This window comes from Ranitomeya imitator, chromosome 2 (genome assembly GCF_032444005.1).
Source record: "Ranitomeya imitator isolate aRanImi1 chromosome 2, aRanImi1.pri, whole genome shotgun sequence".
In the NCBI taxonomy this organism is placed as follows: Eukaryota; Metazoa; Chordata; class Amphibia; order Anura; family Dendrobatidae; genus Ranitomeya; species Ranitomeya imitator.
The window spans coordinates 250937599-251009687 of NC_091283.1; the positions used below are offsets into that span (position 1 = coordinate 250937599).

The 72089-nt window shown below is 45.2% G+C and overlaps 1 protein-coding gene across 1 annotated transcript; it reads right to left on the minus strand.

The window, feature by feature from the left end:
- Positions 1 to 2156: 2156 nt before the first annotated feature.
- On the minus strand, positions 2157 to 32794 carry LOC138662918 (zinc finger protein 605-like). Its single transcript, XM_069748919.1, has 7 exons — positions 32741 to 32794; positions 24533 to 24682; positions 24224 to 24403; positions 24017 to 24140; positions 23836 to 23933; positions 23547 to 23637; positions 2157 to 3819 (listed from the first exon to the last, which is right to left on the minus strand). Exons 1-7 carry the CDS (start codon positions 32765 to 32767, stop codon positions 2210 to 2212), a joined length of 2280 nt encoding a protein of 759 aa, XP_069605020.1. The 5' UTR covers positions 32768 to 32794; the 3' UTR covers positions 2157 to 2209.
- Positions 32795 to 72089: the final 39295 nt, after the last annotated feature.

Below are 72089 nucleotides of genomic sequence, written 5' to 3' on the forward strand. Positions count from 1 at the left end.
ATTGATCATGTTTAGGCTTTATTGTTCTCCTCACATTCCACTATGTAATGAATAAAGACTTACAACTGGAATATTTAATACAGTGATATCTAGGATGTGGGATTTTAGTGTTCCCTTTATTTTTTTGAGCAGTGTATAATGCTGAGTGTATGTATCTATGTATGTGTGTGTCAAGCCATGTCCATTAATATCCCCTATCCTGGTATATATGGTCCCCTCACCCCATCCTGATACACATGGATCCCTTATCCCTAACATGGTATGCATGGCTCCCCTCATCTCTATCCTGGTATGCATGGCCACCTCATCCCTAACCTGGTATGCATGGATCCCTCATCCATAGCCTGGTATGCATGGCCCCCTCATCCCTATCCTGGTATGCATGGCCCCCTCATCCCTATCCTGGTATGCATGGCCACCTCATCCCTAACCTGGTATGCATGGATCCCTCATCCCTATCCTGGTATGCATGGCCCCCTCATCCCTATCCTGGTAGGCATGGCCCCCTCATCCCTATCCTGATATGCATGGCCCCCTCATCCCTATCCTGGTATGCATGGCCCCCTCATCCCTATCCTGGTATGCATGCCCCCCCATCCCTAACCTGGTATGCATGGATCCCTCATCCCTAGCCTGGTATGCATGGCCACCTCATCCCTAGCCTGGTATGCATGGCCTCCTCATCCCTAGCATGGTACGCATGTCTCCTGATCACTATCCTGGTATGCATGGCCCCCTCATCCTTACCCTGGCAGGAATGATCGCCCTCATCCCTATCTTAGTATGCATGACCCCATCCTTATCCTGGTATGATTGGCCCCCCTGCCGGTCCTGGTATGCAGGGCACAATTCTTATAATTTGACCCGTCAGAAAACATTAAAAAAAAAACAAAAAAAAAAAAACACTACACTTACCTACCCGATGCTCCCTCACAGCGTTCTGCTTTATGCTTGTAAGCAGCACATGGCAGGGACGTCACAAGCAGAGCACAGCTGCCGGAGAACTCGCCAGGACTGTGGACAGAGAGCGGTGAGAATTCATTGCCCTCCAGTAGTGCGCAGTGTCAGCCACCGGCTTCCTGCTGCTGCCGGCGGTCACGTTTGCCGCTACTTAAGAGAAATGAATATTCATTGGATTCATTCATCAGGAGACTAGTTAATATTGAACTATATTCAAGCGGGACTAGATGAAGAAAACCATAAAATCATGTATCATGTTATCAGAAACAGTCAGAAAAGCAGCCACATATTGGCAGATCCCAGACCTCAAACTATATACTTTGTAAGTTTATACACCACTCCAGTGTCAGGAATAGATTGTAGGTGATAATACAGTATATACCGCTCAGGGAACACTTAACTTTCAGAGATAATCTCCATATTCATACTAAATAATGGCACAGATCTTCCAGACATTATGATTGCATACATCCCTAGTCTTTATAACGATATTGCACTCATTCCTTGACAGACCGCAGCATGGCCATTAGTTAGAAGCTGCTATTGATCATTGGAGCAGGTAAGTTTTCCCTGAGTGGTACATATTGGGCCGTCTGAAAACTGAGTTTAGTCTAGGACAATTTGTCTGCACTACTAATTAACAGCTGTTACAATACCAAACTAGGGCAGTCCCTATAGGAGAAAAACACAAGAATTATACTGTATTGTTACATACTATCTATTCCTGACACTGGAGTGGCTTATAAACTTACAAAGTATATAGTTTGAGGTCTGGGATCTGCCAATATGTGGCTGGTTTTCTGACTGTTTCGGATAACATGATACATGACTTTATTTTTTCTTTTGTCTAGTCTTGCTTAAATATAGGTCAATATTAAATAGTCTCCTGATGAGTCGCCTTTGGTGAGGACGATGAAACCGATAGAAATGAGAGGCTTGGAGAGTGAGTGTGTATACTTCACCTCAGCCTATACATTGAACTGTGGGGGTACATGTTTTTTCTATTAGTCACCTTCTGACTAACCTTCAGGGGGGTGAATTATGGGTATACTTTTACATTTGGAATTAATAAAGTTTAGTTTTATCCTTTTTTTCAGCAAACATGAGGAATGACGGGAGACAAAACATTCAAGAAGATTCAATTTTGGTTAAAACTATTCCAACATTATGAACATAAAAAAGGCTTCTCCCCTATGTTACGTCTCTGATGTTTACTAACAGTTGATTTCCAAGTAAAATATCTCCCACATTAAGAAAATGAAAAAGGCTTCTCCCCTGTGTGACTGCTGTGATGTCTAACAAGATGCCATTTCCGGGTAAAACATTTCCCACATTCTGAACAGGAAAAAGGCTTCTCCCCTGTGTGAATGCTCTGATGTCTAACAAGATGCCATTTCTGGTTAAAACATTTCCCACATTCTGAACAGGAAAAAGGCTTCATCCCTGTGTGACTGCTCTGATGTCTAACTAGATGCCATTTCCATTTAAAACATTTCCCACATTCTGAACAGGAAAAAAGCTCCTCCCCTGTGTGAGTTCTATGGTGACTAACCAAATCTGATTTATGGTTAAAACATTTCCCACATTCTGAACATGAAAAAGGCTTCTCCCCTGTGTGGGTTCTCTGATGGCGATCAAGATCTATTTTCCATTTAAAACATTTCCTACATTCTGAACATGAAAAAGGCTTCTCCCCTGTGTGAGTTCTATGGTGCCTAACCAAATCTGATTTCTGGATAAAACATTTCCCACATTCTGAACAGGAAAAAGGCTTCTCTGCTGAGTGAGTTATTTGGTGTGTAATAAGATTCCCTTTATGGTTAAAACATTTCCCACATTCTGAACAGGAAAAAGGCTTCTCCCCCCTGTGTGTACTATGGTGCCTAACCAAATCTGATTTCTGGTTAAAACATTTCCCACATTCTGAACAGGAAAAAGGCTTCTCTCCCCTGTGAGTACTATGGTGCCTAACCAAATCTGATTTCTGGTTAAAATATTTCCCACATTCTAAACATGAAAAAGGCTTCTCCCCTGTGTGAGTTCTCTGGTGAATAACAAGCAGTGATTTACGTGCAAAACATTTCCCACATTCTTGACAGGAAAAAGGCTTCTCCCCTGTGTGAGTTATTTGGTGTGTAACAAGATTCCCTTTATGGTTAAAACATTTCCCACATTCTGAACATGAAAAAGGCTTCTCCCCTGTGTGAGTTCTCTGGTGAGTAACAAGCAGTGATTTACGCGCAAAACATTTCCCACATTCTGAACAGGAAAAAGGCTTCTCCCCTGTGTGAGTTCTTTGGTGTGTAACAAAATGTGATTTCTGGTTAAAACATTTCCCACATTCTGAACAGGAAAAAGGCTTCTCCCCAGTGTGAGTTCTATGGTGATTAACCAAATCTGATTTCTGGTTAAAACATTTCCCACATTCTGAGCAGGAAAAAGGCTTCTCCCCCCTGTGAACACTATGGTGCCTAGCCAAATCTGATTTCTGGTTAAAACATTTCCCACATTCTGAACATGAAAAAGGCTTCTCCCCTGTGTGAGTTCTTTGGTGAGTAACAAGCAGTGATTTACGTGCAAAACATTTCCCACATTCTGAACAGGAAAATGACTTCTTTGCTTTAGGAGAAGTTTGTTTTTTAATGCCTCTTTTGTGACTTTGATTTTCCTGAGTAGTCAGTAATGAATCAGAAGATAGGACCTGTTTCATAGGATCAGATGACAGATCTTTGCTGTGAATGGATGATGATATATCTGGAGTAACAGCATTCACTTCAGTTGCATCTTGTAGGATCTCAAGATCATCAGATTTAAAAATTGAAGATGTCAACTGTCTCTCTGATCTCCTGGTACAGTCATCTGCTAAGATAAAAAAACATTTTTTTTAATAAGATATCTTTGAGTTTTATATTTTTGAACACTTCGACCTAAATTGTCCATAAAAATGGCAAGCTATGTAAAAAAAACTTTATTTTCAAAGACAATGACAGTTCATAGTCTAATAGAAAACCTTGTTGGATGAACCAGTAGTGTTTGGTGTTCAACTGTTTGTTCATTCTGCCTCCCAAATATCGAATAAAAAGAAACCAATCAATGTTATGTAGGAGAAAATAATACCAATTCTCATCTCACAAAAACAAGTCCCCACTCAGGTCCATCATCTGTCAATGGAAAAACAGAGGTTCCCACACTATTAGTGGCTCAAAGGCTGTTGAAAAGTAACAGAGTTTCTATAAACCAATCCAGCAAAATCCGCTCTCACTTCTGAGTCTTGCAGTGTGCTCAAACAACATTTAGGATCCATGTATTTAGCAATATTATAGTGAGAAGAATCCACTTAATTTGCGGTGTGTGTCTCCTGGAACACAATCTGGGCACTATGTGCTGGGTAATATAATGGCAAATGTGAAATTTTCTCCTCTCCAAAATCCACTGCTCATCGGGACCCCCAAGTACTTATAACGAGGGGATTCTGGAGCACAACGCTTCCTGTGATCCCTGACCTCATCGAGACCTGATTGGTTCAGGTCCTGATGATGTCAGCGTCACACTAGCCAATGAGACAAATCACTAGGAAAGTTTGTTGTAGCAACCAACTTTCCTGGGTGTTTCTCCTCAGATCTCCTGTCAGTGAGAGATTAGAGGAGAAACAGTGTTAGAAGTGCTGCTGGCAACAGCTGTGTCAGTCAGCGATCTTGTTATAAAGTAAAAAAAAACAGACAACTCAGGATAGGGTTAGTGCTATAGTTAGGGTTAGTATTGGGGCTAAACGTAGGGTTACTATTAGGCTAACGTTAGGTTTACTGCTAGGCTAAAGTTAGGATTACTCTAAGGCTAAAGTTAGGGTTATTGTTAGACTAAATTTAGGGTTAGGGTTTATTCTAAAGTTTGGGTTAGGCAAAAAGATTAGATTTGTCTCCCCAATAATTTGGTCACGTCACATCAGAGTTTTCTATTCCCGGAAAAAAAAAAAACGAATAAAATGGCCCGTCAGTATTATAGTGCAGAGGAGGTTTATGCATTTTTATGTTCTGACAGTGAAGAAAGTGCAGGGCCAGATGACGATGTGGATTTCGAGGGCTTTAGTAGCAGCGACAAGGATAGCTCAGAAATGAGCAGTGATTCTGGTCCCTCTTCGCACATAAGGAGCAGTACAACAAGGACAAATAGCGCTTCTGGAGAAATGTCTCCAACTCGGGGAACAATGCCCAGTACTGGCGCTGTCCCTAGTGCTCGTGAATTGGTGCACACCAATGTCCAAGGGGCTTTGCCTCTTGATGTAGCATTTCCCAGATGGGAAGCTTCAGATTCGGCTACTCCATTCATCCCTAATTTTAAAGCCATTCCTGGTATAAATGTGGAGGTGGAAAATTTGGGACCGGTTAATTTTTTAAATTTCTTTCTGACAGATACCTTGCTAGATCATAGTGTCCTACAAACAAATTTATACGTGTCCCAATTCATCAGCCAGAATCCATGATCCTATCATGCAAGGTCAAATGTATGGACACAAACTAATGTCCTAGAAATGAAAAAAAAAATGTAGGACTTACATTCGCTATGGAGCTTGTTAAAAAAAACAGCATTCGGTCCTATTGGTCCAACCGCCCTGTTCAAGTCAAACCAATGTTTTCTGCCATTCTTCCTAGGACCCGTTATGAAATGATGATGAGATTTCGGCATTTTAACGACAATAGTCAATGCCTGCCCAGAAATGCCCCAGGACATGACAGACTATTCAAAATTAGACCCATCATTGAAGACTTGACAGAAAAGTTCTTAAAGCTTTACACCCCAACAGAAAACATTTCCATTGATGAGTCCCTTGTAAAAATCAAAGGAAGACTGCACCTCAAGCAATTTATTCATTCTAAGGCTGGTTTCACACTTGCGTCTCGTTGCGCTGCGGATGGCAGCGTACTTCCTTCTTCCTTCCTCCGTGAAGCTCTGCCCAGCCTCCGCCTACTGCCGACTATGTCCAGCGTTTCCCTGCGTACTGATCTTCAATATTGGCTATGCAGGGTCATGCATTGGATGCGGATGTATCCGCATGCGGTGATTTGAGGTGTGCGGCTATTTGAGGTTTGCGGCGATTGCACGGGAATGCAAACCTCAAATCGCACACCTCAGCGCATGCGGATACATCCGCATCCAACGCTTGACCCTGCATACCCAGTATTAAAGATAGGTACGCAGGGAAACTCTGGACGCAGCCGGCAGTAGGTGGAGCATTCGTGGAGCTTCACGGAGGAAGGAAGAAAGAAGTACGCTGCCATCCGCAGCGCAACGAGACGCAAGTCTAACAGGGCAAGGTTCGGAATAAAGCTCTATAAAACGAGCGATAGTTCAACCGGATGCACATCAGCTTTTCGCATTTATGAGGGAAAGATAGCCAACTAAACCCACCAGGATGCCCTTTTTATCTGGGGACATTAAATACAAAATTCCCAGGCAAAGTGCACACAAGTGAGGAATAAATAAAAAGGAAAATTCAGAATACAAAATAATGTTGCTCTGGGTGCACTAATGGACAATGTGAGATGGACAACTCGGAAATTAAAATAATTTACAGTGAAAAAAAGAACCCGAACAACTATTTTAAATAAAGAAAATATTTATTTAAGGATACATAAACCATAAGGAGTGGTTGGAAAGTACCAAAGAAAAAAGGGGGCAACGTGAGGGACACTGATTGTCTGAAACTCAATGTAAATACATACAATGTGGTCAAAATATTATATCATAGTGTACTTATATAATCCAATAAAGAGTTATTATGCCACAAGAATGAAAGCGCAATATAGTCTAATCAAGTGCAAATGTATACAGGCATTTCAAGAGTTAAACTGGCATACACTAAGTTAGTCGTATGACGGGGTTGAAATGAGGCTGCTAGTCGCCAAGCATATGTATGCATCCATAGCTTAAGGTGCAGTTAGTTACAACCAAGAGTTACCCAAAAGCCACCCAATAAATTACCTTGTGCCTGCAAATCCAGAGTCCCCGGGATGCGCCCTGCCCCGACGCGCATTTCCGCATCTGCCTTCGGGGCAGGGCGCATCCCGGGGACTCTGGATTTACAGGCACAACGTAATTTATTGGGTGGCTTTTGGGTAACTCTTGGATGTAACTAACTGCACCTTAAGCTATGGATGCATACATATGCTTGGCGACTAGCAGCCTCATTTCAGCCCCGTCATACGACTAACTTAGTGTATGCCAGTTTAACTCTTGAAATGCCTGTATACATTTGCACTTGATTAGACTATATTGCGCTTTCATTCTTGTGGCATAATGACTCTTTATAGGATTATATAAGTACATTATGATATAATATTTTGGCCACATTGTATGTATTTACATTGAGTTTCAGACAATCAGTGTCCCTCACGTTGCCCCCTTTTTTCTTTGGTACTTTCCCACCCCTCCTTATGGTTTATATATCCTTAAATAAATATTTTCTTTATTTAAAATATTGGATAGACAACAACATCTACTGAAATGCTCAAACTGAACAATCTCCATCTGTAATAAATGAGTAGCTAGTGGTGAAAGCCCCGCCCACAGCCCCGCCGCAGAGCACAACATAAAGCCACACCCCAGAGCACCACATACAGCCCCGCCCAGAGCCCCGCAGCACCACATAAAGCCCCGCCCCAGAGCACGAGAATCTCATTAACTGAAAACTACAAATACAGATTAAACAACAGTAAACCAGAGTTGCATTCATTTATGGTGGACCATTGGAGCTACTATGAATCCTGACCAGAAGATTAGAGAAAATAATATTGCTCCACATTTCAGGAGAGATTGTGCAGAAATCTGAATTTCTTAGGATCAGAAACAATGTAATTTATGAGGTGGAGTGAATCCATGAAACCAGGGCTGGAGCCAACACATCTCCTGCAGGCGGGAATAAATGTATATTACAGCCATCAGCCACGCACAGCTCAGAGATATATCATGGCACCGGTGTGATGGGTTTATGTAGATTATCACAATCCTCCTGGAAGTTAGTCGGTTTTAATACAAATTGTAAAGTCAGGATAAAGGGAAACTCTGTTATTGTCCAGAAATTCACACTTGGCCTCACTGCACATTTAATGTTGTCGATCATAAAAGTGAAGTTTGGCCAGAAAGACGGGACCTGGTCTTATGGTGACCATATGATCACATTCAGCAGCACAGAAGGGAGAGAAGGGAGATTAATCCGATAAGATCTCAGGGTTCTAGGAAGTCAACAGCATCATTACCCTCCGCTTTCTCTTACAGGCCCATCCAGGGCTGTATTTGCCACTAGGCACTTGAGGGCACGTGCCTAGGGCGCCAGGATGCAGGGGGCGGCACCTGAGCAAGGGTTTTGTTTTTTTTTTAAAGTCCTTTTCAGCTCACCCACCCACCAACAATCATTACTGAACTTTGCAGCCTGACCCCGGAAACAGCCCGCTCCTTCCCTGCCCATGTCCCCCAGCTGCTCCACGCCTCTGTGGGCACCGCAGCTACTTACATGTCTTTGGCCGGTAAGTTGAAGTTCTTCCCTTCCACTACCAGAGTGAAGAGTGAGCTCCGTTTGGCCATGACAGTGAGTGCAGACAGTTCAGCAGCCCGCTCCCGTCCTCGTCTCCCTCCACATTAGTCCTAAAGGATCCGGTTAGCAGGTACTGCTGGCTGCAAGGAGCAGCCAGCGGCGGCGGAGGAGGAAGGGGGGGGGGGGCGGGGGTGCTAACGAGCAGGACCTAGTAAATCTACCGTTCTCCTGGGAGCTGCTGGAGATCTGTGACAGGGTCCTGACCTAGAGTCAACCTGCAGAATGATGGAGGAGCGCTCACTGCAGCTTCTGGCTGCAGAGTCTTATGGCCTTTTATATGCGAATGCACTGATTTCTCTCAGTGTAAATCACAAGCTGCTCACTTCAGACTAAAGAGCTGGTCAGTTCAGCTACCTATACATGTTTCATTTGTTACTGTTTATATGGAATGTGGAGAGCAGAACAAATACAGCGTAAGGCAGTTTCCCCCATACAAGTCAGTATCCGCCCAGCTTTCCCCCATTCAAGTCAGTATCCACCCAGCTTTCCCCCATACAAGTCAGTATCCACCCAGCTTTCCCCATACAAGTCAGTATCCGCCCAGCTTTCCCCCATACAAGTCAGTATCCACCCAGCTTTCCCCCATACAAGTCAGTATCCACCCAGCTTTCCCCCATTCAAGTCAGTATCCACCCAGCTTTCCCTCATACAACTCAGTATCCACCCAGCTTTCCCCCATGCAAGTCAGTATCCACCCAGCTTTCCCCCATGCAAGTCAATATCCACACAGCTTTCCCCCATACAAGTCAGTATCCACACAGCTTCCCCCCTTACAAGTCAGTATCCACACAGCTTTCCCCCATACAAGTCAGTATCCACCTAGCTTTCCCCCATACAAGTCAGTATCCACCTAGCTTTCCCCCATACAAGTCAGTATCCACCTAGCTTTCCCCCATACAATTCAGTATCCACCCAGCTTTCTCCCATACAATTCAGTATCCACCCAGCTTTCCCCCATACAAGTCAGTATCCACCCAGCTTTCCCCCCATACAAGTCAGTATCCACCCAGCTTTCCCCCATACAAGTCAGTATCCACCCAGCTTTCCCCCATACAATTCAGTATCCACCCAGCTTTCCCCCATACAATTCAGTATCCACCCAGCTTTCCCCCATACAATTCAGTATCCACCCAGCTTTCTCCCATACAATTCAGTATCCACCCAGCTTTCTCCCATACAATTCAGTATCCACCCAGCTTTCCCCCATACAAGTCAGTATCCACCCAGCTTTCCCCCATACAAATCGCTATTCACTCGGCTTTCCCCTATACAAACCATTATACACCTACAAATACCACCAGACCACATATTGCCACCACATAATGACTGAATATTACAATACTGTAAGGAGAGGATGGAGACCCGGAGAGTGCCCATCCCAGTCTACGCCGTAGCCTGGAGCCTCATTATCAGAGGACTATGGCAGTTAATAAATTGTTTTTCTAAAGCTTTAGGGTATGTGCACACGTTCAGGATTTCTTGCAGAAATTTCCTGACAAAAACCGGACATTTCTGCCAGAAATGTTTTTTTTTCGCATTTTTTCCCAATGCATTAAATAGTGGGAAAAACGCGAAAAATCTGCAAAATTAATGCACATGCTGCTTTTTTTTACTGTGATGCGTTTTTTTTGTGGAAAAAAACGCATCATGTGCACAAAAATTGTGGAATGCATTCTAAATGATAGGATGCATATGTATGCATCTTTATCACGTTATCACGAAAAAACTCGAAAATTCCTGAACGTGGGCACATACCCTTATAGTGTAGTTTTAGATCAGGGAGGGATGGTTGGGATGAGCTAGCAAGGTGCAGGGACAGGTAGTGATGGCTACTTGCGGATATGTGCAGCACTTGCGTGCGGTGAGACAAAAAACACTGCTAGCAGCTTTTTTTTTTCTATTGTTGCATGTACTGCATTTGCCGGATCGCGGCAAAACCGCAAGTGCTGCACATGTCCGAAAGTCCCATAGGGAATGAATGAGGCCGAACGCACTGTTGCTGTAAGTGATGTGTTACATGGCAGATGCGGAAAAACTGCCGGATCTGCCGCAAATAGTAAAAATCGCTGATGTGAAAGTAGCCGAAGTCACTGCCAACAGTGTCTGCATTAGTCATACTGACCAATGGGGGAGGCAGCACGAAAAGTGCCTAGGGCGGCATAAACTCTAAATACGGCCCTGGGCCCATCAGAATATTTTCTTGAGTAGGTGGATCTACCAGGCTGTAAGTTCTATAGAAAAGGGCTTTCAATACCCAAAATTATTTGAACAGTTTTGGGTGGAGGAGAATGTTGTGGTCTAGAGGCAAAATGGTGATCATGGTAATACGGCCGGACTACACCACCGATAAAGCAGCCACAGCCGGTGATGAGAAGAATCTGTGACTTCTCTGCATTTAGTGGTTATGTTACATGTGGTCTGTTTCCTGTACCTCCAAGGGGTCTCCGTCGGGACTCTCGCTCTGTGCCAGCTCCAGGTTGTCTGAATGCGGCCTCTGCCCCTCCTTCCTCTCTTGTTTCCTGGCATGCGGCCAGCAGGTTCCCAGGCAGGGTTCTTAGGTCGCACGCTCACTCGCTCCCGGTCTCTTAAAGAGACAGTGTGCATTTTCCAAAAGTTTCCTCTAACCAATAGCGTGTGGCTGGCTACTATTTCTAGCTCCTCCACCATAGGGAGGGCACCGGAGCAACAAGTATTCACTGTTGCTAACTTCCAGTTCCTGTTTGCGTGCGCTCCTGTTTCTGAAGTATCTGCCAAATACTCCGCTTACACTGTCTGTTTCCACATATCCGCTGATATCTGTTACCTGATTATTCTGGACTTCATCCACACTATCTACGCTGGACCCGTCCAGTCCCGCCAGTCTGCCTGCCACTCTTCCAGTCTATGCCAGTACTCCCGGAACCAGCTTCTACTCGAACACTCGGTATCTACCGGTCAGCTCTGCAGCATCCACTAACCCTGCTGGCCAATCTGTTCCGCTGGGACAGCCGCCACGAGTACGGGGTCTAACTGAAGGTAGCACCCGTGACCTCCAAGCATACCATTCTGTCCCTGTTCTAGGGGACTTATTATGGGTGTCTGGGGCTCACGCAGTAACGCCCCCTTCGGAGCCCCCCGGACCGTGGTCTAGTGGTTCCACATTTAACTTCAATAAATACGAATGTGAACTTCTACATCTGTGCCTCCGTTTCCGTTCACTACAGATTGTTCCGGCCATGGAACCTGCTGGATCCCAGAAATCACCAGTCATGGAGTTATGTCAGGAGGTCTCCCAGCTGAGGGAGCAACAGAACAAAATCATGCCTTTCCTGCACAACGTTTCTGCTCGCATGGATAGTCTGGTTTCTCTGACTGCAGCTGCTCCTGCCACCAGTGTTCCGGTATCTAACTTCACAGCAAGTAAGGATTCTCGCTTAGCGGCTCCCACCCGCTTCCAAGGTGATGCCGTTTTGTGTTGAGGGTTCATAAATCAGTGCACACTGCACTTCGAACTGCTAGGGCATAGGTTTGCTTCTGATCGGGCCAAAGTTGGCTTCATCATGTCCGACCTTGATTGAGAGGCACTGGCCTGGATGAATCCGCTGTGGGAGAGGGTGGATCCGTTAGTTACTAACCTCCAGTCTTTTCTAGAAGCATTCCGCAGGACCTTTGCCGAACCTGGTCGTGCTACGTCGGCAGCTTCTGCTCTTCTTCAACTACGACAGGAAGCACTTACGGTGGCTCAGTATGCAGTGCACTTCCTTACCCTGGCTTCTGAAATGTCCTGGAACAATGAGGCTTTGGTGCCTACCTTCTGGCAGGGGCTTTCTGGAAAAATTAAGGATGAACTGGCAGGATGAGACTTGCCTACTCACCTGGACAACCTGATTTCCCTGGCAGTTCGGGTAGATCTACGGTTTCACGAGCGGTCCAACAAGATCAGTCGTGAAAAAAAAATCCAATCACCAGGTTGCTTGTGCTCCAAAATCTGCGAACTCTCCAACTTTATCTCCCGCTCCTTTGGCTATGGAGGTGTATCGAGTAAATTTGGTCAACCGTCGCCAGGAGGCACATCGTCTAGAGGGGAGCCGTTTCTACTGTGGCAGTGCCAAGCATTATATCCGCTCTTGTCCTAAGAGATTGGGAAACTCCAGTGCCTAGGGTCGGTAGGAGAGGCTACCCTAGGTAAGGTTCATCCCTCTCCAGCTCTGAAAATAACAGTCTCCGTGGCCTTCGGTAAGATGAGATTTTCGGAGTTCTGTCACCTGGATTCTGGTGCCGCCGGGAACCTCATTCGACAAGCAGCAGTGGATCGTTATCAGATTCCAGTCCAGCGTTTACTAGAACTGTTGCAGGTGACATCTGTGTATTGCAGACTCTTGTTGGAGTCCGTACGGCTCCAGACTGTGCCCTTGGAACTCCAGGTGGGTCTAACTCATTCTGAAAGAATCCATTTTTATGTGTTGCCAGATTTGTCTCACCCCTTGCTTCCAGGTCTACCTTGGTTCCGGATGCATGAACCTGTTCTAAATTGGAGAACAGGAGAGGTCCTGCGCTGGGGAGATTTGTTATGAACAGGTGATTCAGAACCACAATGGACCTGGTGGTTACGAGCACAGAAAATGACCTGATAGTTTCTAATCACATAGGACGAGCTCTGAGACGTGGGAACTCTGCTGACCGCAATCCCTAATCCTATCATGCCACACTAGAGGTAGCCGTGGATTGCGCCTAACGCTCCCTATGCAACTCGGCACAGCCTGAGAAACTAGCTAGCCCTGAAGATACAAAAATAAGCCTACCTTGCCTCAGAGAAATTCCTATCTCTAAAATAAAACGTAACTTTTATTATGACTAAAGTCACACACAAAAAAACTTAAACCAAACGCCCAAGTGAATAAAAATACTGGGGCAAAGTCTCAGACAATTGGTATGGTGACCACAGAGACTGATTATCCCCAGAAAGGACGGAATGATGTCCTCCACAACATATTGGAGATATCAACAAAACTAGAATTTGACATATAGGGCTGGAGTAAAATAACATCAAACAGCACACAACGTCAGGCTAGTTATATGAACGAACAATAAAAACCCATCAATAGTTGCATATAGACAGTGCCACTGATGGCTATAAATAATGTAAAAAAGGAACAATCTCACCGGTTCCAAGGTGGGGGCCCAGGAGCGCCTGATAATTTCTGGTCAGAAGAAAATCCGGCAAAGTAATGGAGACGACAGTCCCTATGTCAGTCCCTATGGGGCTATCGTTAGACTATCCCCAAAGCTCCTGCCCTTACAAGGGCAGTCCACAGCTACCCCTGTCAAAACATGCCCTGCACTCTCCCTGTACAAGCAAGTCCCCTGAAGATTTGGCTTGGATGAAACGCGTCGGGACGGACTATACAGGGAGAGTGCAGGGCATGTTTTGACAGGGGTAGCTGTGGACTGCCCTTGTAAGGGCAGGAGCTTTGGGGATAGTCTAACGATAGCCCCATAGGGACTGACATAGGGACTGTCGTCTCCATTACTTTTCCGGATTTTCTTCTGACCAGAAATTATCCGGCGCTCCTGGGCCCCCACCTTGGAACCGGTGAGATTGTTCCTTTTTTACATTATTTATAGCCATCAGTGGCACTGTCTATATGCAACTATTGATGGGTTTTTATTGTTCGTTCATATAACTAGCCTGACGTTGTGTGCTGTTTGATGTTATTTTACTCCAGCCCTATATGTCAAATTCTAGTTTTGTTGATATCTCCAATATGTTGTGGAGGATATCATTCGGTCCTTTCTGGGGATAATCAGTCTCTGTGGTCACCATACCAATTGTCTGAGACTTTGCCCCAGTATTTTTATTCACTTGGGTGTTTGGTTTAAGTTTTTTAGTGTGTGACTTTAGTCATAATAAAAGTTACGTTTTATTTTTGCCACTTATGCTTTGTTAGATATATGATTTATAGTGGTATCGTCTATGCGACTTGCAGTCAATATATAGACTTTGCTTTGTCTCAGAGAAATTCCCCAAAGGAAAAGGCAGCCCCCCACATATAATGACTGTGAGTTAAGATGAAAATACAAACACAGAGATGAAATAGACTTTAGCAAAGCGAGGCCCGACTTACTGAATAGACCGAGGATAGGAAAGATAGCTTTGCGGTCAACACAAAAACCTACAAACAACCACGCAGAGGGGCAAAAAGACCCTCCGCACCGACTAACGGTACGGAGGTGCTCCCTCTGCGTCTCAGAGCTTCCAGCAAGCAAGAAAAACCAATATAGCAAGCTGGACAGAAAATATAGCAAACAAAAGTAACACAAGCGAAACTTAGCTTATGCAGGGCAGACAGGCCATAAGAACGATCCAGGAGAAAGCAAGACCAATACTGGAACATTGACTGGAGGCCAGGAACAAAGAACTAGGTGGAGTTAAATAGAGCAGCACCTAACGACTTAACCTCGTCACCTGAGGAAGGAAACTCAGAAGCCGCAGCCCCACTCACATCCACCAGAGGAAGCTCATAGACAGAACCAGCCGAAGTACCACTCATGACCACAGGAGGGAGCTTGACCACAGAATTCACAACAGTACCGCCCCCCTTGAGGAGGGGTCACCGAACCCTCACCAGAGCCCCCAGGACGACCAGGATGAGCAAAATGAAAGGCACGAACCAGATCGGCAGCATGAACATCAGAGGCAAAGACCCAGGAATTATCTTCCTGACCATAACCCTTCCACTTAACCAGGTACTGGAGTTTCCGTCTCGAAATACGAGAATCCAAAATCTTCTCCACTATATACTCCAACTCCCCCTCAACCAAAACCGGGGCAGGAGGATCAACGGATGGAACCACAGGTGCCACGTATCTCCGCAACAATGACCTATGGAATACGTTATGGATGGAAAAAGAAGCTGGAAGAGTCAAACGAAAAGACACAGGATTAAGAACCTCAGAAATCCTATACGGACCAATAAAACGAGGCTTAAACTTAGGAGAGGAAACTTTCATAGGAATATAATGAGATGACAACCAAACCAAATCCCCAACACGAAGTCGGGGACCCACACAGCGCCTGCGGTTAGCGAAACGTTGAGCTTTCTCCTGAGACAATGTCAAATTGTCCACCACATGAGTCCAAATCTGCTGCAACCTATCCACCACAGTATCCACACCAGGACAGTCAGAAGACTCAACCTGCCCTGAAGAGAAACGAGGATGGAAATCAGAATTGCAGAAAAACGGCGAAACCAAAGTAGCCGAGCTGGCCCGATTATTAAGGGCGAACTCAGCCAAAGGCAAAAAGGACACCCAATCATCCTGATCGGCAGAAACAAAACATCTCAGATATGTTTCCAAGGTCTGATTGGTTCGTTCAGTCTGGCCATTTGTCTGAGGATGGAAAGCCGAGGAAAAAGACAAATCAATGCCTATCCTAGCACAAAAGGCTCGCCAAAACCTCGAAACAAACTGGGCACCTCTGTCAGAAATGATGTTCTCCGGAATGCCATGTAAACGAACCACATGCTGGAAGAACAATGGCACCAAATCAGAGGAGGAAGGCAATTTAGACAACGGTACCAAATGGACCATCTTAGAGAAGCGATCACAAACAACCCAAATGACCGACATTTTTTGAGAGACGGGGAGATCCGAAATAAAATCCATAGAGATATGTGTCCAGGGCCTCTTCGGGACCGGCAAGGGCAAAAGCAACCCACTGGCACGAGAACAGGAGGGCTTAGCCCGAGCACAAATCCCACAGGACTGCACAAACGAATGCACATCCCGCGACAGAGACGGCCACCAAAAGGATCTAGCCACCAAATCTCTGGTACCAAAGATTCCAGGATGACCAGCCAACACCGAACAATGAACCTCAGAGATAACTCTACTCGTCCATTTATCAGGGACAAACAGTTTCTCTGCTGGGCAACGGTCAGGTCTATTAGCCTGAAATTTTTGCAGCACCCGCCGCAAATCAGGGGAGATGGCAGACAAAATTACCCCCTCTCTGAGAATACCCGCCGGCTCAGACAAACCCGGAGAGTCGGGCACAAAACTCCTAGACAGGGCATCCGCCTTCACATTTTTAGAGCCCGGAAGGTACGAAACCACAAAGTCAAAACGGGAGAAAAACAGTGACCAACGAGCCTGTCTAGGATTCAACCGTTTGGCAGACTCGAGATAAGTCAAGTTCTTGTGATCAGTCAAGACCACCACGCGATGCTTAGCTCCTTCAAGCCAATGGCGCCACTCCTCGAATGCCCACTTCATGGCCAGCAACTCTCGATTGCCAACATCATAATTACGCTCAGCAGGCGAAAACTTACTGGAAAAGAAGGCGCATGGTTTCATCACCGATCCATCAGAACTTCTTTGCGACAAAACAGCCCCTGCTCCAATCTCAGAAGCATCAACCTCGACCTGGAACGGGAGCGAAACATCTGGTTGGCACAACACAGGGGCAGAAGAAAAACGACGCTTCAACTCTTGAAAAGCTTCCACAGCAGCAGAAGACCAATTGACCACATCAGCACCCTTCTTGGTTAACTCAGTCAACGGTTTAGCAATACTAGAAAAATTATTGATGAAGCGACGATAAAAATTAGCAAAGCCCAGGAACTTTTGCAGACTCTTCAGAGATGTCGGCTGAGTCCAATCATAAATGGCCTGAACTTTAACAGGGTCCATCTCGATAGTAGAAGGGGAAAAAATGAAACCCAAAAATGAAACCTTCTGAACACCAAAGAGACACTTTGACCCCTTCACAAACAAAGAATTCGCACGCAGAACCTGGAACACCATTCTGACCTGCTTCACGTGAGACTCCCAATCATCCGAGAAGACCAAAATATCATCCAAGTATACAATCAGGAATTTATCCAGGTACTCTCGGAAGATGTCATGCATAAAGGACTGAAACACTGATGGAGCATTAGAAAGCCTGAATGGCATAACCAGGTACTCAAAATGGCCCTCGGGCGTATTAAATGCTGTTTTCCAGTCATCACCCTGTTTAATACGCACAAGATTATACGCACCACGAAGATCTATCTTGGTGAACCAACTAGCCCCCTTAATCCGAGCAAACAAATCAGACAGCAGCGGCAAGGGGTACTGAAATTTGACCGTGATTTTATTTAGAAGGCGAAAATCAATACAAGGTCTCAGTGAACCATCCTTCTTGGCCACAAAAAAGAACCCTGCTCCCAATGGCGACGATGACGGGCGAATATGACCCTTCTCCAAGGATTCCTTTACGTAACTCCGCATAGTGGCGTGCTCAGGCACAGACAAATTAAACAGTCGACCTTTAGGAAACTTACTACCAGGAATCAAATCGATAGCACAATCACAATCCCTATGCGGAGGTAGGGCACTGGACTTGGGCTCATCAAATACATCCCGGTAATCCGACAAGAACTCTGGGACCTCAGAAGGGGTGGATGATGAAATAGACAGAAAAGGAACATCACCATGTACCCCCTGACAACCCCAGCTGGACACAGACATTGATTTCCAATCCAATACTGGGTTATGGACTTGTAGCCATGGCAACCCCAACACGACCACATCATGCAGATTATGCAACACCAAAAAGCGAATATCTTCCTGATGCGCAGGAGCCATGCACATGGTCAGCTGGGTCCAGTACTGAGGCTTATTCTTGGCCAAAGGCGTAGCATCAATTCCTCTCAATGGAATAGGATACTGCAAGGGCTCCAAGAAAAACCCACAGCGCCTAGCATACTCCAAGTCCATCAAATTCAGGGCAGTGCCTGAATCCACAAATGCCATGACAGAAAAGGATGACAAAGAGCAGATCAAAGTAACGGACAAAAGAAATTTAGACTGTACCGTACCAATGGTGGCAGACCTAGCGAACGGCTTAGTGCGCTTAGGACAATCGGAGATAGCATGAGTGGAATCACCACAGTAAAAACACAGCCCATTCTGACGTCTGTGTTCTTGCCGTTCAGCTCTGGTCAAAGTCCTATCGCACTGCATATCCATGCTCAGATAGTACCGCCAAATGGTGCACAGTTTTACGCTCACGCAAGCGTCGACCGATCTGAATGGCCAAAGACATAGACTCACTCAGACCAGCAGGCATAGGAAATCCCACCATGACATCCTTAAGGGCTTCAGAGAGACCTTTTCTGAAAATTGCTGCCAGCGCACATTCATTCCATTGAGTGAGCACAGACCACTTCCTAAACTTCTGACAATATATCTCTACCTCATCCTGACCCTGAGACAGAGCCAGCAAATTTTTCTCTGCCTGATCCACTGAATTAGGTTCATCATACAGCAATCCGAGCGCCAGAAAAAATGCATCAATATTACATAATGCAGGATCTCCTGGCGCAAGGGAAAATGCCCAGTCTTGAGGGTCGCCACGTAATAAAGAAATAATGATCTTAACTTGTTGAACTGGGTCACCAGAGGAGCGGGGTTTCAAAGCCAGAAACAGTTTACAATTATTCTTAAAACTCAGAAACTTAGCTCTATCTCCAGAAAACAAATCAGGAATAGGAATTCTTGGCTCTAACATAGAATTCTGAACCACAAAGTCTTGAATATTTTGTACTCTTGCAGTGAGATGATCCACACAAGAAGACAGATCTTTAATGTCCATCACTACACCTGTGTCCTGAACCACCCAAATGTCTAGGGGAAAAGAGAGACAAAACACAGTGCAAAGAAAAAAAAATGGTCTCAGAACTTCTCTTTTCCCTCTATTGAGAAGCATCAGTACTTTGGGCCTCCTGTACGGTTATGAACAGGTGATTCAGAACCACAATGGACCTGGTGGTTACGAGCACAGAAAATGACCTGATAGTTGCTAATCACATAGGACGAGCTCTGAGACGTGGGAACTCTGCTGACCGCAATCCCTAATCCTATCATACCACACTAGAGGTAGCCGTGGATTGCGCCTAACGCTCCCTATGCAACTCGACACAGCCTGAGAAACTAGCTAGCCCTGAAGATAGAAAAATAAGCCTACCTTGCCTCAGAGAAATTCCCCAAAGGAAAAGGCAGCCTCCCACATATAATGACTGTGAGTTAAGATGAAAATACAAACACAGAGATGAAATAGACTTTAGCAAAGCGAGGCCCGACTTACTGAATAGACCGAGGATAGGAAAGATAGCTTTGCGGTCAACACAAAAACCTACAAACAACCACGCAGAGGGGCAAAAAGACCCTCCGCACCGACTAACGGTACGGAGGTGCTCCCTCTGCATCTCAGAGCTTCCAGCAAGCAAGAAAAACCAATATAGCAAGCTGGACAGAAAATATAGCAAACAAAAGTAACACAAGCGAAACTTAGCTTATGCAGGGCAGACAGGCCATAAGAACGATCCAGGAGAAAGCAAGACCAATACTGGAACATTGACTGGAGGCCAGGAACAAAGAACTAGGTGGAGTTAAATAGAGCAGCACCTAACGACTTAACCTCGTCACCTGAGGAAGGAAACTCAGAAGCCGCAGCCCCACTCACATCCACCAGAGGAAGCTCATAGACAGAACCAGCCGAAGTACCACTCATGACCACAAGAGGGCGCTTGACCACAGAATTCACAACAGAGATTCCTGCTTGGATCAATGTATCATTCCGGTTAGTCCTACTCTTCCTCCGGTAGAACCCGAAGCCCTGCCGAGTTTGCCTTCCTCTTACTGGTCCTTCGCTGATGTCTTTGCGAAAAAGGATGCAGAGAAATTACCTCCACACAGGTCGTATGACTGCCCCATTGATCTGCTTCCCGGAGCATCACCTCCTCGAGGACGGATTTATCCCCTTTCTCAAGCAGAGACCCAGTCCATGTCTGATTACATTCAGGAGAACCTGGACAGAGGATTTATCCGAAAGTCTTCCTTGCCCGCTGGAGCTGGATTCTTCTTCATGAAGAAAAAGGATGGATCTCTACGACCCTGTATCGATTACATGAGGCTGAACCAGATTACGGAAAATTACAGGTATCCGTTGCCGTTAATTTCAGAATTGTTTGATTGTCTTAGGGGGTCTAAAATTTTCACCAAACTGGATCTCAGAGGGGCTTACAATCTGATACACATTCATAAGGGAAACCGCTTTTAACACCCAGGACAGACACTACGAATACCTGGCAATGCCGTTCGGCCTAAGCAATGCACCTGCAGTTTTTCAGGAATTTGTCAATGATGTTTTCAGAAATCTGCTTTACTCGTGTGTTGTAGCTTACCTGGATGACATCCTGATCTTCTCTGCAGATTTAGCCTCTCACCGGAGACAAGTACGTCTGGTCCTACAAAGACTCAGGGAGAACAGACTTTATGCTAAATTTGAAAAGTGTCTATTTGAGCAATCCTCTCTGCCTTTCCTTGGTTATATTGTCTCGTCTACAGGTTTAAAGATGGATCCGGAGAAGGTGTCCGCCATTATTAAGTGGCCTCGTCCATGCGTTCTGAAGGCAATACAACGGTTCCTGGGGTTCGCCAACTATTATCGTTTGTTCGTTCCACATTTTATCACTCGAGTGGCACCCATTTCTGCCTTGACCCAGAAAGGCGCTAACACCAAGGAATGGACACCAGAGGCAGAGGAGGCTTTTACTTCCTTTAATCATCCCTTGTCCTCTGCACCCATTCTTCATCGACCAGACTCCGAAAAACAATTCTTGCTTGAGGTAGATGCTTCCTCCATAGGTGCTGGCACAGTTCTTACCCAGAAGTCATCGTCCGGTTGGATTGTCACCTGTGGATTCTTCTCGAAAGTCTTTTCTGTCTCTGAGAGAAATTACTCCATGGGAGATCGAGAGTTATTGGCAATAACTCCCTGCAGGAGTAGCGTCATCTCGTTGTGGGAGCTGCACATCAGGTTGTCATTTACACAGATCATACGAATCTCACTTACCTTTAATCTGCTCAAAGACTAAATCCTCGTCAAGCCCGGTGGGGCTTGTTTTTTGCTCGATTTAATTTTGTGCTTCATTTCCGTTCAGCTGATAAGAACATTAAAGCCGATGCACTTTCTAGGCGTTTTTGCATCCTGATTTTGTGGAAGGACCGCACCACATTATTGAACCAGATTTGTGCCGGGGCTAATCTTGCTCGACTCCCTCCAGGAAAGACCCTAGTATCTACTTCTGATCGGAATTGAGTTCTTCGGTGGGGTCATTCTTCTAAGTTGGCCGATCATGCCGGAGAAAGGAAGACTCTGCAACTCATCTCCCATTACTACTGGTGGCCTACCATGGGCAAAGATGATCAAGAATATGTTGCTGCCTGTCCTTCATGTGCTCGCAACAAGATGGATAAGCATTTGCCCTCTGGGTGGTTATTACCTCTGTTTGTTCCTTCTGTACCCTGGCAGCACATCGCAATGGACTTCATTACTGATCTTCCCGTCTCCTCCGGCTGCTCGGTCATCTGGGTCGTGGTGGATCGTTTTTCTAAGATGGCTCATTTTGTTCCGTTACCTGGTCACTGTCTGCTTCGGAGCTCGCTGACCATTTCATACAACATATCTTCCATCTTCATGGGTTTCCTCTCCACATTGTGTCCGACAGGGGTGTCCAGTTCACCTCCAAGTTCTGGAGAGCACTTTGTAAGTCTGTACAAGTGGAGCTGGACTTCTCTTCCGCATATCACACTCAATCCAATGGCCAAGTAGAGAGGACCAATCAGATTCTGGTGGGATTCTTGCGACACTTCGTCAACGTACATTATGACTGGATCAAGTTGCTGCCTTGGGCAGAATTCTCGTACAATAATAAAGTAAGTGAGTCCTCTGGTAAATCTCCCTTTCAGATTGTGCTTTGACTCCAACCCAGGATTCCGCTTCCCATCTCTGGGTCTTCTGGTGTTCCTGCAGCTGATACCTTTACTAAAGAATTCTAGAAAGTATGGAGCGACACCAAGGTTGCCTTAGAGAAAGCTTCTCTACGTATGAAGAAGCATGCGGATAAAAGACGTCTGGCTGCTCCCTCCTTTCGGCCTGGAGATAAGGTACGACTCTCCTCCAAGTATATCCATCTGAGGATGTTTTTGAGGTAGAGAATATCTTGGCCACTAAAAGGATAAGGGGTGAGATCTATTTTTTGGTGGATTGGAGGGGCTTAGGAGAGGTCGTAGGAGCCTAGAGAGAATATCCGAGCTCCTCTTCTTCTGAAAAAATTCTACGCTAGCTTGAAAAAGAGGGGGCGTAAAGAGGGGTATACTGTTACACCCGGTCCGTTTTCTGTACCTCCAAGGGGTCTCCGTTGGGACTCTTGCTCTGTGCCGGCTCCACGCTGTCTGAATGCAGCCTCTGCCTCTCCTTCCTCTCCTGTTTCCTGGCGTGCGGCCAGCAGGTTCCCAGGCAGGGTTCTTAGGTCGCACGCGCGCTCGCTCCGGTCTCTTAAAGAGACAGTGTGCATTTTCCAAAAGTTGCCTCTAACCAATAGCGTGTGGCTGGCTACTATTTCTAGCTCCTCCACCTTAGGGAGGGCGCCGGAGCAACAAGTATTCACTGTTGCTAACTTCCGGTTCCTGTTTACAGGCGCTTCTGTTTCTGAACTATCTGCCAAGTACTCCGCTTACACTGTCTGTTTCCACAGATCCGCTGATGTCTGTTACCCAGTTATTCTGGACTGCATCCGCACTATCTATGCTGGACCCGACTAGTCCCGCCAGTCCGCCTGCCACTCTTCCAGTCTACGCCAGTACTCCCGGAACCAGCTTCTACTCGAACACCCGGTATCTTCCGGTCAGCTCTGCAGCATTAACTAACCCTGCTGGCCAATCTGTTCCACTGGGACAGCTGCCACGAGTACGGGGTCTAACTGAAGGGAGCACCTGTGTCCTCCCGGCATACCATGCTGTCCCTGTTCGAGGGGACTTACTATGGGTGTCTGGGGCTCATGCAGTAACGCTTCCTTCGGAGCCCCCGGGACCGTGGTCTAGTGGTTCCACATTTAACTTAAATAAATGCGAATATGAACTTCTACATCGGTGCCTCCGTTTCCGTTCATTACAGGTTACTACTCACCTGGGTAGTCATATGTGGGAATCTCCTCTTTACACCACTCATCATCTCTCACATATGTCTCTGTAGTATTAATATGGGTCAGATCTTCACCCTGAAACAAATATTGTAAAAGTCACCGACAGATGGAGATGTCACATCTATGATCAGCTCTAATCCTGCCGTCTCCACCGTTCTCATTACACAAGTATAAATCATATAATACTGGTGGATAAAACAAGACTGAGCACAAGAACTTCACCGGCATCTACACATCATAGGGGAGATCTCCTGACACCTTCTCTCTATCTACCTGATGGTCCTGAGGAGCATTGGGATCTTCTTGGTTACAGTCCTGTGGAAGAAGAGGACGGGGACATCTCTCTGGTGTTGTCCTCTTACTGGATAGATCTGGAGGAAACACATACAGGGAATGAATTCATTCTTTACATACAGATAATTATAGGCCGTGTATATTTAGTCCTGTCTATTACCTGGAGATGTGAGGGGATGGGGAACCTCCATTATGATGTTCTTGTACAGATCTCTGTGTCCTTCTAAATACTCCCACTCCTCCATGGAGAAATAGACAGCGACATCCTGACACCTTATAGGAACCTGACACATACAATGATACCGTCATCCCCCCGATCCCTTCATAGTGTTACTGTATAATGTCCCAGCATTCCCAGCACTGTCACCTCTCCAGTCAGCAGCTCAATCATCTTGGAGATGAGTTCTAGGATCTTCTGGTCATTGATGTCCTCATGGATCAGGGGGTGAGGTGGAGGGCCTGTGATTGGGCTCAGGGGTCTTCCCAATCCCTCAGACACAGGGTCCTGACAGCGATTACTAGAGGTCTTCTTCACCACTGTGTAATCCTGGTAATGGAGAGACACATTAATAAATCTCTCTACAGACATTTCCAGAGTCCTCACCTCTCCAGTTCTGTCCATCTGTTATTCCCATAGATAACAATGATGTAATGTGACGTCATCAGAATCTCTCACCTCTCCAGTAAGCCGGAAGAGGATCTCTAGGGTGAGGTGTAATATCCTCTCCGCCATCTTGTCTCTGTCCATATCCATCTTTGATGGGTAAATCAGGAAAGTTTTCTTTTGTAGAAGATCTTCACTGAGAGGATCCGATATTGTAGAGACCTGAATGAGAAGATGAGCCGATGTAACATCATAAGAATCCTGTGTAATAATACAATTACTGGAGATAATAAGGGAAACATGTGAGGAGATTTTTTATTTTGCAGTATTTAGTTTCCTTCTTTACATCTACTAATAAATCCTATATATTTAGGCCACACACAAAAAGCAGTTTCCTCCTCGGAGTCGGCAGCTGAATACGTTTCTCATAGACTCATCTTCCATAACGCTAATTCTCGTCTCATTTACCGACCCTGGAATCGGCATTAGCAATACTGCAGGAGATATTCATTACACGCGACATGAGAAATAACTACTTCATGATGAGGACGACATCCTCATCTTCTACTACGGCTCTAGAGACATATTTGGCCAGAGTCGGTCACTGACTCCATCACCACCGGCCGTCTATATGAAGTTTTCCCGTCTTCCCCGCACTGTAATCTTCTATCACGTTAGACCTCAGCTCTGATTCACACACAGAAGTTTGAGGGTATGTGCACATGTCAGGATTTCTTGCAGAAATTTTCCTGACAAAAACCGGACATTTCTGCCAGAAATCCGCATGCGTTTTTACCGCGATTTTGACGCGTTTTTGATGCTTTTTTGATGCGTTTTTGGTGCGTTCTTTGTGTGTTTTTTCCCAAATGCATAGATTTGCGGGAAAAACGCAGAAAATCCGCAAAAATAATGAACATGCTCATTTTTTTACCTCTGCGTTTTTTTCGCGGAAAAAACGCATCCATGTGCACAAAACATGCTGAATGCATTCTAAATGATAGAATGCATAATGTATGCGTTTTTAATGAGTTTTTATAGCGTTTTTAGTGTGAAAAAACGCGGAAAAAAAGTGAAAAAACCTGTACGTGTGCACATAGCCTGAGGCTTTTAGAAAAGATTTTTTGTTTCCACAATCCACGCAAACAGAAATGATCTGATCCCAAAGTCTCCATGTACAGTGATTTATGGGGTTTATTTCTGGCCTTAAGCTTTCCTATATTACAAGAAAAACACCAGAAAAAGCAGAAAGTAAAATGTTTCTAAAGAAAATTGGCTCCAACAATTCCAACCTTCCAAATGCAAGCACCACACCTCAAATCAAGTCAAGGCCTTTTATATGCTTAATTGAGAATGACACAACGAAGGGATTGCCCACACCTGTCCATGAAATAGCCTTGGAGTCAATTGTCCAATTACTTTTGGTCCCTTTAAAAACAGGGTGGCACATGTTAAGGAGCTGAAACTCCTAAACCCTTCATCCAATTTTAATGTGGATACCCTCAAATGAAAGCTGAAAATCTGAACTTCAACTGCATCTGAATTGTTTTGTTTAAAATTCATTGTGGTAATGTCTATAACCAAAATTAGAAAAATGTTGTCTCTGTCCAAATATATATGGACTTAACTGTATATATCTACCTATTCTATGTGTATGTACTGTATGTAATCCATGTCTTCTATCCTGTCGGCTCCAGCAGTGATTTTACACTACCGCAGCTGCTGAATTACCGGCTTTTCTTCTATTTATCTATGTAAAATATATATACACTGTGTCACTGACATCTATAAAAAAAAACCTCCTTCTCACCCCCAATGGAGGTGGTCTTTGTTGTCCTTTATCATTCTCGGGTCCTCTACCAGAGACCTGGGAGTTTGAGGGTTCTGCACAGGTTCTTAGTTGTTCCTAGCATTACGCTTTTCTGGACAGAGACCTCAGATGTTGCTCCTGGGATCTGTTGTAGCCATTCTTCCCACTTAGGGGTCACTGCTCCAAGTGCTTCTATCACCACTGGAATTACTGTTGCCTTCACCTTCCACATCTTCTCCAGTTCTCCTTTGAGGCCCTGGTATTTCTCCAGCTTCTCATATTCCTTCACTCTGATGTTGCTGTCACTTAGCACTGCCGCATCTATTATCATTGCTGTCTTCTGATCCTTGTCTACTATCACAATGTCTGGTTGGTTAGCTAACACCTGCTTATCCATCTGGATCTTGAAGTCCCACAGAATTTTAGCCCTTTCATTCTCCACCACTTTTTCTGGGGTCTCCCACCTGGACTTAGGGGGAATTAGCCCATATGCTGTGCAGATGTTCCTGTATACAATTCTCGCTACTGGGTTGTGGCATTCGGTATACGTTGTTCCTGCTTGCATTTTGCATCCTGCCACTATGCGCTGGACGGTTTCTGAGGTTTCTTCACATAGTCTGCACCTTAGGTCTTGTCTTGTGTGGTAGATTCCTGCTTCTATGGATCTGGTACTTAGTGCTTCCTCTTGTGCCGCTATGATTAGTGCCTCTGTGCTGTCTCGGAGTCCAGCTTTCTCCAGCCATTGGTAGGATTTCTCCATGTCAGTCACCTCCATTATCTGTCGATGGTACAGCCCATGCAGCGGCTTGTCTTGCCATGGCGCTTCATGTTCCTGGTCTTCCTTCCAGATCTGTTGTTGCTGCCTTAGGCTTTCTCTCAGCATCTCATATTTTGGTGCTATTTTTCTGATGTTTTCCTGGATACTCCTTGTTTCATCCGTGATGGTGGCCTGGATGTTTCTCAAGCCTCAACAACGCTCATTTCTGTTGGTATACAATCTTTGGGTGTTAGTCTTAGGGTGGAGACCTCCATGCATTGTGAGGAGCTTTCGTGTTTTCACATCTGCAGCTTCCATCTCTTCTTTTGGCCAGCATGCTATGCCAGCAGGGTATCTGATAACTGGCAGGGCATATACATTGATGGCACAGATTTTATTCTTCCCATTGAGCTGGCTCCTCAGGACCTGTCTTACCCTTTGATGGTATTTGGATGTTGCTGCTTTCCTTGCTTCCTCATCATGGTTACCGTATCCCTGTGGAATGCCGAGGTACTTGTAGCTTGTCTGTAGATCTGCTATGTGCCCTGCTGGTAATTCCACTCCATCAGTCTTGACTACCTTGGCTCTCTTTATTACAAACCGGCTGGACTTCTCCAGTATGATGGACATCCCGATGTCTTCACTGTAGATCCTTGTCAGGTGGATCAGTAATTGATATCTTGCTTGTTTTTCGCATTCAGCTTGATGTCATCCATATAGAGGAGGTGGCTGATGGGGCTTGCACTCTTGAACTTGTATCCATAGCCAGACTCTGTAATTGACTGACTGAGGGATTCAAGCCTATGCAGAACAGCAATGGGGACAGTGCACCACCTTGGTATATGTCGCATTTAATGGTCACTTGTGCTAGTTGTCTTGAGTTGACTTCCAATGTTGTTCTCCATAGCCCCATTGAGTTTCTGAGGAAGGTTCTTAATTTCCTGTTGACATTGTACAGAGCCAAGCATTCACAGATCCATGTGTGTGGCATTGAGTCAAAGACTTTCCTATAATCAATCCAGGCTGTGGTGAAATTGGTCTGTATGGATCTTGAGCGACTGCTCTATCTACTAGGAGCTGGTGCTCAGAGCCTCTGGTGTCAGTCCCAATGCCTTTCTGAGCTGCATTCATGTACTGGTTTATATGGTTCTTTAGCTTGGTGGCTATGATGCCTGACATAAGTTTTCATGTTCTTGTAAGGCAGGTTAATGGGCAGTAGTTGGATGGAATTGTTCCTTTGTGAGGATCCTTCATGATCAGCACTGTTCTTCCTTGTGTTAGCCAAGCTGGGTGGTGGCCTGCTTCTAGCAGTTGGTTCATCTGCTTTGCCATGCATTCATGTACTGCTGTGAATTTCTTTAGCCAGTAGGTGAGGATCATGTCTGGGCCAGGTGCTGTCCAGCTCTTCATGTTCTTGACCCGCTGTTGGATGTCTGCTTCTATAATGGTCACTGGTTCTTGCTCTAGGTGGTTCCTGTGTTTTATTCTCAGATATTGCAGCCACATTGCACTGTTGTTGTGTTTTTTCCTTCTCCCATATGTTCCTCCAGTATTGTTCAGTCTCTGCTATTGGTGGAGTTGCTGCCTTTGTGCTGTTTCTCTGTAGTTGGGAGTACACTTTGGATGGTTATTTAGAGAACAGGGCATTTATCTGCTTTGCCTCAGCTTCTCTAGTGTATCTCCCTAGTTTTGCAGCGAGTGCCGTCAGCCTTTGTTTAGCAGTTTCTTCACTTTGGGTCAAGCCTTTGTACTTGTCCAACTTGGTCTTATTCTTGATCTTTACACACTACTGTATTTCTGATAGTTGGCTGACTTCCCTTCATGGCTCCTTGATCTTTCTCTACAGTCTTCTTTTCCAAGGGGAGCACATACTTCTGTTGTTCTTGTTGGTTGTATAGCCAAGCATTTCCATTATTGCTGAGGCAGTAGCATAGATCAGGTTATTAGTTTGAGTTATGGTGGTGGTAGGTATTGATGCAAGTGCTCTATTGGCATCCTCTAGCATACTGTTTGGTATTGATGGTATTTAGTTTATCTAAAATCTTCTGATTCAGACCAGCTGCAGTGCTCTCTAGTTGCAGGGTGGGATCAGGATCTTCAGGGGGTTGCACATGTTGTTCTTCCAGGTCTTCATGTGGGGTGGATCTGCAGTGCAGCTGATCCATCTCAAGCTGTGATAATAGCTTTCTCTTTATGATATTGAAACGTTGGGTGACTAGTGGTTTCTCAGTTAGTGGACATGCAGGTCTTGTATTCATCCAGAGTTTTCTCTTACGCTTAATATATTCTCTTCCATGTGGTCTGCTGTTATAGTAGCATTTCATCAGATCCAGGTTCTCTTGCCTTGTCCATGTATGGTTTGGTCCAGTAGCCCATGTATCATCAGATTGTCCTGGTTCCTCGACATCTGACGCGGACCTTGTTAATCCAGGTGACGTCTGAGCCGGCATGACTCTCTTTGTTCGTGACACTCTCTCGTTTATTGAGGTAGGCGCCATAGTGTTATGGATCACTAATGGTATATTATGTCCAACAGCGCAGAGCCAGGATTTGAACCCCAGTCTCCCACATTGGTGGCTGTGATTTTACTAAATGCGGCACATGTATTGCCGGCTTCTATTATATCATTTACCGAATGTTACCGACTTTTTCCGATCTTAAGAAAAATGCTCGTGTTACCGATCATGAATCCGAATGTACCATATTCCTGCCGAATTTATGTTTTATCGTTCTCCAAACATATTTGCTCATCTCTAATTATGGCCACCACACCTGCTACACAAAATAAAAAAACGCGCTCAGTATGGAGGCATTTACAGTCCACCACAACCCCAGTATAATGGCCCCTACCAGCCACACATTCAGTATGAGAGTCCCAACAGCTCTTCTCTTAATATGATGCCCCCACAATTCCTGATATTTGAAAAAAAAACACACACACTACTGAGCCAACCCGGTTCCTGAGGAGCGCTGCTCTGGTCTGTGCGGTGTGAGTACTGATGCTCCGCACCACAGGTGTAATGTAGTGACGTCATTGTGCCTGCAGTACACGGAGTCTCAGACTCAGAAGTGAAGGCTGAATGGTGGATCAGGAGCTTTCCACTCCCTGATTCACTAATCTATTCAGCGGTATCACCATCATGGGAATGTGGATATCGCTGAAATTGTGATGATGGGAAGGAGAGGGTGACCAATACCGCACCCCACCGAGCCCTGTCAATTCATAGGCATCATAGCAACCGAGTGGGCTACCTTTATGGATGATACACTCCTGCCTATCCAACTATCGTATGGTAAATATCTCATAGACCCTGGGTTCATTAGTATCTGCACCAAGAATGAGGCTAAGTGATTATTTATTAATTGTCGGTGGTCTGAGATAATGAGTGAGGTGGATGGTACCATATTGTGCATGTAGGGGGCAGTACTGTGGGAACATTAGAAAGTGGGGGATGGAAGTACTGTGGGGACATTATACTGTGTGTGAGGGGGATGCCAGTCCTGTGGAAACATTGTCCTGTGTCTGTGGGAAACCACTAATGTGAGAACAATATACTGTGTGTGAGGGGGTATAGTGGCACTATGAGAACATTATACTGTGTGTGGGGGTATGGCGGTACTGTAGGAATATTATGGATCGCCCCCAGACACAGGGCCACAAGTTACTTGGTACCGGTCCTTTCTGTCTCGGTTCTGGGGTTGTCACGGTGGCTGGACCCAGTCGTGACCCTGCTAAGGGTCGTCCAATGAAGGTGATAGTACAGTCTGTCAGAGGTTCGTGACGCCACCTGTGGTGTTCGGTCAGGGGGACCGACGCTGCTGTGGGGTCCGCTGGGGTGATGGAATGGCAGCTGGATGGTATAACTTCCCACAGGTGAAGTATGTCCCCAGGGCTTCCCAGTAAGGTGGATGGTGATGGTGTGAGGTGCAGTCAATAACGAGGACACAAGGTTGCAGTCTCATTACCTCTTTACTGAAGGCTTCGAGATCCTCAGTCCAGAGCACGTTCAACCGGGCTATCAGAGACCGGCCGGTCCGATGGGCACATCCAGAGTTTCCTTCACAGATGGAAATCGTTGCCTACCAATAGCGCCTGTGTGTTGTAGTCCTACCCTGCTGAGCATTCGGAATAGTCCTCACAACTGCTGTTCTCGTTCGTTCGTTCTCTACAGCTCTCTCTCTCGTTCTTTGGTTCCAGATGTTACTAGTTTCTAACGTCCCCCAGGTATATATGGCTAGGACGCCACCCGTTTGACGGGAAGGCTCGGAGCTCTTCTGGGACCCTAGAGACGCCCCTCTCCACGCGTTGCCCCCTATGTCTTCGTAGGTGTAGTAGGTAGACAGCCAACCTATAATTAACTGTCCAGCAGAATTTGAAGTAAGGCCTGAAGTCAGTTACTCCTACGGTGATCCGGCCACCGACTACGCGCCTCAGTAAGATGTTGCCTCTCTCTCTCAGCACGACTCTTACTGGCTCTCCTTTGTGCTTGATCTCGTTTACACTGTTCCACAATATCCTTCCCTTCATGTCTCTCTCCTGGATACCGCCGCAGGGTGTGCAGGCGCGGTTCCGTTACGTTCTGTTCTGTTCGCTAGGCACCTGCCAGGTTCCCACGCCTGACAGCGACCCCCCTGTGCCTTTTCCCTGCAACACCCCCTGCCACGGGATGTTGCCTGGTTCCAACCCAGTCAGCTTCTGACTAACTTCCTCCCCAGCCCCTAGTTTTACCAGTGTGAGGAGTGGCCCAATAAATAAAGCCTTTTTCTCCCCCTAGTGGCCGGAGTGTGAAGTGTAATGTGTTCTGGTGATACCTGGTCAGGAGAACTCCTTAGTGCCATCAGACGTACCGCCACTCTCCTTAGCGGCAGAGTGCCATACTGCAACGACCAGGTCTCTGGGGCGCTGCAATTATACTGTGTGTGGGGGTATGGCGGTACTATGAGAACATTATACTGTGTGGGGGTATGGCAGTACTATCAGAACATCACACTGTGTGGGGGGTATGGCGGTACTATGAGAACATTATACTGTGTGTGTGGGTATGGCGGTGCTATGAGAACATTATACTGTGTGGGGGTATGGCGGTAGTGTGAAAATCCCTTTTTTACGAGAGATGCCAGTACTGTGGAAACATTATACTGTGTGAGCGCCATCATATATATTACATAAGGGGTGTAAAAAGGAGAGTCATAAAAAAGACTCCTCAGGGCTGTGCTGCATTTGTACAAAAAGACTGCTATCTGCCGTCCAGACGGGACCATGTGACATCAATGGGAAGAGGGAGGGTTTCCGGAGGGAAGAGTCTAGAGGGTGCACCTGGTCAGGAGACCTTGATGACGCAGTTACTGATATTATAAAGGCCATAGCTCCAAAGGCAGAACAGATTTGGCGCCAAGCAAAGGAAAGGGGTGCGGGGAAGAATCTGAGGTACCAGCTCATGGTAAAGTGCCCAAGGCAGCTGGGTGTGGGGCAGAACCCTGCTTACAGGGCATAATGGGGGCATTACACTGTGTGGGGCCAAGAAAGGGGCCCTGTACTAGGAGAACAATCCGCTCCCTCACTTCCTGTCCTCCATAGTGGGCTCGAATGTATCTATTACAGGAAACAGAACAACAACGTTATGATTCTTATAAAGTGGCAACAACAACCCCAAAAGAGTCTCAGTGCAGAAGGGGTTAATGTCCCCGCGCTCAGTAATGGGGAATCTCCACATACCTCCACCTGCAGAGCCGCACTCCACATATATGGCTGCTCTGTGCGCACAGGACCTGTGATGAGGTCACAGGAGGGAGGAGTCAGGGGTCACGTGATCCACAGTGAAGACGCTACATGGAGACTTCTCCTCAGTCAGTGACATTTCCGCCATTATTCGCCCTCACTACTGGCACAATTACCTCGCGCCGCCTTTTCTACACAATGTTATGTGTGGAATGTAACGTGTGATTTCTCTGGAGACAAATAGACCCCACACGTGAGGGAATTATTACTGGTTACCGGACGTCTAGTATATGGCGGCATATGATTGTGCTATCGCCTCCACACCAGGAGCTAAAATGCCGAAATCTCGCTTATTTACCCCCTTCCAGTGTCCGGCTAAGGGTCATATACGGCCATGCCCCTCTCCAGTCGCTGTGAGGTTTTGTTAATAGGATGGAGGGCGGCGTCCATGCTTGGACTTCAGAGAGAATAATAAAATCACAGCTCACCTTCCCGATCCTTTACCCCTTACACCTGACCTGTTTAGCCAATTACCTGCAGATAAATGGTTTTACAGACTTAACGTGAGAGGGGCATATAACCTTATACGTATTGCCATGGTGACGGATGGATGACCGCACACAATACACCTGAGGGGCAGATTGAACATTTGATGCTGCCATTCGGGGTAACCAATGCTTCCATTCTGTGAAAATGTCATTAATTATATTTTTTCTCACTGATTGGTAGATTTGTGGTAATTTTGATATATTGAGTTCCTCACGTACTCTGGAGGAGCATGGTGGACATGTCAGACAGGTTCTCCAGGTTCTACGTGACAACTATTTATTTGCTAACCTGGAGAAATGGCAATTTGTGGTACAGCAGGTCCAGTTCTCAGGACATTTGGCTTCTGCATTGGGGTTTCAGATGGACCCCGTTAAGATCCAAGCAGTCCTTGATTGCTTCTAACCAAGTAACCTGAAAGCGTTACAGAGATTTCTTGTAGTCGAGATTCTGAGGAACAAACAAGCGAAAAATAGGGTCTTATCTGATAACAAGATGTAATGAGAATAGAGGAGTATTACACTTACCTGATAGAGCGGCACCTCAGCAACATGTTCAATGCATAAATCAGCTACAGCAGGACACAGGGCCAAAGACCGAGCATTTCCGGGTTTGCTCGGTGGGAGTTCGGGTCCCCGCTCTGCATGTTTGGTGCTCTTTAGAGAGCCAATAAACATGCAGGGATTGTCTGCCACGCACTGTAATGCTGTAGCCATGTTGGTTGTGGCATTACAGTGATTGGCTGGCCGCACAGCATCATCGGGGCTATAAGAGACCTGGCCCCGCCCTGCTCGTCACATTCAGCTCCGGAATCAGACAGTGTAGGGAGAGCTTCTGCTGAGATAGGGTCAGATGTGGGGGGTTTTCAGTTAGTGAGGGTCTACCATCATAGAATCCACAAATCCAGCTAAACCAACAGTCCTAAGGACTAATTCCGGAGTATATAGATTGCAGTGCTAGGTAGGCAGGGGAGTGTATGTGACTCTATACATATCAGGGCAAGGCCTGCAGGCACTGTATGTGGGTATATAGATATCACTGCATACATCAAGAGGGTCCATTCCATTACTGTCTGCTGCTGCCTATTACATATATACATAGCTCCAGGTATCAGTGGTCAGGAATAATATTTTTTGCATCTTAATCCTGATTATTTTATTCCAGAGCCCCTCTTTTCCCCATTTTCTTGTTGACACTGCAGACTACAGCCAGATCCTTTTCATAGTTCAGCGTAAAAATCCAGTTATTTTACACGGATTTGCCCGTCCCAGCGATCACATCTGAGTGTGCAGAAAATTCTTTTTTGTGGTACTGTGACATTTTTTTTAAGTGTCTTATCCAATTTCTTGACACCATTTTCCTTCCCAAAAAAATTTAGCTGCCAAAAAAATATTTAGCAACAGAGCAGATATTTTAGGCTATGTGCACACGCTGTGGATTCCATTGCGGAATTTTCCGCAGCGGTTTTGATATATCCGCAGTGCAAAACCGCTGCGGTTTTTACTGCGGATTTATCGCGGTTTTTATTGCGGTTTCCGCTGCAGGTTTTCACCTGCAGTTTCCTATTGGAGCAGGTGAAAAACCGCTGCGGATTCCGCACAAAGAATTGACATGCTGCGGAAAATAAACGTTTCCGCGCATTTTTTTCCGCAGCACGTGCACTGCGGATTTCATTTCCCATAGCTTTACATGGTACTGTAAATGCATGGGAAACCACTGTGGATCCACAGTGAAATCCGCAGCGTGTGCACATACCCTTAAACTGAGTTTTCTAAGTCCCACGGATCACATATCATTGCGCTCAAAATTGTGCCATTTCAGCGCTCCATAGAATTTTTGTTGTGCCATTGTCTACTTATTGACACAATTTTCCTGTCCCCCAAAAAAATACAGGCCTGATATTTGAAAGTGGGCTATCTCTGTCACACGCCTCATCTATCTGTGGGCTACAAATTGTGGCATTTGAGGCCTCCATTGAACTGTTTTTGCTCTGTGTTACCCTATATATTGACACCAGTTTGCTAAAAAAAAGTTACTTACAGGGCAGATAATTTAAACTGTGGTTTTCCCACACACGATCACATATAATTTCGCTCCAAATTCAGCCATTTGTAGTGAACGTGGAAAATATTGTAGTCCATTTAAAATGGGCAAGGCGCGTGGCAAGGGATGGGGAAGTGGACGTGATGGTGATGGTGCATGCAGAGGCCGTGGGCAAGCTGACAGTGGGCCACAACAAACACCCACATCTGCTGGCTCGACCTTCCTGTCCCAATTACTACGGGACCGCAGCAGGACAGCAGTATTGGAACCAGAGCAGTGTGAGATGGTTGTTGGTTGGATGGTGGATAATAGAAAATAGCAAAAAATGGGAACCTAAAACATAACATTTAATAAGAATATTAAAATGATGTGACACAACAACAAAAATCAAACATATATTTAGCAGAAACTAACCAGATAGGAAGCTGATTATAAGTCTAGAGACCACTAGTTAATATAGGCAGACTTCCCTGCTCCCTTAACTTGAAACAGTCACTAAACTGATAGACATTTATAATCAAGCAGAGGAAAGAAACACGGTAAATAGATCCAAAAGAATAATACCACCACTGCAAGTAATATGGAAAAGGAAGGGGGAGTAAAAAAGCCTACGTAACACCCTAAACACCTTCCCCTATACTTAATACACCCTACCTGACAGCGGAGGTTAGCACCCTAGATCTGCTCAGTGGCCCCCCACTCGGTGGCTGCTCACCCTCACTGGAGGACCCAACAAACGCCCAACACTTCAAAGAAAAGAGGCAAAGGACAGTTGTTCATTTAACCCTATTGGGTAGATGGAGCCCACTCTGTGAATCCATCTTGTGTCATGTTGTATTACCAACCTATCCCCGTAGTGGTTTATTGACTTTCTCAATACCCATAAATTTCACTGCGGTTAGATCACCTCCTTGGGCAAGGTTCACGTGCCTCGCTAACGGGGTGTCCCTCTTTTTCAAAATGTCTCTCAAATGTTCTCCAACTCTCCTCCTAAACTCTCTAATCGTTTTGCCAACATATACAAGATCACAATTGCAAATTGCTCTGTAAACAATACATTTGCTTCTACAATTAATGAAGGATCGATGTTTTTGCAGGCTATGCAACCACTACATTTATAGCACCCAGTGATATTAGAGGTCAAACAAAGATTTCTGTGGTGATTGGGAAAAGGGACTACGTACCAACCGATCTTTAATGGACTTCCCTTTTTGAAACATGATGTGGGGAAACGTTGGCAAAAGGTCCCCAATGTCATGATCCATTTTTAAAATTGACCAATACTTTGCCTCAAATCATCTACACCATTGTTAAACGTGGTTATAAAACGGAGGCCAGAATATTCATCTTTTTTCACTGGAACTGGAGTCAATAAATCAGCTCTCTCCTTTTTAACCTCGTTAAAGGCCCCTCTCAAACCAGATTAGGGTACCTCCCTTTCACTGAATCGATTCCTTAGGTCATGTGCCTGTCTCACAAAATTGCTGTTATTCGAGCAGTTCCTACGTACTCTCATGTACTGCCCTTTAGGAATGCCTTTTTTCAATGCTAAGGGTCCCACTCTCCTGTCTAATCAGGGAGTTTGTGGCGGTGGATTTCCTGTGAATACTGGTGCCCAAAGAGCCAACAGACATCCTCTCAGTCAGTACATCCAGGAAGGGGAGTTTCAATGAGTCCCACTCAAATGCGAAGGTAAGTCCCAGATCATTAGAATTAAGTTTAGCAACAAATTCAGAGAAGGAGTCACCTGTGCCATTGATGAACACGTCATCAATGAATCTTAACCACAATAGGACCCTGTCATTGCCTTCAATCCCAGTCTCACCAAAGACTATAGTTTTCTCCCACCAGCCCAGGAGAAAATTAGGATACGAAGGAGCACAGGGTCTCCCCATCGCTGTGCCCCTGAGCTGATGGTAGTACTTACCGTCAAAGGTGAAGTAGTTGTGCGTCAATAAAACATCAAGACACTCAAGTATGAAGTCATTATGATTACTCAAATGGCGCCCCCTACTTCTCAAGTAATAGTCTACCACCTCAAGCCCCTTATGATGAGGAATTGATGAATAAAGAGCCTCAACGTCAATACTACCAAGAATGTTGTCAGAGTCAAGAATTAGGGTGCCGTCTCACAGTGGCACTTTGGTCGCTACGACGGCACGATCTGTGATGCTCCAGCATCGCTCCAATATCGCTCCAGCGTCGTAGACTGCGGTCACACTTCGCAATGCACGACGCTGGAGCGATAACTTCCCGACGTATTTGCGATGTAGAAGCTGTTGGTTACTATGCGCACATCGTATACAATATCGTGCAGACCTTTGTTACACCATGCGATCAAGCCGCCACAGCGGGACACTAGACGACGAAAGAAAGTTTCAAATGATCTGCTACGACGTACGATTCTCAGCGGGGTCCCTGATCGCAGGAGCGTGTCAGACACAGCGAGATCGTAAGTATATCGCTGGAACGTCACGAATCGTGCCGTCGTAGCGATCAAAATGCCACTGTGTGACGGTACCCTTAGGCCCTCAATTATCTTCAACAAGTCTGTTGTATCTCGTGTATATGAGCTAAGGGCCAAGACAAAGGGATTTAAAATTTTGTCCAAATAGACAACAAGATTCCTTGTCAGTCTTCCTCTACCTGACACAATGGGTCTATCCCTCAAAGGGGATGAGCCCATGTGAACCTTTGGGAGACAGTAGATTGTGGCCGTTATAAGGAATTTTGGTACAATGAAATCCATCTCAGTTTTATCAATGACTGCTAAGGAGAGACCGTTCGTGGTGATATCCTAAAATTCATTAAGAAATGTCTAAGTGGGATTTCATGGAAGTACATGATAGAAATTCTTGTCACGTAAACTACGCAAACACATTTGTTTACAACCAGAGGTGTCCATGACCACAACGTTACCGCCTTTATCTGAAGGCTTGATTATAATGCTGTGGTCCTTTTCAAGATAACACAGTGCAGAGATCTCCTGTCGTGTTAAATTATAACGAACCTCAGAGGAGGTTTCATCAAGATTTTCAATGTCCTTCGAAACTAAAGTGAGGAAAATATCAATAGTTAAATCCGCTTGAGGAGGAGGCATCTTTTTACTCTTTGATCTAAGGTCCATAAAAGGACCTTCACCCCTGGCGTTAGGGTTTACATCAGACAGGTCATAGACCAATCTAATGTCCTCCAACATTGAGTCAGGAACCCCCAGACTCTCAACCATTTTTTTATCCTCTTGGATGTGAAATTTCTTCCATTTAAGCTTATAGATAAAAAGGTGAAGATCCTTAATAGCTTCATATGTGTTGAAATCACTCGAAGGCACAAATGACAAACCTTTACTTAAAACACACATATCATGAGCAGTTAAGGTTCTTGATGATAGTTTTAAGGCCTGGGGTTATCCACTTGATTTGGTACACCCGCGGGTTCAGTCTGTTTCGTAAGGGGTAAATTTGATCAAAAAAAGTAGTCGGGGGATTATGTCTGCGATCAGTACCTCTCCTGCGACTATCCCCGAGTCCCCTCTGTTTCCCTCTTTGCGTCTTTTGATGACCATCAATATCTGAAGCCTCAGTATCTGTGGATGTATAATCCACCTCAGGTTCTCTAGAATCTCTGTTGGGATAGAGATAGACCTTGTTTTCCTTGAAGTCCTGCAGATCACGGATAAACTGTTTGTGTTTCCTGTCTTTTAAGTGAAATTGAAAACGTTCAATGTTCTGTAAATTTAGCTCTTTAGCAGCAAATTCTGATTCAGATGTAAACTTTTTAGTTACCTCAATTTGTTCCCTCAAGACCTCGTTTGATTTATTGAGGGTTATGCGCTCTTCATCTAACAGGACTGCATAAACTTCATAGAACTATTAGTGACCTCTCTCTCCTATTTAGTGAGGAGGTCAGGACTGTTATATCTTAATCCAGGTGCCAAAGAAATCCTCAAGTGGCGTGGCACTATTCCAGCCTTGATATAACGTTCCAAGCCCTGAGCATCCCACCAGGAAATAATCTGATTTTTATATACCCTTGTGAGTTTGCTAATGGCAGAATTGAAGGAGGGAGTGTACTTCTTTTGTTGAAAATCCCGATCAGAGAAGATGTCCTTAACCTCAGTGAGTCAATGATTGGTATCTATCCCAGTGGTAAGGAAGCCAGCCATACTCAATTGTATCCAAATAATCTCAGCACAGGGTTACAAACCCAAATCAATAGAAAAAACGTACCCAAAGTATAATAGAAAATAGCAAAAATGGGAACCTAAAACATAACATTTAATAAGACGGTTAAAGTGACACAACAACAAAAATCAAACCTATATTTAGCAGAAGCTAACCAGATAGGAAGCTGAGTATAAGTCCAGAGACCACTCGTTAATATAGGCAGACTTCCCTGCTCCCTTAACTTGAAACAGTCACTAAACTGATAGACATTTATAATCAAGCAGAGGAAAGAAACAAGACATAGATCCAAAAGAATAATACCACCACTGCCAGTAATATTGGTCAACATAACCAAATTTTTACACAAACCCATATGAAATAACTGGATTTTCACGCTGAACTATGAAAAGGATCTGGCTGTAGTCTGCAGCATCAACAAGCAAATGAAGAAAAAAGGGGGGTCTGGATTGCTTTAGAATAGAATAATCAGGATTAAGATGCAAAAAACATTATTCATAGCCACTAGTGATGAGTGAGTATACTCGTTGCCCTGGTTTTCCCGAACACGCTCGGATGGTCTCAGGTTTAGCTGGATTTGTGGATCCTATAATGGTAGACCCTCACTAACTGAAACCCCCCCCACATCTGACCCTATCTCGGCAGAAGCTCTCCCTACACTGTCTGATTCCGGAGCTGAATGCGACGAGCAGGGCGGGGCCAGGTCTCTTATAGACCTGATGATGCTGTGCGGCCAGCCAATCACTGTAATGCCACAACCAACATGGCTACAGCATTACAGTGCGTGGCAGACAATCCCTGCATGTTTATTGGCTCTCTGAAGATCCCCAAACATGCAGGACGGGGACCCGAACTCCCGCCGAGCAAACCCGGAAATGCTCGGTGCTCGCCGAGTACAGCGATGCTCGGGAGAGTAACGAACATTACCGAGTATGCTCGCTTATCACTAGTGAAGTTCGTTCCCCCAGTTTTTTCATTGTCTCTGGCATCCGGAGTGCTCCTCCAATGGATCCTCCATTCTGTAGCCTGAGTGATCAGCCGACGCTCATTGTATCGCATTATTCACCTCATCAACACCTCCCTCATTTTCCCTTACTCCCATTCACTACACATTCTATCCGCTTCCACCATAGTAGCTTGACCCCGATACATGCTCACTAGGTTTATGTCTCCTGTTACCAGAACAGCCGCGATCAGGAACCAACACGCGCTCTTCGAATAGACAGTCGTCACATACAAGATCCAATCACATTCTTGTGTTGTCAGCACTTCCATTTCTCACTATGTAACACCCCAGGCTGACATTCATTCTTATTACTTACTAGATGGTGGCCCGATTCTAAAGCATCGGGTATTCTAGAATATGCATGTCCACATAGCATATCGTCCAGCCACGTAGTATATTGCCCAGCGACATAGTATATTGCCCAGCCCACGTAGTATATTGCCCAGTCACGTAGTATATTGCCCAGCCACGTAGTATATTGTCCAGCCAGGTAGTATATTGCCCAGCCACGTAGTATATTGCCCAGCGACATAGTATAGTGCCCAGCCACGTAGTATATTGCCCAGCGACGTAGTATATTGCCCATTTACGTAGTATATTGCCCATTTACATAGTATATTGCCCATTTACGTAGTATATTGCCCATTTACATAGTATATTGCCCATTTACGTAGTATATTGCCCATTTACGTAGTATATTGCCCAGTCACGTAGTATATTGCCCAGCCACGTCGTATACAGCACAGAGCCACGTAGTATATTGCCCAGCCACGTAGTATATTGCACAGCGATGTAGTATATTAGCCAGTTACGTAGTATATTGCCCATTTACGTAGTATATTGCCCAGCCACGTAGTATACAGCACGGAGCCATGTAGTATATTGCACAGCGACGTAGTATATTGGCCAGTCACGTAGTATATTGCACAGCGACTTAGTATATTGCCCAGCCACGTAGTATACAGCACGGAGCCACGTAGTATATTGCACAGCGACGTAGTATATTGCCCATTTACGTAGTATATTGCCCAGCCACGTAGTATATTGCCCAGCCACGTAGTATATTGCACAGCGACGTAGTATATTGGCCAGTCACGTAGTATATTGCACAGCAACGTAGTATATTGGCCAGCCACGTAGTATATTGCCCAGCCACGTAGTATACAGCACGGAGCCACGTAGTATATTGCACAGCGACGTGGTATATTGCCCATTTACTTAGTATATTGCCAAGCCACGTAGTATACAGCACAGAGCCACGTAGTATATTGCCCAGCCACATAGTATACAGCACAGAGCCACGTAGTATATTGCCCAGTGACGTAGTATATTGGCCAGCAACGTAGTATATTGCCCAGCCACGTAGTATATTGCCCAACCACGTAGTATATTGCACAGCGATGTAGTATATTGCCCAGCCTTGTAGTATACAGCACAGAGCCACGCAGTTTATTGCCCAGCGACGTAGTATACAGCACAGAGCCACGTAGTATATTGCACAGCGATGTAGTATATTGCCCAGCCTTGTAGTATACAGCACAGAGCCACATAGTATATTGCCCAGCCACGCAGTATATTGCCCAGCGACGTAATATACAGCACAGAGCCACGTAGTATATTGCACAGCGATGTAGTATATTGCCCAGCTTTGTAGTATACAGCACAGAGCCACGTAGTATATTGCACAGTGATGTAGTATATTGCGCAGCCACGTAGTATACAGCACAGAGCCACGTAGTATATTGCCCAATGACGTACTATATTACCGAGCCACGTATGTCACAGGTTAAAAAAATAAAAAATAAACATACTCACCTAACGATCCGAGGGCCCCTTGTAGTTGACCATACTCACCATTCTGGTCGCTGCTTCTCAGCGTCCCGTCTCTCCGCTTCCTGGGATCCAGCGGCGCTGTGCAGATGAGCTCGCGCCCGCCGCCATCTTGCGTTCCCAGGATGCTTTGTGAAATTACCCATATGACTTAGCGGTCTCGCGAGACCGCTAGGTCTTCTGGGTAATTTCGCAAAGCATCGCTGGGAAAGGAAGATGGCGGCAGGCGCAAGTGCCTCAGCGGACAACGGAGGGTGAGTATAGCAGGTTTTTTGTTTTTTAACTATTTTTAACATTAATTTTTTTACTATTGATGTCACATAGGCAACATCAATAGTAAAAGGTTAATAGCGGCGGTAACAGAATGCGTTACCCGTGGCATAACGCGGGCCGTTACCGCCGGCATTAACCCTGTGTTAGCGGTGACCGGAGGGGAGTATGGAGCGGGCGCCGGGGACACTGACTGCAGGAAGTAAGCAGCGGAGCGCCGGGGACACTGACTGTGGGGAGCGGAGCGCCGGGAACACTGACTGCGGGGAGCGGAGCGCCGGCCACTGACTGCGGAGAGTATGGAGCGGCCATTTTCTTCCGGACTCTGCCCGTCGCTGATTGGTCGTGGCTGTATTGCAGCGACCAATCAGCGACTTGGATTTCCATGATAGACAGAGGCCACGACCAATGAATATCCATGACAGACAGACAGACAGAAGGACAGACGGAAGTGACCCTTAGACAATTATGTATATAGATTAACCATTGGGTTACGGATTTGTCTTCTGGGTCAATGGATTCTTTCCCAATAATCCTATTTTTTCAGTCCAATGCTGATCCATCAAGTTCACTAGTGGTGCACAGCATTACACCACTATACCTGTGACTTCAGAACCTTCCAGAACACCAGGTCACATCTCAGGTCACATCTCGGGTCACCTCGCGAGACCGCTAAGTCATCTGGGTAATCTCGCAATGCATCCTGGGAATGGAAGATAGCGGCAGCCGCGTGCTACAAGGGGCCCTTGGATCGGAAGGTGGGTATGTTTATTTTTTATTTTCTAACCTATGACATACGTGACTGGGCAATATACTATGTAGCTGGGCAATATACTACGTCGCTGTGCAATATATTACGTCACTGGGCAATATACTACGCGGCTGGGCAATATACTACGTGGCTGGCCAATATACTACGTCACTGAGCAATATACTACATCACTGGGCAATATACCACGTGGCTGGGCAATATACTACGTGACTGGGCAATATACTACGTGACTGGGCAATATATTACATGGCTCTGTGCTGTATACTACGTCACTGGGCAATATACTACGTCGCTGTGCAATATACTATGTGGCTGGGCAATATATTACATGGCTGGGCAATATACTACGTGGCTGGGCAATATACTACGTAGCTGGGCAATATACTACGTGGGCTGTGCAATATACTACGTGGCTGGGCAATATACTACGTAGCTGGGCAATATACTACGTGGCTGGGCAATATACTACGTGGCTGGGCAATATACTACGTGGCTGGGCAATATACTATGTGACTGGGCAATATACTACGTGGCTGGGCAATATACTATGTGGCTCGGCAATATACTACGTGACTGGGCAATATACTACGTGACTGAGCAATATACTACGTGGCTGGGCAATATACTACGTGGCTGGGCAATATACTATGTGGCTGGGCAATATACTACGTGGACATGCATATTCTAGAATACCCGATGAGTTAGAATCGGGCCACCATCTAGTTTTAATATAATTAATGTATGTAATTTTTTTTTGTTTTTCATGAACCATACATTATATTTGTTTGACGGACTTTCTCATGAACTCTGACATATCGTGCTTTGTTTGGCTTTTTATTTCAAAAAGATGCATTTAAAACGTTCCAAACTTGACATGTCCATCCGCTATCAGGTTTGTCCTGAGGAAGAGGTCCTGTGTGACTATGAAACGCGTTGACTTTGAAAACCTATGTGAATAAACGTTTTTAAGGAAATCTCCATATCTGATAGTCTTCATCAGCAGTGCAGGTACAGACACATTATACCCGGATCATCTATTCTGCTCGGTCTTTGGCCCCGTGTCCGGCAGCAGCTGATTTATGCATTGAACATGTTGCTGAGGTGCCGCTCTATCAGGTGAGTGTAATACTCCTCTATTCTCACTATATCTTGTTATCAGATAAGACCCTATTTTTCGCTTGTTTGTTCCTCAGAATCTCAACTACAAGAAATCTCTGTAACGCTTTCAGGTTACTTGGTTAGAAGCAATCAAGGACTGCTTGGACCTTAACGGGGTCCATCTGAAACCCCAATGCAGAAGCCAAATTTCCTAACAACTGGACCTGCTGGACCACAAATTGCCATTTCTCCAGAACCTGAAGAACCTGTCTGACATGTTCACCATGCTCCTCCAGAGTACGTGAGTAACTCAATGTATCATCCAGGAAAATTACCACAAATCTACCAATCAGTGAGAAAAAATGTAATTAATGACAATTTCAAAGACTGCCGGAGCATTGGTTACCCCGAATGGCAGCATCAAATGTTCAATCTGTCCCTCAGGTGTATTGAATGCGGTCTTCCATCCGTCACCATGGCGTAAACGTATAAGGTTATATGCCCCTCTCATGTTAAGTCTGTAAAACCATTTATCTCCAGGTAATTGGTGTGAGGATGATGTATGTCACAATAATGTAAAAACCATAGCTGAGGGATTTTTGCACATCTGACCATGGTCCTGAAAGCATGGCAGCTGTAAAAATCCCCTATCTCCCCCCTCCCCCCCCCCTGAATACAACAAAACAGCCCTATGGCAGACACTGGCTAATTTTAAGCTAGTGTGTGAGCAGGGTGTGGCTGTAAACTGCAGGTGACCAATCCTGCAAAGTCACATGTTGTCCCTCCCTTCTCAGTCAGGAATTTCTTTTGCCTCCAGGGTCTGAGAACGTAAATATCTCTGACCTCAGGAATATAATTAACCAGCCCTTTAGTGATGTCACGAGGCTGGAGGTTATAAGTCTTTACACTTAACCCAGTCTGGAGTCTGAGTTATTTTGCCTGATGAGCTGTACTATGCACTGGGACATTTGGGAGCCCTGCCTACCAGCATGGTTTCGCCTGACATGAACTGAGAACATGTGAGTTTTACCTTTCTTATTTCATCCCTGTTATGTTTATAATTACCTTTGTACATATTTCAATTGTCTCATATTGTAACATCTTTATATACCTTTGTAAACTCTGCCTTAATCTTTCGGAGTAAAATATTTAAATTACTAGTTTTCATTCTTCCTGCTCTAAAACGTACCCTAAGTCTTCTGAAGGCAATTATGCTACTGTTTTGGGTTAGCTTCGGACCCGTTTAATCGAAGCTGGTGGCAGCATACCGTGTGCTGTGCCTTTCGGAGTCATAGCGACGGCAGCATTGATAATTATTGTTCCTGCCTGAGTGGGAGTAGTTATATCACCTTGCTGCAGCGTGCCTCATAGTCAGTACATAGCAGGCAGCCTTTCTGGCGACTAATTACCCTAGGTGCAGTACCTAGTCTGACCTGAGGGTGGGGGGGCGCCAGAGAGCTGCAAGTTTTCAAGCGGAACTGTAAAGCGGGATATACATAAATCCCTGCAGTTCATGGTATATTGAAGAGCAGTGGGTACCTAAAATAAGCCCCTGCTGTAAACTAAGAGGTCAATAGCCTTGTGTGTGTTCTTCATCACATTGTAGCAGTGGAGGGATAACTAAGATAAGCCCCCTGCACATGTGATAGCCATCTGTTGGCCTAAAGTCATCCCGATCCGTGACGTAGGGGTGACGGTCACGGTGTGAATCGTGACAATTGGCTAAACAGGTCAGGTGTAAGGGGTAAAGGATAGGGAAGGTGAGCTGCGATTTTATTAACCCTCCATCAGGGGCAACTGATCTGACAGCTCAGTTAGTTTCATTTCTCTATTTTCAGTGGTTTGTCTGGGAAACGCCATCCTCCCAGTACCTTCATAACTTTAAAGGCTGTGTGAAACCTGAGAAGCCTCTTGTGCTGCAGGAGATCAGATATCAGTGTTTTGGCTTCTCAGGCTCATTGCCCCTGAATGCGTCACACCTTTGACGATTAGAATTTGCTGTTTTTATTCATCCCAATAGTTTTTTTAGCTTGTTTTATGAATAGCTAGTGCTAAATTTGTGGATTTGTCATAGAAGGTTTTGTTAGAAATAAGAGTGTGCTTCCCAGGCACATTGCGCCCTAAGGCCCGGGGTCACACTAGACCGTAATACGGACGAGTGCAATGCGATAAAAAATCGCATAGCGCTCATCCAAATGTTAATCTATGGTGCAGCTCCTATCATCCAATATTATCTCGGCCGAGAATCGACCAATGCAAGTCTATGGGTGCGAGAAAAAAATCGGATTACACACGGACCATGCGTGTGCACTGCGAGAAATACGGAAGACTTCTCCAGGTGACAGGAAATTGAATCATCCATTATCAGGAAGCTTTGGCATGCTAATTTCTGGGCCATGCTGGATTGAAAAGCAGGAAGCACGCCTCCACGGAGTGTACTGTGTAGCAGCATGGCCAGGCATATAAATGTGGAGATGCTGATTGCTCTGGTCCATGATAGACCAGAATTATGGGACCAACGCGACGCACATTATGCGGACCATGCACGTAAAGACGCAGCATGGAGGGCAATCTGTCACCACATGTTCCCCGATTGTGATGAGCGACCTCATGAGGATCAGCAAGAACTTTGTAAGTACCATCCTTTACCAAAATTGTTTTTAAAATTGTGTTCCTGATGAAACTAACCATGAACACATCATATGTGGTGTATTTATTAGTGATGTAAATGTTAAAAGCTCTTGGTTGCGGATGCAAAATCATCATGACACACAAATATGGTTGAAATGTACTAGCAATAGTCCTTTAATATACAACAAAGGGACTTTTATGTCCCCCTAGGCTCCAGGGACCGTGTGTGATTGCAAACCCTGTACCTGATGGAGTTATGTGCTTGATAGTTAAAACAATTCTTGTGTTTCTTTGCAGTGAATGATGTCAATAGACGCTGGCGGAGTTGCCGGGACCAATACCGGCGTGAATGTCAAGCGAGCGCGCTTCAAGATGTGTTTGGAGGCATAAATGTGATGAAACAGTGACTGGCAGAGTTGTGAATGGCCGATATGTGTCTCCGTACACTACATCAGCCATGCAGCTGCGCTGAAGAATATGGAGTTGTGCATATTCTGTCCTTGGTTCAGTACGCGCTGAGAGATTTGTGTTTAAAGCAATAGTACTGTATGTATTGAAGTAGAAAGAAATATCGTAAGTTCAAGTTGGAATTTGAAAGTGAAAGAATTGTGCCTATTTTAGAGGAAACTTGTGATTGAAAGATTGGTAAAAGATTCACCTGCTTCAAGTTGAGTAATTGATATGTATAGATAGCAAATTGAGGATCAACAGAGGAGGTAGCCAACTGCACGGCTGATGTAGTGTACGGAGTAACCTGCTACAGTCAGTCTACGGCATTAGGTGGTGTAACCTTGCCGTCCATGGAGCTGTGCTAGCCAGCTGATTTACCAAGTGGTAGGTAGTGAACCTGCTTGGTAAAATCCTTTAAGTCCACCGAGTGGTAGGTAGTGCACCTGCTCGGTGCCACCGAGTGGTAGGTAGGGAACCTGCTCGGTGTTGTTGTGCGGATAAGTTGAAGCCATGGGCAACTTATTCTGTGTGCAGTCAGGGCCCCCAGTGGGATCCAAAAACCGCTGTACAGATTGGAAAAAGGAAGCAGTGAAAGATGTGAGACCAATATTGAAACAGGCAAAAATGCCAGTGAGTGGATGGATGTTCAAAAAGGCACAGACAAAGGAGGAAAATAGCATGTGAATAAATGGCGTCTGAGAGAGTGCAGCAGGGCGGAAGTAAGGTGTATTATGAATGTTTTGATGCTCAAAAGTCCGACTATGACCGACACATTACTGCTACGGTCATACCTTTGTATAACCAGAGACCAAGACAAGACAGATGGACTTGTAAACATTGCGGTCAGACAAACCCAGACTGGAGAAATACTTGTATGATCTGTGATGTAACCCAACCTAAGTGAATTACACTGAATCCTGTCCAGACAAGATCACATATAGTGACATAAGAAGCTGACACAGGATTGTGGTTAATGGGTAGTGGGGACATTAACTTTTGGGAGTAAGCTGACAGTAATCCTTTTGGGAAGGAGCTGTAGACCAGCATGTCATGTCACCTCCACCACCAGAGAACCAACCACATCAGGTAGTGTAAGACAGATACAGGAGTATTATCCCTGGAAGCCCTCTGACTAGCTAGCTACGCTAAAACAATTGGCTGACCCTGAGAACAAACTTTTCCCATTTTACAGACAAAGACAATATGATGGACGTATAAGTGCACCTGAGCAGACCTAGAGAGTTGGTGAGCACCAAAGCAGGTGACGTACTAGGATGCAAATTAAGACTTTTACAGATGTGGCAAAAGGAGAGAGTGTAGAGATGTACTCTACTCTGGACGGTTACAGCTGAAATGGGCAGACATGGGGTACAGTCCAGTAAACCCACTCGATGTTAAAATATTGGTAAATACATTCATTGACGGTATGACAAAAGGCTTACGAGACGCAGTACAGACAGCCAGACCTAAATGGAGAAATTTAGATCCAAAGACCTCCTGAAGGTTGCTCAGGAGTTGAAGAAACTAGGACAATAAGACGACGTGTCATGTATGCTGGAACACGAGGAAAACAGTAGAGACGTAGTAAGGGACCTAAGGACTTAGAAACAGTGAAGTGCTGGAATTGTGGAGAAAATGGACACTCAGACCAATTCAGACTAGGAAACTGACAACCCAGTGACAAATTTGTGCCCTGTTATTGTCCCCTCCGGACCTGGTCCTGCCTTGAGGACCACCATACCAATGCTGGGAGGGAAATAGACAGAATTCTTGACCGACACTTGGGCAGCTGGGACTAGTACACAAAGACTTGATACTGCCAGACATGATTACTGACGAGACTGTGGAATACGTGAGGGTAGGGGGACAAGCGACTGAAGCCCCTATGACTAAACAAGAAAAGACTAGAGTCACGAGACAGCCAAGAGGTGCTTACAAACTTATTGTTAGTGACAATACCCCTATGAATTTGTTGGGAGCAGAGTTGAGTGCTGTCTAGGCCACTATACAGTGCTCTCCTGAGGGTATTACAGTCACAAGTCCACTTTCATATAAACACTTAGGGCAGAGGGACGCCAGGGTCTTCCACGTGCACATTATACCACAGGTAAATCATGCCCTATTGTAGTTATACTTAATTCCATTCATTTGCCAGTTTTAGTAGTCTCCTTACACAAAGATGGTATAGTTACTGTGTATTTCTAGGTTGTCTTCATATGATATATAGTTTTTTAGCCATTCATTATATTGGCTCAAACCATAGTCACTGTTTATTTGTTTTTTCCAGTTCTTATACCTTATCGCAGGCAACTGACATCGATATTTGGTATTTTTCAAATCCCTTCTTTTTGTATTTGGAACTGTTAGTTATGGATTTATATAGGGCTGTTACTTTCTTAGAATAAGCTTGTGCTTTGCTGTGGCCTATGGCATTGTGCTCCCCCGTTTTATGACTCAGTATCTTTCGTAATTATATATATATAATTTTCTTTTGGTAACATTTTGTGAATCAAATTTAGTTTTTTTTTAAGGGGTACTCTACCCAATCAAATACGGGTATAAATATTTGGACATTAATGTGTGACTTATATAAACACTTGTGTAATATTGCAGAAATGGTGTATATGGCAAGAGTAGTGAAAGTAACACCTGACACCAGAATGTCTGAGGACAGGGAAAAGAGTCAGGTACCAGACACCGTTTGGGCAAGGGGAAAATCTGAGATGGGTCGGCTGCCCATTCCCCCTGTCATGATAGATCACGAGAAGTAATCACTCCTCTTTGGTTAAGGCAATACCCCTTAAGTCTAGTCAAATCAATGGCCCTGAGCAGGAATATTAAAGAGTATGTTAAGGCAGGGGTTCTAGTGCAAAGATATTCCCCCTGCAACACCCCTTTGTATCCCATTAAGAAAAAAAAAGGACCCAAGGGTTCCCCTGACACTTACAGAATAGTTCATGACTAACGAGCTATTAATGATGTTACAGTGAGTGTGACCTCAACTGTCCCTAATACACACACCGTACGGTCACAAATCCCAGCGACATCAAAATGTTTCACAGTTATTGATTTGGCAAATGCATTCTTCTCTGTACCACTCTGACTGTCAGTATCTTTTGTCTTTCACTCACGAAGGTACACAATACTGTTGGACGGTCCTCCCACAAAGGGGGAAAGAACACCCCAACCATCTATTCAACAGCGATGGTAGGGATTTTTGAGCAGTGGCAACCACCTCATCCACAGATTGTACTACTACAGTACGTGGATGACCTCTTGCTCTGCTGCCCGGACCAGATGTCCGGAAGCTACAGTTTCCTTGCTGTGTTTTTTTTTTTTTTTGGCAGAAAAGGGTTGCAGAGTCTCACGTGACAAATTACCGTATTGCAAACAAAAGGTGACATTTTTAGGACATTGTATTGCTGAAGGTACAAGACACCTGACTGAAGACAGAAAACAGGCAATACAAATCTCCTTTTACCCAGGTCACACCAGCATCTACGCACTTTTCTAGGTTTGGTGACCTACTGTAGGCCTTGGATAAGGTCTGCTTCACAAAATGACCCCTACAATCTCACTCAAGAAGCAATTGACTCCTTCCACTCTCTCAAGCTGCTCATTGTGTCAGACATTCCAAACTATGATCAGCCATTTTTCTTATTTTTCACAGAGCAGGGTGGACATGCTACCGCAGTACTGACACTACAACATGGAAAGAAACAGAGACCGATAGCTTACTACTTAGCACAATTAGACCCAGTGATTAGAGGGTCTCCTACATGAGTCTGTGCTGTAGGAGCTGCTGTATTACTGAAAGGCATGTGAAATCACACTGACTTTTTCTTTTTGACAATTTGTTCCCCACGTGACATTAATGCCATACTCGTACAAGTTCAACCAAAACACCTGTCTATGGATAGACAGATCAGACTTGAATGTGCTCTAATACTAATTCCTGAATATGTCACCCTCATAAGACATAATGTTCTGAATCCAGCCACTCATCTGCCTGTGGGTTCAGAAAAGGGGGAATTGGTGACAGCATTGGCAGGTGGGAAAGACATGACATGACACATGACGCACGAACATGACTGCATAGGAACTGATGAGTCAGGAGACAGTGGGTTTTACATATGTTCGTGGGAAGGAAAAAAAAAAAAAACCTTGTTCCTAATGCATATTTTGAGTTTTTTTTTATTTTTGTAGATGGCTTCAGATACCACCAGAATGGGCGACTCTACATTGGATATGCAGTAGTATCCTCACATGAGGTAATCCGAGCTGAACCACTCGCTCCTCACATGTCGGTGCAGGAGGCAGAGTTGAAGGCACTCACTGAAGCGTGTAGAGCTGCTGCAGGTAAAGTTACACAGATTCGAATTGTGCATGGGGAATATCCCATGATTATTGCCCTATCTGAAGAAGCAGAACGTTTCTTACATCGGCCGGTAAGCCCATTAAAAATGCAGAGCTGGTGAAACAATTAGTAGAGGCATTGACGTTATCAGTCCAGGTTGGCATCGTCAAGGTAAAAAGCACACACGGACAGTGACTCTGTGGAGGAAAAGGGCAACAGAAGGACGGACAAGGCTGCTAAAGTAGCAGCAAGGCGGCCTAGGGAGCAGTGGACGGTGGCGGGGAGTCAGCATATTCCAGCCACACTGAGCCTAGATGTCCTGAAATCCCTCCAGCTGCCCAAACAGAGAAGGAACACTGGGAGAATGGGAGCTGAGCTGAACTCAGAAAGAGTATGGGAGAATCAGGATAAATCGTATATACCAAGATCCCTGCTCCCAATCATGGCGCAAGCAACACAAGATGCCTTCTGGATCGCTCCTGGTTTCAGCCGCAAAGCTCGTACGGTCATGCCTCATCTGTGCACAGCACAACCCAGGTAAAACAGTAAAAATCCCTAAGAAAGCGACACCCAGGCCTCTCTACCCGTTTCAGAGACTGCAGACTGGCTACATACAGCTACCCAAGGTAGGAGTGTGTGAAAAATATCCTAGCATGTGTAGATCTCTTCTCTGGTTGGCAGGAAGCCTATTTTGTAAAATGTGCAAATACTAAAGCGACTGCAGACAAACTAATGAAAGAACTGATCTGCAGGTATGGTGTCCTAGAAACCATAGACAGCGATAGGGACACACACTTCACGGGAGAAATAATGAGGGAAGTCATGCAGGTCCTGGGAGTACAGCAAGCATAACATGCACCATATAGACCACAAAGTAGTGGGAAAGTGATGAGACTAAACGGGACACTTAAACTGGAAAATCAAAGGCCACGGCAGACACAGGAAAGAGCGGGGTAGAGTGTTTGTCTCTTGCACTCTTTTCAGTCACACACACTCCAAATAGAAAGACAGGCTTGTGTCCTTTTGAAGTCCTGTTTAGTCGTTTGCCAGAGGCTGCTCTGTACTTCCCAAAGGTGCTACAAAAGCAACACGGTGCTATGACAGCCCATGTCCAGGCCTTGCAGAAAAGACTTAATGTGGTGCATAAACATGTGTTTTCATCCATTCCAGATACTAATGCCAGTGCAGACGTGCATCAGCTGAATCCAGGTGATTGGTGGTCATACACAGACACGTGAGAAGGAGCCTAGACCCACGGTTTGACGGCCCGTTTTAAAGTCCAGCGGACCACATTCACCTCAGGGAAACTTGAGGGAAAGCCCACCTGGATCCATGCCAGTCACTGCAAAAAGATCTTTTCACCAGCAGAATGACTGTTGTCCTAATCACCTTGCTGGCAGTGGTAGGATGTTTGCACCCTACAGAGACACTGGATAAACAAACTTATTCAACATCTTGCTTTTCTTATAAAAGACGCGGAAGGACAAAAACTGCTGGACTGTTGGATCTGTTATACCATTTACAAAAGGGGGAAATTGATACAGAATGGTTAATAGTTTGCCTTTAACTACCTTGCCTTTAAGTGCCTTTTGCCTTAAAGTGTTAGAATTACTAGAATCTGTTGACTCAGTAGTCTGACGGTCTCCTCTTCAAGGAGACTGTACTTCTTATCATGTATGTTCTCAAGAGTCAGTACAACATATTCTGGGTTATGGTAAATAAAGTATGACCCTGGGTGATGGTGGGGGCTACATGAGTTACATTGAAATGCATTATGTGTAAATGGTATAAAATATTGCTTCTTGCTCTATTACTTCAGATAAAAGTGACTTGCTCACAGGATATGTGTGAGGTGTCTTTTTGTCTCCAAGCGCGCTTGTAAAATGACGGGCGTAACTCCACAATTTGGCCCTCACTGGTGATCTGTCAGCTGACGTTGGTCAGAACGAAAACAGCTATAACAATGCAATGTCGTTGTTCTGGGACCTGTAGTCCCTCAAGAGTTTCTATAGTTATGAAGGGAGACTTACTAGGCTAGTTATGTGAGATGGGCGGGACAAACTAGCCACACATCCACACTCCCACCCAGTGGAGTGGTTAAAAGGTATATAATGTGACCAGGGTGTGGGTCACATGTCCCTGTGTTTGGATCTGAATGGTCCAAGTGCAAGGCCCTGGAAGCCTGTGTTGGAAATCCTGGGAATTCCTGAATACCACATGGTTGGGCTTTGTCACTGAGTGGCCTGTGTGCTGTAGGTCCTGGATGGTCAGTGTTGGATTGTCCTGGGATGGACTGGAGTCCTGGAAGCACCTGAAGACCGTACACCTGGATGGTCTGTGTTGAGGACCTGGGACTGACATGAAGTCAGTGTGAGGAGTGGAACTCCTGAAAGGTAATACTGGACAAGGGGATTATAATATACGGCAGAGAGGCCTATCTGCTACATGAACTGACTGATGTCCTATAATGTTTCGTGGCTGTAATGAAATGGACTGTACCCTGTCTGGTTTATGTGGAGTTTAAATAAACCATGTGGGCAGATTTATGTGAAGTACCGTGCCTGAGTGCTTGAATCCTATGCCAAGCGAGTGTCCCCCAAGACACGTAGTGGGTGAAATGCTACACTGCATACATGATGTGACAACTTAACAAAATAAGTATTTTGTAAGGACAAACACTACACTATTCTAACAGGAACATTATTTCATTTATTAAGTTAGAATATAACTAAAGATTAAAGCAAAACAGCATTGTCTTGCCAGACAGTCGATCCCTCTGGTGACACAAAATAATTTGTTAACACATCACGAACTTTTAGGCCTGAGGGCTGATGACGTGAAGGAAGAACACGTGTAGTAGACAAGACAGTATTTGAATAATCAACTTCATCAACAGCAGATGATGGGCAATCATGGTATCTTGTAAAGTTTTGAAGAACACCACATGCTTTGATCACGCCATTGACATTGCCTTCACTCAGTTGAATTGCGGACTGAAGTACCCGCCATTTTGCAGTGAGAATGCCGAATGAACACTCTACCAGACGGAGGGCACGGGAAAAACGCAAATTAAAAATTCTGCGCCAGTAGTCCAGGCCTCTCCATGGATAGGGCCTCATGACGTTCCTTGATAATTGAAACGCCTCATCTGCTACCATCATGTAAGTCATCGCATCCGAATTAGCCCCTGGTATATGACGTGGGGGTGGGAGATCCAATTCATTGCTGTGCAGCCGCCGACCCATAATGGAAGAACTGAAGACTCTAGAGTCTCCAGTTCTCCCATAGGCCCCAATATCTACAATTATAAACCTGTAGTTGCTGTCGACTAGGGCCAACAGCACTACAGAGTAAAACTGTTTATAATTATACAATTGGGTCCCTGGTCCCGGCGGCTTACGCACACAGATGTGCTTTCCGTCCAGAGCCCCAATACAGTGCGGAAACTGGCACGTGTCCTGGAATCCTTGGGCGATACGTAACCAGTCTGCCATTTTAGGCTCAGGTATCACCTCTTGATGGAGTCTTCTCCAGATTTCCGTGCATGTATCCCGCACAATTCCAGAAATTGTGGATTTGCCCACTAAAAACTCTAAATGCAGTGCCGAATATGAAAAGCCAGTGGAAAGGAATCTAAAAGAAAACACAGTATGTTTAAAATAAAAAAAGTAACACATTACAGTGTTATATGGGCAAAAACTAAGATTAGATAAGTAAGAAGCCATATTTAATCAGACATTAAGGACATGCGATGGCTTTGATGTTCTATAAACTAAAATATTATAAAAGCACAAATGATGTTGCAGTTACATAACAATTTAATGATCTAATTATAAAGGGTAAGACCATGAAAGTAAAAAACAATTATTTGTAAAAAGAGGATTTATACATACCGTAACGTAAGGATAAGGCACTCCTCTGCAGAAATAGATTTGCGCATCCTGGTGTCCTTCTTCGTGATCCCTGGGCGCTAAATCTCCCAACAAAATATCAAACGTTGGAATCCTCATCCGACAATAGTTGAAGAACTTGTCAGGATTTGTCCTCAGAGCAGCACACAGACGGTTGAAATGGCCTTTATTGATCCGTTGCTTCAGAAGTGGATGTACCCACATCCGTCTCCGCCTCCTCGGATCTACAATAACTGGGTATGGCTGCCCAAAACATTGGGAAAGTACCCAGTTGTAAAGCATACGCTCTGTGGTGTTAAAAGTCAGTAGATCAGACATGTTGCTCAGCAAGAAGAAATCCACCAACACAAGCAGGGACTGCACTGCATAGATTGGTGGCTGCCACCTGTTTTACGGCCATTAAATAGTGTTCTTGATGATGATTCAAATTTTTTTCAGGTGAAAAAACCGTTATATGTCCATTTTGCAAGCCTGCGAGAAAATCTCGCCATACGGATGTCACACGGATGTCAAACGGATCATTTGATGCGAGAAAATCGCATCCTCGCACTGCACACAGATCACTGTTTTGTTAACATTTCTGCGATTCTCGTCCATGAAAAACGGACCGTTTCTTTATACGTTGTGTGTCCCCGGCCTTACACATATTCACTCTCTTGCTTCTGCTTTTCTTATGAAATGGCGAGGAGAATATTTGACTTGTCCAATGCCCTTCATGTTGAGCAAGTGCAAAATATTCTGCTTGATGATGAGACAGACCCCTTGCAGCTAGAAGATTTAGGGGAAGAAAGTGACATTGATTCAGAAGATGATGAGGGAGAATGTCCAGATGTGTCTGATACAGATCAAGATGGAGAGAGTGAGGAGGAGGCTCAAGACATAGAAACAGATTACTTTTCTGGTTATTACACCTGATTATGTGTATTCTCATTTATTACATTCCTATTAAGGTAACCGATCACTTTTAGAGCATTGAAATTTTTAAAAAAGGAAAATATAGCCAATTTTCTAGCCTGTACCGGACAGGCGCAATGCCCCTAAACTCGTTATGAAACATATTGCCCGTGACGGAGGGTTAATCTCTCTGAAGTCCATGCATGGACGCCGCCCTCCATCCTATTAACAAACCCCACAGCGACTGGAGAGGGGCATGGCCGTATATGACCCTTAGCCAGACACTGGAAGGGGGTAAATAAGCGAGATTTCGGCATTTTAGCTCCCGGTGTTGAGGCGATAGCACAATCATATGCCGCCATATACTAGACGTCCGGTAACTGGTAATAATTCCCTCATGTGTGGGGTCTGTTTGTCTCCAGAGAAATCATACGTTACATTCCACACATAACATTGTGTAGAAAAGGCGGCGCGAGGTAATTGTGCCAGTAGTGAGGGCGAATAATGGCGGAAATGTCACTGACTGAGGAGAAGTTTCCATGTAGCTTCTTCACTGTGGATCACGTGACTGACTCCTGACTCCTCCCTCCTGTGACCTCATCACAGGTCCTGTGCACACAGAGCAGCCATATATGTGGAGTGTGGCAATGCAGGTGGAGGTATGTGGAGATTCCCCATTACTGAGCTCAGGGACATTAACCCCTTCTGCACTGAGACTCTTTTGGGGTTGTTGTTGCCACTTTATAAGAATCATAACATTGTTGTTCTGTTTCCTGTAATAGATACATACGATCCAACTATGGAGGACAGGAAGTGAGGGAGCGGATTGTTCTCCTAGTACAGTGTTGTGAATTCCGTTCTTGGGCTCCCTCCGGTGGTTGTAAATGGCACTTTTGTGAATTCTGCCCTTGGGCTCCCTCTGGTGGTTTTGAGTGGAACTGCTGCTCCTTGGGTTTAGCTTTAGCAGCTGCTTTCACTAATCGTCTCTCCTGGCTCTGCTATTTAACCTGGCTCTAGTCTTCAGCCTATGCCACTTGTCAATGTTCTCTGGCTGGATTCACATCTCTGCTTGGATTCTCCTGGTTTCCTGACCAGTTCTGCTAAGATAAGTTCTGGCTTTGCTCATTTCAGTCCTCATGTTGTGGACTTATTGTTCTGTGCATTCTATTTTTGTCCAGCTTGTCATTATAGATTTTTTCTGTTAGCTGGAAGCTCTGGGAAGCAGATTTACCCTCCACACCTTTAGTTGGGTGTGGAGATTTTGTAAACTCTGTGTGGATTGTTTTTTAGTTTTTATACTGACCGCACAGTATCCTTTCCTGTCCTATCTATCAAGCTAGACTGGCCTCCTATGCTAAAATCAGATTTAATCTCTGCGTATGTTATTTTCCCCTCCTCTCACCGTCAATATTTGTGGGGGGCTATCTTTCCTTTGGGGATTTTCTCTGAGGCAAGATAGGTTTCCTGTTTCCATCTTTAGGGGAAGTTAGATCTTAGGCTGTGCCGAGGGGTCTAGGGAGCGTCAGGTACCCCCCACGGCTATTTCTAGTTGCGCTGCTAGGTTCAGGGTCTGCGGTCAGTGCAGATACCACCTCCTTCAGAGCTTGTCTCATGTTGTTCCTAAACCACCAGATCATAACAGTACAAGTGGCCAAAAATGAATTAAATGTATCTCAAAAGAAGGAAAAGAAAGTTCTGAACCATTTTTTTTTCTGTGCTCTGGTTTGCCTCTTTTTTCCTCTTGATATCTGGGTGGTGCAGGATATATGCTCTGGCATGGATGCTCAGGGTTTGTTTTCTCGTGTGGATCAACTGGCTGCAAGAGTACAGAGTATCCAGGACTATGTTGTTCAGACTCCGGCTTTAGAGCCAAGAATTCCTACTCCGGATTTGTTCTTTGGGGACAGATCCAAGTTTTTGAACTTTAAAAATAACTGCAAATTGTTTTTTGCTTTGAAACCCCGTTCTTCAGGTGATCCCATTCAGCAGCTGAAAATCATCATATCCTTGCTGCGTGGTGATCCGCAAGACTGGACTTTTTCTCTTGAAACAGGGGATCCGGCATTATTGAATGTAGACGCATTTTTTCAAGCGCTCGGATTATTATATGACGAACCTAACTCTGTAGAGCATGCTGAGAAAACACTGTTGGCCCTGTGTCAAGGTCAGGAAGCGGCAGAGTTATACTGCCAGAAATTTAGAAAATGGTCTGTGCTCACTAAATGGAATGAAGAGGCTCTGGCTGCTGTTTTCAGAAAAGGTCTTTCTGAAACCCTTAAAGATGTTATGGTGGGCTTTCCTACGCCTGCCGGTTTGAACGAATCTATGTCTCTAGCCATTCTGATTGATCGGCGTCTGCGCGAGCGCAAAGCTGTGCACTATATGGCAGTATCCTCTGAGCATAGTCCTGAACCTATGCAATATGATAGGATTTTGACTAGAATAGAACGGCAGGAATTCAGACGTCAGAATAGGCTGTGTTTTTACTGTGGTGATTCTGCTCATGTTATCTCTAATTGCCCTAAGCGTACTAAGAGAGTCGCTAGGTCTGTTACCATTAGTACTATACAGCCTAAATTTCTCTTATCTATGACCCTGATTTGCTCATTGTCGTCCTTTTCTGTCATGGCATTTGTGGATTCAGGCGCTGCCCTGAACTTAATGGACTTAGAATTCGCCAGGCGCTGTGGTTTTTGCTTGCAGCCTTTGCAGAGCCCTATTCCTTTGAGGGGCATTGATGCTACACCCTTGGCCAAGGATAAACCTCAGTACTGGACACAGATGACTATGTACATGGCTCCTGCACATCAGGAAGATTGCCGTTTTCTGGTGTTGCATAACCTGTATGATGTTGTTGTGCTGGGATTTCCATGGTTACAGGAACATAATCCGGTGCTGGATTGGAAAACTATGTCTGTGACTAGTTGGGGTTGTCAAGGGGTACATAGTGACATTCCTTTGATGTCAATTTCCTCTTCCCCCTCTTCTGAGGTCCCTGAGTTTTTGTCGGATTTCCAGGATGTATTTGATGAGCCCAAGTCCAGTTCCCTTCCTCCACATAGGGACTGTGATTGTGCTATTAACTTGATTCCTGGTTGTAAGTTCCCTAAGGGCCGACTTTTCAATCTGTCTGTGCCAGAGCATGCCGCCATGCGGAGCTATGTTAAGGAATCTTTGGAGAAAGGGCATATTCGGCCCTCTTCGTCACCATTGGGAGCGGGTTTCTTTTTTGTTGCTAAGAAGGATGGCTCCTTGAGACCCTGTATTGATTATCGTCTTCTTAATAAGATCACGGTCAAATTCCAATACCCCTTGCCTTTGCTTACTGATTTGTTTGCTCAGATTAAGGGGGCTAGTTGGTTTACTAAGATTGACCTCCGAGGGGCATATAATCTTGTTCGTATTAAACAGGGTGACGAATGGAAAACTGCATTTAATACGCCCGAAGGCCATTTTGAATACCTTCTGGTGCCATTTGGGCTCTTTAATGCTCCATCTGTGTTCCAGTCTTTCATGCATTATATTTACCGCAATTATCTTGATAAATTCATGGTCGTATATTTGGATGATATTTTGATTTTTTTCCAATGATTGGGAGTCTCATGTGAAGCAGGTCAGGAGGGTGTTCCAGATCCTTCGTGATAATGCTTTATTTGTGAAGGGGTCTAAGTGCCTATTCGGAGTTCAGAAGGTCTCTTTTTTGGGTTTTGTCTTTTCTCCCTCGTCTATAGAAATGGATCCTGTTAAGGTCCAAGCTATTCATGACTGGATCCAACCCACATCTGTGAAGGGTCTTTAAAAATTTTTGGGCTTTGCTAATTTCTATCGCCGTTTCATTGCCAACTTTTCCAGTGTGGTTAAGCCCCTTACTGATTTGACGAAGAAAGGCGCTGATGTGACGAACTGGTCCTCTGAGGCTGTTGAGGCCTTTCAGGAGCTTAAACGCCGATTTACTTCTGCCCCTGTGTTGCGTCAACCGGATGTTTCTCTTCCTTTTCAGGTTGAGGTCGACGCTTCTGAGATTGGGGCAGGGGCCGTCTTGTCTCAGAGGGAGTCTGATGGTTCTTTGATGAAACTGTGTGCTTTTTTTTCCAGAAAGTTTTCGCCTGCGGAAAGCAATTATGATGTCAGCAATCGGGAGTTGTTGGTTATGAAGTGGGCGTTTGAGGAGTGGCGACATTGGCTTGAGGGAGCTAAACACTGTGTTGTGGTCCTGACCGATCATAAGAATCTGATTTACCTCGAGTCGGCCAAGCGGCTGAATCCTAGACAGGCTTGATGGTCCCTGTTTTTCTCCCGTTTTGATTTTGTGGTCTCGTATCTTCCGGGATCTAAGAATGTTAAGGCTGATGCCCTCTCTAGGAGTTTTTCGCCTGATTCTCCTGGAGACCTTGAGTCGGTTGGCATTCTTAAGGAGGGGGTGATTCTTTCTGCTATCTCCCCTGATTTGCACCGGGTGCTTCAGGAATTTCAGGCTGATAGGCCTGACCGCTGTCCAGTGGGGAAGCTGTTTGTTCCTGATAGATGGACAAGTAAGGTAATTTCTGAGGTTCATTGTTCAGTGTTGGCTGGTCATCCTGGGATTTTTGGTACCAGAGATTTGGTTGCTAGGTCCTTTTGGTGGCCTTCCTTGTCTCGCGATGTGCGTGCTTTTGTACAGTCCTGTGGGACTTGCGCCCGGGCCAAGCCTTGCTGTTCCCGCGCTAGTGGGTTGCTTTTGCCTTTGCCGGTCCCTGAGAGGCCCTGGACGCATATTTCCATGGATTTTATTTCGGATATTCCTTTTTCCCAGAAGATGTCTGTTATCTGGGTTGTTTGTGACCGGTTCTCTAAAATGGTCCATTTGGTACCTTTGCCTAAGTTGCCTTCCTCCTCAGATCTGGTTCCATTGTTTTTTCAGCATGTGGTTCGTTTGCATGGCATTCCGGAGAATATTGTGTCTGACAGAGGTTCTCAGTTTGTCTCTAGATTTTGGCGGGCCTTTTGTGCTAGGATGGGCATTGATTTGTCTTTTTCTTCGGCGTTTCATCCTCAGACTAATGGCCAAACTGAGCGAACTAATCAGACCTTGGAGACCTATTTGAGATGCTTTGTGTCTGCTAATCAGGATGATTGGGTGTCTTTCTTGCCGTTGGCCGAGTTTGCCCTTAATAATCGGGCTAGTTCGGCTACTTTGGTTTCACCTTTCTTTTGTAATTTTGGTTTTCATCCACGTTTTTCTTCTGGGCAGGTTGAGCCTTCTGATTGTCCTGGTGTTGATTCTGTGGTGGACAGGCTGCAGCAGATTTGGACTCATGTGGTGGACAATTTGACGTTGTCTCAGGAAAGGGCTCAACGTTTTGCTAACCGCCGTCGGCGTGTTGGTCCCCGGCTTCGTGTGGGGGATTTGGTTTGGTTGTCTTCTTGTCATGTTCCTATGAAGGTTTCTTCTCCTAAGTTTAAGCCTCGGTTTATTGGTCCTTATAAAATTTCTGAAATTATTAATCCGGTCTCTTTTCATTTGGCTCTTCCAGCCTCTTTTGCCATTCATAATGTTTTCCATAGATCTTTGTTGCGGAGATATGTGGTGCCCGTTGTTCCCTCGGTTGACCCTCCTGCCCCGGTGTTGGTTGAGGGAGAGTTGGAATATGAGGTTGAGAAGATTTTGGATTCTCGTTTTTCGAGGCGGAAGCTCCAGTATCTTTTCAAGTGGAAGAGTTATGGCCAGGAGGATAATTCTTGGGTTGTTGCCTCAGATGTCCATGCTACTGATTTGGTTCGTGCTTTTCACTTGGCTCGTCCTGATCGGCCTGGGGGCTCTGGTGAGGGTTCGGTGACCCCTCCTCAAGGGGGGGGGTACTGTTGTGAATTCCGTTCTTGGGCTCCCTCCGGTGGTTGTAAATGGCACTTTTGTGAGTTCTGCCCTTGGGCTCCCTCTGGTGGTTTTGAGTGGAACTGCTTCTCCTTGGGTTTAGCTTTAGCAGCTGCTTTCACTAATCGTCTCTCCTGGCTCTGCTATTTAACCTGGCTCTAGTCTTCAGCCTATGCCACTTGTCAATGTTCTCTGGCTGGATTCACATCTCTGCTTGGATTCTCCTGGTTTCCTGACCAGTTCTGCTAAGATAAGTTCTGGTTTTTCTCATTTCAGTCCACATGTTGTGGACTTATTGTTCTGTGCATACTAATTTTGTCCAGCTTGTCATTATAGATTTTTTCTGTTAGCTGGAAGCTCTGGGAAGCAGATTTACCCTCCACACCTTTAGTTGGGTGTGGAGATTTTGTAAACTCTGTGTGGATTGTTTTCTAGTTTTTATACTGACCGCACAGTATCCTTTCCTGTCCTATCTATCAAGCTAGACTGGCCTCCTATGCTAAAATCTGATTTCATCTCTGCGTATGTTATTTTCCCCTCCTCTCACCGTCAATATTTGTGGGGGGCTATCTTTCCTTTGGGGATTTTCTCTGAGGCAAGATAGGTTTCCTGTTTCCATCTTTAGGGTAAGTTAGATCTTAGGCTGTGCCGAGGGGTCTAGGGAGCGTCAGGTACCCCCCACGGCTATTTCTAGTTGCGCTGCTAGGTTCAGGGTCTGCGGCCAGTGCAGATACCACCTCCTTCAGAGCTTGTCTCATGTTGTTCCTAAACCACCAGATCATAACAGTACAGGCCCCCTTTCTTGGCCCCACACAGTGTAATGCCCCCATTATGCCCTGTAAGCAGGGTTCTGCCCCACACCCAGCTGCCTCGGGCACTTTACCATGAGCTGGTACCTCAGATTCTTCCCCGCACCCCTTTCCTTTGTTGGCGCCAAATCTGTTCTGCCTTTGGGGCTCCGGCCTTTATAATATCAGTAACTGCGTCATCAAGGTCTCCTGACCAGGTGCACCCTCTAGACTCTTCCCTCCGGAAACCCTCCCTCTTCACATTGATGTCACATGGTCCCGTCTGGACGGCAGATAGCAGTCTGTACAAATGCAGCACAGCCCTGAGGAGTCTTTTTTATGACTCTCCTTTTTACACCCCTTATGTAATATATATGATGGCGCTCACACAGTATAATGTTTCCATAGTACTGGCATCACTCGTAAAAAAGGGATTTTCACACTACCGCCATACCCCCACACAGTATAATGTTCTCATAGTACCGCCATACCCCCACACAGTATAATGTTTCCACAGTACTGGCATCTCTCGTAAAAAAGATATTTTCACACTACTGCCATACCCCCACACAGTATAATGTTCTCATAGTACCGCCATACCTCCACACACAGTATAATGTTCTCATAGTACCGCCATACCCCCACACACAGTATAATGTTCTCATAGTACCGCCATATCACCACACACAGTATAATGTTTTCATAGTACCGCTATACCCCCACACAGTATAATGTTCCTACAGTACCGCCATACCACCACATACAGTATAATGTTCTACAGTACCTCCATCCCACCACACACAGTATAATGTTCTCACAGTACTGCCATACCCCCACACACAGTATAATGTTCTCACAGTACCGCCATACCCCCACACACAATATAATGTTCCTACAGTACCGCCATACTCCCCACACAGTATAATCTTCTCATAGTACCGCTTTAACCCCACACACAGTATAAAGTTACCACAGTGTAATCATCCCCCCACACACAGTATTTTGTTTTCACATTAGTGGCTTCCCACAGACACACGATAATGTTCCCACAGGACTGGCATCCCCCTCACATACACAGTATAATGTCCCCACAGAACTGCCATCCCCCACTTTCTAATGTTCCCACAGTACTGCCCCCTACATGCACAATATGGTACCATCCACCTCACTGACTACCTCCGACCACCGACAATTAATAAATACTCACTTAGCCTCATTCTTGCTGCAGATACTAATGAACCCAGGATCTATGAGATATTTCCCATACCATAGTTGGATAGGCAGGAGTGTATCATCCATAAAGGTAGCCCACTCGGTTGCTATGATGCCTATGAATTGACAGGGCTCGGTGGGGTATGGTATTGGTCACCCTCTCCTTTCCATCATCACAATGTCAGCGATATCCACATTCCCATGACCGTGATACCGCTGAATAGATTAGTGAATCAGGGAGTCGAAAGCTCCTGATCCACCATTCAGCCTTCACTTCTGAGTCTGAGACTCCATGCACTGCAGGCACAATGACGTCACTACATCACACCTGTAGTGCGGAGCCTCAGTACTCACACCGCACAGACCAGAGCAGTGCTCCTCAGGAACCGGGTTGGCTGAGTAGTGTGTGGTTTTTTTCAAATATCAGGAATTGTGGGGGCATCATATTAAGAGAAGAGCTGTTGGGACTCTCATACTGAATGTGTGGCTGGTAGGGGCCATTATACTGGGGTTGTGGTGGACTGTAAATGCCTCCTGAGTGGGGGTTTTATTTTGTGCAGCAGGTTGTGGTGGCCATAATTAGAGATGAGCGAATATGTTCAGAAAACGATTGCCAAACATAAATTCGTCATGAATATGGTACATTCGGATTCATGATCGGTAACACAAGCATTTTTCTTAAGATCGGAAAAAGTCAGTAACATTAAAGGATATAATAAAAGCCGGCAATACATGTGCCGCATTTAGCAAAATCACAGCCACCAATGTGGGAGACTGGGGTTCAAATCCTGGCTCTGCCCTGTTGGACATAATGTACCAGTAGTGGTCCATAACACTATGGTGCCTACCTCAATAAACAAGACAGTGTCACGAACAAAGAGAGTCATGCCGGCTCGGACGTCACCTGGATTAACAAGGTCTGCGTCAGATGTCGAGGAACCAGGACAATCTGATGATAAATGGGCTACTGGACCAAACCATACATGGACAGGGCAAGAGATCCTGGATCTGATGAAATGCTACTATAATAGCAGACCAAATCGGAGAGGATATATGAAGCATATGAGGAAACTATGGATGGATACAAGACCTGCATGTCCACTAACTGAGAAACAACTAGTCACCCAACGTTTCAATATCATAAAGAGAAAGCTATTATCACAACTTGAGATGGATCAACTGCACTGCAGATCCACCTCACAAGAAGACCTGAAAGAACAACATCTGCAACCCCCTGAAGATCCTGATCCAACTCTGCAACTAGAGAGCACTGCAACTGATCTGAAACAGAAGATCTTGGATAAACTAAATACCATCAATACCAGAGATCGACTGCCAAGTCTCAGCAAAGAAAGACCACCAAACAGTATGCTAGAGGATGCCAATAGAGCACTTGCATCAATACCTACCACCACCATAACTCAAACTAATAACCGGATCTATGTTACGGCCTCAGCATTCATGGAAATGCTTGGCTATAAAACCAGCAAGAACAACAGAAATACGTTCCCCCCTTGGAAAAGAAGACTATAGACAAAGATCAAGGTGCCACGAAGGGAAGTCAGCCAACTATCAGAAATACAGAAGTGTGTAAAGATCAAGAATAAGACCAAGTTGGACAAGTACAAATGCCTGACCCAAACTGAAGAAACTGCTAAACAAGGGCTCACAGCACTCGCTGCAAAACTAGGGAGATACATTAGAGGAGCTGAGGCCAAGAAGATAAATGCCCTGTTCTCCAAAGAAGCATCCAAAGAGTACTCCCAACTACAGAGGAACAGCACAAAGGCAGCAACTCCACCAATAGCAGAGACTGAACAATACTGGAGGAAGATATGGGAGAAGGAAAAAACACAACAACAGTGCAATATGGCTGCAATATCTGAGAATGAAACACAGCAACCACCTAGAGCAAGAGCCAGTCACCATTACAGAAGCAGACATCCAACAGTGGATCAAGGACATGAAGAGCTGGACAGCACCTGGCCCAGACATGATCCTCACCTACTGGCTAAAGAAATTCACAGCGGTGCATGAATGCATGGCAAAGCAGATGAACCAACTGCTAGAAGCAGACCACCACCCAGCTTGGCTAACACATAGAAGAGCAGTGCTGATCATGAAGGATCCTCACAAAGGAACAGTTCCATCCAACTACCGCCCAATAACCTGCCTTACAACAACATGAAAACTTCTGTCAGGCATCATAACCACCAAGCTACAGAACCATATGAACCAGTACATGAATCCAGCTCAGAAAGGCATTGGGACTGACACCAGAGGCTCTAAGCACCAGCTCCTAGTAGATAGAGAAGTCACTCAAGACTCAAGATCCGGACAGACCAATCTCAGCACAGCCTGGATTGATAGGAAAGCCTATGACTCAATGCCACACACATGGATCTGTGAATGCTTGGCTCTGTACAATGTAAACAGGAAATTAAGAACCTTCCTCAGAAACTCACTAGGGCTATGGAGAACAACATTGAATGCCAACTCAAGACAACTAGCGCAAGAGACCATCAAATGGCATATACATATACATGTAACAAGGTGATGCACTGTCCCCATTGCTGTTCTGCATAGGGTTGAACCCCCTCAGTCAGTAAATTACAGAGTCTGGCTATGGATACAAGTTCAAAAGTGGAAGCCCCATCAGCCACCTCCTCTACATGGATGACATCAAGCTGTATGCAAAAAACGAACGAGACATCAATTACTGATCGACCTGACAAGGATCTACAGTGAAGACATCGGGATGTCCATCATACTGGAGAAGTGCGGCCGGTTTGTAATAAAGTGAGACAAGGTAGTCAAGACTGATGGAGTGGAATTACCAGTAGGGCACATAGCAGATCTACAGACATTCTACAAGTACCTCGGCATTCCACATAGATACGGTAACCATGATGAGGAAGCAAGGAAAGCAGCAACATACAAATACCATCAAAGGGTAAGACAGGTCCTGAAGAGACAGCTCAATGGGAAGAATAAAATCCGTGCCATCAATACATATGCCCTGCCAGTTATCAGATACCCTGCTGGCATAGTGTGCTGGCCAAAAGAAGAGATGGAAGCTGCAGATGTGAAGACACAAAAGCTCCTCACAATGCATGGAGGTCTCCACCCTAAGTCTAACACCCAAAGATTGTATACCAACAGAAAGGAGGGTTGTCGAGGCTTGAGAAGCATCCAAGCCACCATCACGGATGAAATAAGGAGTATCCAGGAAAACGTCAGAAAAGTGTCACCAAAATATGAGATGCTGAGAGAAAGCCTAAGGCAGCAACAACAACAGATCTGGAAGGAAGAACACTAACCTGAATCGCCATGGCAAGACAAGCCGCTGCATGGGATGTACCATCGACAGATAATGGAGGTGGCTGACATGGAGAAATCCTAGCAATGGCTGGAGAAAGCTGGACTCTGAGACAGCACAGAGGCACTAATCATAGCGGCACAAGAGTAAGCACTAAGTACGAGATCCATAGAAGCAGGAATCTACCACACAAGACAAGACTCAAGGTGCAGACTATGCAAAGAAACCTCAGAAACCGTCCAACGCATGGTGGCAGGATATAAAATGCTAGCAGGGACAGCGTATATGAAACTCCACAACCAAGTAGCGGGAATTGTATACAGGAACATCTCCACAGCATATGGGCTAATTCCCCCTTAGTCGAGGTGGGAGACCCCAGAAAAAGTGGTGGAGAATGTAAGGGCTAAAATCCTGTGGGACTTCAAGATCCAGACTGATAAGCAGGTGTTGGCTAACCAACCAGACATTGTGATAGTGGACAATGATCAGAAGACAGCAATGATAATAGATGTGGCAGTGCAAAGTGACAGCAACATCAGAAAGAAGGAATATGAGAAGCTGGAGAAATACCAGGGCCTCAAAGGAGAACTGGAGAAGATGTGGAAGTTGAAGGCAACAGTGATTCCAGTGGTGATAGGAGCACTTGGATCAGTGACCCCTAAGTGGGATGAATGGCTACAACAGATCCCAGGAGCAACATCTGAGCTCTCTGTCTAGAAAAGCGCAATGCTTTGAACAACTAAGATCATGCGCAGAACCCTTTACCTCCCCAGGCCTCTGGTAGAGGACCCGAGAATGAGAAAGGTCAACAAAGACCATCTCCATTGGGGGGTGAGAAGGAAGTTTTTTTCATAGATGTCAGTGACACAGTGTATGTATACAGTTAGGTGCATATATATTTGGACAGAGACAACATTTTTCTAATTTTGCATATAGACATTACCACAATGAATTTTAAACAAAACAATTTAGATGCAGTTGAAGTTCAGACTTTCAGCTTTCATTTGAGGGTATTCACATTTAAATTGGATGAAGGGTTTAGGAGTTTCAGCTCCTTAACATGTGCCACCCTGTTTTTATAGGGACCAAAAGTAATTGGACAATTGACTCCAAGGCTATTTCATGGACAGGTGTGGGCAATCCCTTCGTTATGTCATTCTCAATTAAGCAGATAAAAGGCCTGGAATTGATTTGAGGTGTGGTTCTTACATTTGGAAGGTTTTGCTGTGAAGTAAACATGCGGTAAAGGAGCTCTCCATGCAGGTGAAACAAGCTTTCCTTAAGCTGCGAAAACAGAAAAAACCCATCTGAGAAATTGCTACAAGATTTGGAGTGGCAAAATCTACAGTTTGGTATATCCTGAGAAAGAAATCACTGGTGAACTCATCAATGCAAAAAACCTGGGCGCCCACGGAAGACAACAGTGGTGGATGATCGCAGAATAATCTCCATGGTGAAGAGAAACCCCTTCACAACAGCCAACCAAGTGACCAACACTCTCCAGGAGGTCGGCGTATCAATATCCAAATCTACCATAAAGACAAGACTGCATGACAGTAAATACAGAGGATTCACTGCACAGTGCAAGCCACTCATAAGCATCAAGAATAAAAAGGCTAGACTAGACTTTGCTAAAAAACATCTAAATAAGCCAGCACAGTTCGGGAAGAACATTGTTTGGACAAATGAAACAAAGATCAACCTCTACCAGAATGATGGAAAGTGGCACTGGGTCACTAGTGTTTATTGATGATGTTACACAGGACAGAAGCAGCCAAATGAATTCTGAGGTCTTCAGAGCCGCCATACTATGTGCTCAGATCCAGCCAAATGCAGCCAAACTGATTGGTCGTCGTTTCATACTACAGATGGACAATGACCCAAAACATAAAGCCAAAGCAACCCAGGAGTTTATTAAAGCAAAGAAGTGGAATATTCTGGAATGGCCAAGTCAGTCACCTGATCTCAACCCAATTGAGCAGCATTTCACTTGTTAAAGACTAAACTTCAGACAGAAAGGCTCACAAACAAACAGCAACTGAAAACCACCACAGTGAACGCCTGGCCGAGCATCAAAAAGGAGGAAACACAGCATCTGGTGATGTCTATGATTTCAAGACTTCAAGCAGTCATTGCCAACAATGGGTTTTCAACCAAGTACTAAAAATGAACATTTTATTTAAAATTATTGAATCTGTCCAATTACTTTAGGTCCTTTTAAAAACAGGGTGGCACATGTTAAGGAGCTGAAACTCCTAAACCCTTCATCCAATTTTAATGTGGATACCCTCAAATGAAAGCTGAAAGTCTGAACTTCAACGGCATCTGAATTGTTTTGTTTAAAATTAATTGTGGTAATGTCTATAACCAAAATTAGAAAAATGTTGTCTCTGTCCAAATATATATGGACCTAAGGGTACCGTCACACACTGCCATTTCGATCGCTACGACGGTACGATTCGTGACGTTCCAGCGATATCGTTACGATATCGCTGTGTCTGACACGCAGCAGCGATCAGGGATCCTGCTGAGAATCGTACGTCGTAGCAGATCGTTTGGAACTTTCTTTCGTTGCTGGATCTCCCGCTGGCATCGCTAGATCGGTGTGTGTGACACCGATCTAACGATGCGATCTAGCGATGCGTTCGCTTGTAATCAGGGTAAACATCGGGTTACTAAGCGCAGGGCCGCGCTTAGTAACCCGATGTTTACCCTGGTTACAAGCGTAAAACTAAAAAAAACCAAACGGCACATACTTACATTCTGGTGTCCGTCAGGTCCCTTGCCGTCTGCTTCCCGCACTCAGTGACTGCCGGCCGTAAAGTGAAAGCAGAGCACAGCGGTGACGTCACCGCTGTGCTGTGCTTTCACTTTCACTTTACGGCCGGCAGTCAGTGAGTGCGGGAAGCAGACGGCAAGGGACCTGACGGACACCGGAATGTAAGTATGTGCTGTTTGTTTGTTTTTTACGCTGGTAACCAGGGTAAACATCGGGTTACTAAGCGCGGTCCTGCGCTTAGTAACCCGATGTTTACCCTGGTTACCCGGGTACCTCGGCATCGTTGGTCGCTGGAGAGCTGTCTGTGTGACAGCTCCCCAGCGACCACACTACGATTTACCTACGATCACGGCCAGGTCATATCGCTGGTCGTGATCGTAGGTAAATCGTATAGTGTGACGGTACCCTAACTGTATTACATAGATGGAAGAAAAGCTGTGTAAAATCACTACAGGAGGCGACAGGATAGAAGACATGGATTACATACAGTAAATACAAATAGAATAGGTAGATATATAGATGTCAGTGAGAAATACAATTATTACAGTGTGTGCAGCTTACTGTACATGTATTTAATTAATAAAAGATAATTTTTCTGAAAAAAATGGCATGGGCTCTGTGAGATTCCCGCTAGCACTGTGAGGAAGTCGCACAATGCAGAGGCGAGTTCACAGGAAAATTTCACTGCGATGAATTTCAACTCTCCTCTGCACTGTGCGACTTTCTCACAGTGCTAGCAGGGATCTCACTGAGGTCACCGCAGTTCAGCCTGGCTGGGAGCGCAGCCTCAGTGATGTCACCGCTAGACACTGGGGATGTGTTCCCAGCAGCTCACTCACCAGTGGTTCTCGGACTGAACGGTCACATCTTGGCACCGTCCAGGTTGAAAACTATTTCTTCCCCAGACATGGATTACGGCGTGGGACAAAACGACAGACAGGTATGGTAAATTGTTGTTTTTTTATATTAGTTTTAGTACAGGAGGTCGAGGGCTTTGGTGGAATTAGGCACGGTCGTAAGTATGGTTTTATTGAGATTATTAAAGGAGTCTGTGTCATTTTTTTCAATTCACTTTATTCTTGCTGTGTCTTTATTCACCATATAACTCTAGGATTAGTAATGGATCGGTGTCTTACTCTCCATTACTAAGCCGTGGGCTTGATGTCACCTGACAATACAAAGGTGACATCAACTACACAAATTCGAACCCCACTTGCCACCGCTACAGGGCAAGTCGGAAGAGCTGGGCTAAGCACCAGATTTGGCTCATCTAATAGATGGGCCTTTTCTGGGCAGCTGCCGGCTGCTATTTTTAGGCTAGGGGGTCAATATCCATGGCCCCTTAGCAGCCTGAGAATACCAGCCCCCAGCTGTCAGCTTTAGAAAGGCTGGTTGTCACAAAATG

Bases quoted from the DNA above. Each gene is read 5' to 3' on its own strand.
- LOC138662918 (XM_069748919.1), bottom strand. From the start codon at position 32,767: ATGTGGAGTGCGGCTCTGCAGGTGGAG. The intron at 23,638-23,835 runs GTAGATAGAGAG...TATTTGTTTCAG, and splicing joins ATGCTCCTCAGGACCATCAG to GGTGAAGATCTGACCCATAT. The intron at 3,820-23,546 runs GTGAGTAGTAAC...TTATCTTAGCAG, and splicing joins TCCCACATATGACTACCCAG to ATGACTGTACCAGGAGATCA.